Source organism: Corvus moneduloides, chromosome 7, assembly GCF_009650955.1.
Source record: "Corvus moneduloides isolate bCorMon1 chromosome 7, bCorMon1.pri, whole genome shotgun sequence".
NCBI classification, from domain to species: domain Eukaryota; kingdom Metazoa; phylum Chordata; class Aves; order Passeriformes; family Corvidae; genus Corvus; species Corvus moneduloides.
In genome coordinates, this window is record NC_045482.1 from 15,893,184 (window position 1) to 15,952,889 (window position 59,706).

A 59,706-nucleotide genomic window follows, 5' to 3' on the forward strand; every position below is an offset into this window, starting at 1 on the left:
TTTATCTCTGTATCTCTACAGGTTGTGAAGGAAGTAATTTTGCTCTTTCTCTTTCTTGGCTGCTGCTGTTTTAAGTATTCTTCCAGGAAAGGCCCAACAGAGAAAGTATGTTCTCAAGGCTGGCAGGCCTTGGCTGATGTGCCTCCCCAAATTCAAATTTGAATGACAATATCTTTAGTTTTTGCATGTCTGGTGGGTGGTGTGGCTGAGAGAGGGACAGCTTTCTGAGTTAGAAGAGGCCAGGGATGAGGTCAGTACCACAGGCATACCCCGATGGTGACGGTGAGGGCGATGGCTGCAGCAGATGTTGACTGGACAGCAACCAGGAAAGGTGGTGAACAGAGGTGGTTCTGCAAACTCGTTTTGAGAGAAGAAACGAAGCAGTTGCAGCCTCCGTGAGACACTTGTCATATTCGGAATAAGATTCAGTAAATTATATTCAATCGTTCTGGAAAAACCAAGAGCAAAATTATGGTTAAGATAGAGTGTGCAGAAGCCAATTTCTTTAAGAGCAATTACGTAGCCTAATGATGTATTCAGCCAGGAGATTTAAGACTGCAACCTGTCCTAGAGTAGTTAAGCTGAATCCAAGGCAAGTGTCCCAGCCAGCCTTCTTCACAGCATTTCTTTCTGCATTTTTGCTTGTATTATTTTAATCTTGGCATGACAGAGTTTTAGGGTGTTTGTCCAGGAGCTGAGACAGACAATGGGTTATTATCTGCCATTGGAGGGGAAACAAAATACACGTCAGTGCTGAATTGGGCTTAATGATCCTCGTGGGTCCCTTCCAACTCAGGATATTCTGGTATCAGGATATGCCACGAGTGCTGAAACGCTGGTGGCGAAGGACAGCCGACACCTGCCTGAGGTACTCCCAGCGTTCACCTGTGAGCCGCTGTGCTCTCATTCAGCACGCACAGCGCGTCTCCGAAGAGCAGAGCGAGAGTACTGTTATCTTAACACGGCTGCCAGTGATAAAAACTCCGCAGTTGGACAGACTCCCGCTTGTCCCGCGCTGGGTATTTATCACGACCCTCCGTGTCTGCGGGGGCCCGGGCCAGGCGGGGCCGCGGCCTGCGGGCGCAGCGCTCGGTACGGCCGCATTGTCTCCGGGCGGGGCGGGGCGGGGCGAGCGGCCGCGGCGGCTCCGCGCGGGGCGGGCGGGCGGTACCGCGGCTCCGCGGGCGGGGGCGGCGCTGAGCGAGGGCAGCGCAGCGGGGGCGGGCCCGCCAGCGCCCGGCGCTCGCCGTCTCCTTGCCGACGGAGGAGGGGTCGGAGCCGCCCCCGTCCCCAGGGGCTGCCGCCGGGCGAGCGAGGCGGTGCGAGGCGGCCGAGGTTAGCCGCCGCAGCCCGGCCTGAGCGGGCAGGTCCAGGCTCCGCCCCGCGTCGTCCCAGCCCGGGCACCCGCAGCGCCGCATCGGGTGAGTACCCGCGCTCCGGAGCGGCTCTGCCCTGGCCCCAGCCCCGCGGAGGGCGGCGCAGGCCCTGCGGCCTGGCCGCGCTTTGTTCCCGGGCGGCGGCGGCGTTGGCTCCGCGGGGCGCCCCGCTGTGCCGGGGGCGGCGGTGGCGGGGCCGTGCGGCAGAGCAGCCCCCGGCTGCGAGCTCGCCCCTCGCCCCGCTCGCTGCCCCGCTGTGGGTGCCACTGGCCACTCGTGTGCCGGGGGCACGGCGGGTCGGCGCGGCCCGGGGGAACCCGCGCAACAGGTTCGGGCATTGTTCGTGCCGCCGCTACATACGTGGCCGCGGCGGCGGCGGGGGGGTTTCCCAGGGGGGCTCCCGAGTGGCCGCCGCCGGTGGAGCTTTTGCCTTTGTGCGGGCGCGGGAGGGCGGCGGCCCCTCCCGGCGGGCCCCGCCGCGGGTGTCACGGCAGGCTCGGGAAGGAGGGAGAGGCGTTCGGGCAAGGGGAGCGAGCCAGAGGCAGCCGGGGCGGGAGTCGGCTCCCTGGATCGCGGAGCCGCTCGGCTCCTGGTGGGGATTTTCGCGGTACGTGGCCGCCGGTCAGGCCGGCGGCGGGCTGGGGACGAGTCACGGCCGTGTCACTGCCGCGGCGTCGGGCGCTCCTGGGTTTCTGGAAGCGCTGCCTGGCCGGGAAGCTGATTCACTGCTGAAGACGTGGTTGCTCGTAGCTGTGGTTACCCTTTCTTTGATTTTTTGACAGGTCTATTGTCCAGCAGTTTTGCCTTCTCCCCCATAATTGTAGTGTCCCTTGCTACCCCGTAGCGGAGCTTTTTAGCCAGGAAATTGTACGAAGGTGATGCTCTAAAGCACTGTTTTTGTTAAAGAACTTAAACGAGTGTATGGAAGCAAGATTAGAGATAGGGGAGAGTGGTTCTTTATTTTTTTTGACTTTTTAAAAGTTTTTAGTGAGCAAAATTGGTGAGGCTTATGTCGATAGGCATTAATAGCTGCTTTTGTCTGTTTCTCGCTCATCTTTCTGCATCCCAAAGGAAATATTGGTCCTCTCCATTTTTAGTATTGCAGTGTCTGCGGTGTCCTAACAATTGGATCTTGACTTTGTTCATGCAGTAAAATTCACTGTGATGGGAAAGTACTGGGTTTTTTCCCTTTTGTGACATTGCCTGCTAAGATTCAGTGTATTGTAAATAATAAATAGTGTTTCTACATTGTGAGATTACTGATGCTTATTAATTACTGTGTTAATAAGGGTTCTCCTTTATCTGAATGAGAGCATTTATAGTCCTAATGCCATTGTCTGTACCAAGCAGAAACTTAAGAGAGAAAAGGGGGAAGGTGGACTACAGAATAGAACTAAAGCTTGCTCAGTGAGGCCTGCTGCTTGGTGAGGTGCTGATCATGCTTTGCTCTGTCAGGAGAAAAGCAACGAGGCAGAGCACTGAAACAGGCTATCCAGGGAGATTGTGGAGTCTCCCTCTCTGGAGACATCCAAACCCCCTGCCGAGGCTGGGTCTCCACCAGCAGGTTACACAGGAATGTGTCCAAATGGGGTTCCATTGGAACCATCCAAATAGATGCTCTCCAGAGGTCCCTTCCAATCTTAATAACCCTGTGATTCTGTGAAAATCTCCCACCAAAACTAGGAGCAATTACAATGTGGTTTTTAGGGGTGGATTTTAGGATTTTGCACAATTCTTTACGTCATAGATTGCTGCTTGAAGAATCCTGTAAAATCATCTCGGCTGACTTTTTCCTGGGGTGGTATGCTAATAGATGATATTTTGTTTGAAGTTTAATTGATCAGTAACGTTAGTTTTCCTAGAAATACAATTTTAAGAGAAAGAAATAGATGTATTTTTAAATTTCTTTTAAGAATATTTAGCATAAGGAAAACTGGATGTCTTGTTAAATTGTAGGGTATAATTCTAAATTGGCCGTGGATTCGAGTTTCTCAGTGAAGCTTATGTAAACAGGGGAAATTGACATAGTTTTGTTGTTTTCTGTCGACAGAATAAAGGAGTCAGGTGAAGTTCACCTCAGTTTCAGTTGGCTGTTGCTTGGGAGTGGTAGTAGGAAGGGAAACCGGAGGAATTTCTGTAAGAACTTTAATGCAGTGCTACCTGTCAAGAATCTTTAGGAATAGATTACAAAGAGGAGTACCTTTATTCCCCAGTGACTATGATTGGGTGGGGAAGTACGAAACACCTTCAATATGCAGCTTCTGATAAAGTAGGCTTGGAAATGATGTTGCAGGATTTCCAGTGTGTCTCTACTTAAGCTTTCTCAAGGACTTGCTATTTGTATTTTTGTTCCTGATCTATAGGTACATCCTCTTGCCTTCTCTCCCATCTTTTCGAGGCTGACTAGAAAACTTCCATTAACAGAAGGGTGTTTTTAATTTAAAACTGTGAGTTAGACTACTGTAATGACTGATCTGTCAGAATTACTGTAAAACCAGTGAAGTGTGTTTGTCATCTTGACTTTGCCTTTTACACAGTATATTCTAATTTGAACTTTTTGGGTTTTGTTGTTGGGTTTCGTTTCATGGGTAGAATTTGATCAAGTTACAAGATTTCATGCAAGTCTTAAAACATTTGCTGGGATTTAATGTTTGGTGCTTATATGTTAATTCCGTATCTTCTAACACAAAGAGGGAGTACTTCTATTTTCTTATCCAAGTTACTCTTTGCCTTTTTAAATTTTATAACAGTGAGTAATTTTGTAGGAATACCTTCTTCCTCTTCACAAAAAAACTACTAACACTGTTGTATTTTCAGTTTAGCCTAAAACTCTGTGTGGGTTACCTCTGATTGAGAGCATACTACAGGGATTCTGGTTCTTGTTACTTTCCCGCTGCTTCCGGTGCTGCCTCAGGAGCATTGCCTGCTTACTATAAACAATGTTGATGTCTACCATATGTTTTGGTAGAAAAGTGCAGGATTCCTGCTGTCCCACTAAACTCAAATGCCTAGCTTACTAGTACTTGTGAATATACAATGGAAATGTTGACTCCCCTGTCATGTAGCTCTGTAAGAAACCCTTGTTTTCAACCTCCAAGGAAATAAATTTTTAGATTGAGTAGCAAAATCAAAAAATATGGTCAAATCCTTTTTATTTAAATTTACAGAACCCGGGATCTGGAGCTCAAACTTGTAACCTTAGCAGGCAGTTTTGCATTCCAGTACCAATGGTAAGTAAGATAGGTCTCTTCCAAAAATAAATCTTTTTAATTTTCATGCATTATATTTGGTTCTTGTGAAGCTTTGATACTGGTGAATATACTGCCTAGAGCAACATCTTTGCAGTTGGTTTTGTAAAAACTTACTTAGGCTTTAACTCATGCCTTCTTTAACTTACCTGCTTTACTTTGTTTTCCTTTTGGGACTTTAAAAAAAAAAATCTTTAAAAGGCTCTATAACATAAAGAAAGCTGATATTAAAGTTAAATTACATTGTTGGCCATGCAGCTCACAGTGCAGCTTGCATTACTGTGTCTCATGTAGTGGTAGTGTCTCACAAGGAAAGGAGTGTCTGCAGATGTATTAGAGGATGTTTAAGCATAAGACTGGAGATGAGTGAATTCTACTTTTAAGAGGGTTCTGTGGTAGTGGGTGAGAGTAAGGAAGGAAGCTGTAATAGCATCAAGGTAATTGTTGCTGCTCTGATGGTGTTGATAAGCTTGTGCTGGAAGATAAATGAGAGACTTGAGAACCTTGATTGAGCAAGCAGAAAAATGTATTGGCAAAGCTTTTTGCTCTTCAGACTAAGTAAGAGTGAGAGATTTTTGAAGTGAGGATAACCTTACAGCAGATGCTAAACTCAACAAGGAAGCAAATGAAAATCAATCTGGAGTGTTGTTTTCCTGTTTCTAGGTGAGAAGATGAACTGCATTTTGGACAAGCTGAAGTTTGGAATGCTGGGACATAAAGAACCCATTAAGAAGGAAATTACAATAGTTAAGAGGCGATGAAGGTATGACTTAGGGCTTTGCAGAAACAATAATTCAAGCAAGATAGATGCAGTAGGTACTTGAGAATTCAGAGCCAAGATAAATTCCTATGGTGTTGGCATAGTTGTATTTGAGAGGTGTTCTTAGTGAGGTGTCATGAAGGCTGTGTTGACCAGACCAAGTAAAGCCAAAAAAAAAAGTGTTCTAAGAGTAAGTAAATGGATTTGATGTTAGCTTGATGTTTGGGTCACTAAATGATGCCTGTGGCTGAACTTGAGAAAATAAATGCCCATTCTTGAGGGAAAGGATCAGGATGGACACATAATACATAGATGAAAGTTGCTGAGAATTATCTACGTTTTGGTGTTGGCAAAAGTCATGTTTTCTCTCTAATAAGTATACCCTCAATGCAGGTTGTCTGTTTTCTCTCTGCTGGTGTTCTGTTTGCTAATTCTTTCATTCTGCAGTCTCACTTGACCCTAAAAAATAGTATAATTGGTAAATGTATGAGTGTTGCATCTATGCAGGATGCTCCAGGGAGCAGCTTAGAGAACTTGATTTTATGTTCTCTGAAGCATGTGACCATTTATTATTGATTTATTTATTGGTAGTGGAAGGCTACATGTTTTATTTTGAGGAGTAGGAGAGAGGGAGAGGTGCTGTTGATTACTGCAGGTGGTTGCTGTGGCCAATAGAATTTGTGATTTGCAGTTGAAATGTTCAGAACTTTTAATCTGAGTACAAAAACTGAAGACATCTGTGAAAGTTAAGATCTATTTCTCCTGCACCCTCTAATTTAAGGACATCTTAGATAATTATTTTTACTGTGTAGAGCAGTGAATTAATGGATTTCTGAAATATTTGAACAAGATATGTGAACAGATCTGGTATATCTCAATCTCTTGTTCTTTCATGTTTGGTTAACATTAACAAAATTTTCAAGTTACATATTTCTTATTGAAGGGATTTTTATTATTACCCTCATCATGGATACTTTGTGTATTGTGCAGTGAGGACAGGGGAACACACAACTTTAATTTAAATTTTTTTTTTCCTTTTAGGCAGAGGAAATTGTTCAGTGTTTCAAGGTCCACACAAAATCTTACTATTGGGCTGGTAACTATTTGGTCAGGTATCAAACCCAGAGTTTTAGGGATTTGTAAATAGTCTTTTTATTTGCCCTTTCTTCACTGTCATCTTGTTTTGATCAGTTTTCTCCACTCCAAAAGGATGACTGCTTTTGTGTCTGCTGCAGTTTTGTCTGCACACCCTACCTGACTTACCCTTTCAAACAGTACCTTTCCCTTTCATACCCTGCTATTCGAGATGGCTTTCAGTGTCATGGAGCATTTCTTTTTGCTTCCACTCAGTCGAGTGTCACTATACTGAGCTGGGAAATGAATCCTGAGGCCCTGAGCCACATGCACTTGTAACCAACGCCAAATATGTGTATTGTTATGAAGTGGTAGATTGTTTTCTTATATAAGAATATTGCAGAAAGAACAAGAAGTTCTAGTCTTGCACCCCAGAGGAAAGTGGTTTTCATTTGTTCTGGACTGCCAACAGTTGCACTCATCAGTACAGCTGTTTGTCTTTTGACTTGGCTGCCCATGGCCTGGATTGTCCAATTTCATTCCGCCCACTGTCCTAGTTCATTTAATGAAGTACTGAAGGCATAGGAGTTTTCTGATCTTTCATCACGAACTGGTTTTAGACAGTTCCTTAAAGACCTGGTGATAAGGTATTCATTTTTCCAAACACTTGTGACTTGTATGTTGGTTTTGTTTTGTTTGTTGGGTTGTTTTGGTTTTTTTTTCAAGGAGAGGGAGCTAGGAGAGGAGTTTGTAATTTTATTTTACTATTCGTAGGTTTTTTTTCTTCCCCCTAACCTCACAAAGTGCTTTTGTGGTAGAATTTGCAATCTGTATGATTCTGTATTATTTCCATGTGACTTCTGACTAAGGAAAATCTTAAGACCTAAAAAGGAGAATTTTCTTTTAATGAATTTTAGCAAAGTGGGATGAGGAAGAGAAAATGTCTCAGCTGTGCTTTGAACATAGCATTTCAATTGACCTATTGCTATGTAGAAAGTGGTGGAAGAAGCAGCCTCTCAACTTGCATCATTTTATGTCTTCTGTGGTATTCAATTCTAACACTTCAGAGTGTTAAGTGAGATGGGACTATACCAGATGACTGCAACTTCTGCTGGTTTGGCTGTCTGTTGTAAAGGAAGGAGGGTATGAGCTAGATTGGTCTTCTGTTGCTGGTGGGCAAGCTGTGGTGTGTGCAGGAAGGTAAATGGTGTCTCTCACTGTAAAAATGTGGCAGAAAAGGGAATGTGAAGATGCATCCAAAACCTGTGGCTTATTTTCTCTACTATTCTAGATTAAAAAGGCTTGAAAACTGCTACAACTTAACATAGACCGTGTGTTTGGCTTGGACTGAAGCTGGAAAGGGCAGAAAACTCTAGCAAGCTGTCATCTTTGATGTCGCATGTTGTAGCATTGTTATGAAGGTCTGCATGTGTCCTGGGCAAGTTTGCTCTCTGAACATGGCCAGTGAGCCCAAGGAGTGCTGTTCTTTGAGAGTGCGCTCATTGCCGCACAGTATCCTGTGGCTGACCTTGTTGTATGGAAAGAGTGAGGTGTTGGTATTGTGTTTCACAGCTGTACATGCAGGTGTTACTGTGCATCCCTAGTTACATTGTTTCTGTGCTTCGTACTCTTCCTTTTTTCCCCCTCTGTCACTTGCTTGAAGTCGGAGGAAAAGCTCTGCCCTTGTGTGAAATGAATAGTTGACTGTGATCAAAGTTAGAACTCAGACACACAATGTCTTTTTCTTCTCAGATGGCATAACCTCTTACTCACTTGTTTTCCATTTGCTGGTTTGCTATTCATTGTATTGCTCATCACTTCCTTTTGTTGCTCATCTTTTTATTTCACTTTTCACAGAATTGTTGATGGGTTGAAAAAGGGTGGGAAATGAACATGGAAGATGGGTTAAATAAAGGAAGTAGTTAACAGACAGTTCTTCCAAAGTCTGTTATTAGCTTTAGTTAGAAGACAAGATTTGAACCTTCAGGTGAAAATGGAATAGAATTGGAATTTTTCCAAGCTTAAATCTGTTGTGGCTGTGACAATGTGCTTTTGGATCATGGCCTAGCACACTGTTAACCTCAGCTTTAACCCAAGTCAGAGCACATTTTCAGTCTGTGCATTGAACTGCCGTGGCAAGTTGCTGAGTTAGAGTACTCACAGTGCGTGTGTAATGGAAATGGCATTGTATGGTTGCATCTTGCTTTAAAATTAAAGAAGCTTACATGCTCATGAAATTACTCAGTCTGTGTTTTTCATTTTCTGACTTCTTTAGTGTGAATTAGCAGGTTACAGAAGATCAGGAATATTTTTGTTGTTTACAACTTCAGACATGTTTACAACTTCAGACATGAAACTTCTGTGGTTTTTTCCTGGACAGTTTTTACAGATAGTAAAAAAATTAAAAATACTAAAGTGGTTGAAAAAGCAAAAAACTTGATCTTCTTTAAATATCTGGAGTTACCTTTTCTCCTGAGGGCTCTAATGTTAAATATTTATTAGTGCTGCTCACAATACCTTAAAGAGTAAAAACTGAATACTGCATTTGCATACGTAAGCTGATGTTCATCTGTCAGGTTTTATTGTTATTTTGAAACTGTCCAGCTGAGTAGCCGAGTTCCAGGTGCCTTTTAATTGAAGACAGCATTAACTAATAAATATTTACAGCCTTTTTCTAATTTTGGGGCAAGTTTGTGCTTCAGAAATTACCCTGGGGCATCAGCCCTGGAGACGCCTTCGTTTGTGTTCTCTCTTTGTACAACTTTGCTGTGGGAGAGATGGCAACCTTTAATGTAACTTTAAAGGAAGGTGAAATAATAATCTACATAGATAATGGTGATACTCGGCTTTCTCTCTGTCTTTTATATGTGGATTTTATTTCTGTGTGGAACAGGTGAACTTGTTTTAAGCTGATTCATGGAAAAAGAGGGTAATGCTTTGTGGGTTGAAGTTAGCATCTGAAAAAGCCTGCATGCTGGCTTCAGAGAATGAAGATGTTAGTTTTGAAGGTCTGCAATTCAAAAGTTGACCTAAAAGAAAAAGTGTTTCCATTCTGTATGATCTGAGGCTTTTTTCCTTTGGTAGTTCAGAATGTCTATTGTTATTTGTGCTATTGTTTCTGCCTGGACTTGCAAGCTGCTACAGTTTTGAATGTAACTGCCCATCTGCTCCTGGGTTATTTATAGGCAGATTTGTGGAGCTCCTTCTAATCTCTGAAGTCTTCAAAAACATTAATGAATTAAACATCACAATACTCTTGTAAAAAGAGAATAAGACAGAGGAACTGAATGGAGACTAAAAAGGATAAATGACTTGCTGAAAGCCATATGTATATTTCATAGCAGAACAGGGAATAGAAACCAGATTTTTTTTTCTTACTTGTAGTCCTGTGCTTAACAGACCAGCTACATGCTCCTGTGAGATACATGCTAAAGGAATGAAGAAAGTACTCCTTCTTTGAAACTTGCAACAGATGCTCATATGCAGACTAACCCATTTCAAGACTGTGCACCATGTAGTGAGAGTATTAAAGGTTTCAGGTCTAAGAAACATGAATAAAAATGTTAATATTAATTCTCATTAAGCCTGAATTTGTTTTGATTGTTAATGTGTTTGACCAGTGGTTTCCACTGTGTTGCTTAGAAAGAAAACACCTGTTACTTGCAGGACACCTTCTCTTTGACATCTTACTTCCAGTTGTCTAGTCAACTTGTCCCTCTTCCCCCATCTTTAATAGACTTTTACAATGGTTTTAAACAGTGTCTGGACATTGGTTCTTATTAATATTTTTAATTCGAAGACAATGAAGATGGGTAGCACAAAATGCAGGTGATACTTTCCATTCATCAGAAATTGTGTACTTTGATGAATTACACATAGTACTTATTGTGTGCGAGTTTTTTTTATTTTTGGTGGGGTTTTTTTTTTGGTTGGGATTTTTTTTGGTGTTTGTTTGGAGGGGGTTGTTTGTTTTTGTTTGGTTTTTTGTTTTTGGAAGAACTTCTGAAATGTTAGATGTGTGGAGTAAAACAATGTAATTTACAGTAGTTCCAGAGTCTAGACATGATAGAGTATGCATCCTACCAAGTAGTGATTTGATTTCATGTTGGAGTGCAGCCTGAAGTATTGTTTGCATTTTTACCTGTTCTGTAACTTTTTTGAACTATTTGTTCACTATTTCCCCAACTTACCATCCTCTCCTTAATGTATATGTATTTCATCCAAGTTTGTATGTAAGAGAATTTTCTCCACAGATAGTACTAGTTTCTGCTTGTCAAGGGGATTGAAAGAGTTTTCTACATCATTGGAATGCCTTTCAAATATTTAGATTTTAAATACAAGTATTATGTGAATTTAGTGTTGCCACCTTCCTGTGGAAATCTTCAAAAGAATGAACACATTGTTGCAGACTGACATTGCTATATGGATTTAATAACCTGAAAGCCTATGTCATTCTAAACAGGTTCAGTGAGGTTTTTCAATGTGCATTGAATGTGTCCCGGAAGCATGTTAAATAAAAGAACTACAAGTTTTACAGTTTGGTATATGGCATTTTATGGTATTATGGCAAAGTAGATTGCAGGTGGGCATACAGCACTCAAATAGTTTCTGAAATTCGATAAACACATTTAACCTCTTTGTTTCATATCTGTAACATTTTAGTGTATAAAAGTTGTGTCTTTTGATTTGGAAGTGATAAAATGCAGCTTCCTGAAGTATATCACTTTCCTCATGTGAAATCTGTTCTCTTCAGTGCCCTCATTTTTCTTCTGTAGCTTTTCTGTGTTTAATGAAACCAAATGGGTTTTTTATTGATGCATAGACACTGAATCTGTTTCTTTCAGCTAAGTAGTGGTACAGTATTGAGCAACAAATCATTCTTTCCTCATGCTAAATTGAAAGCTTGATGAACAATTTTAAGAACCTGTCACTTTGTCTTCCTCCAACGAATTGAACACTTTACATATATTTTGTGGGTCTAAATACATTTATATCTGCTTTTAAGCAGTGTACCTTTTCAAAACACCTTTAGTAGCTCCCATTGGAAAGTAGATGCCAGCTGTCTTGGAATTGTTTCGCTTTCCAATATTAAAAAAAGACTGTTTAATTCTAAACTAAGACTGTTTAATTCTAACACTAAGACTGTTTTTTAAACGTGAAGATTTTTTTTTTCTGACATGTTCTGATAAACCTGCTCTGGTGAGAGTTTTCTTCTAGCTCTCACAGAATTGAGGTAAGTGTAAACTTCAGGAGTTTCTGGAACAAGGTCTAGGTGTTTGGAATTATCAGCAATTGTTCTCATTGGTCTGACTCACCTCCCTCCGCTCCGAACAGAATGCTTCTTTTGGTTCCAGGAAATACTGAATAAAAGAACTATTTTGATCCATGGACAGTGCCACTACTGTGGCAGAAAGCCAGGCGATGCTTTCATATTAAATAAATAGGTCTTTTCAGAACAGCAGAGAAACATGTTCCCTAGAGTCAGTAAGCTGATGCAGACTTTTGTTCCTATGTGAAAGTACAGAGATAATGAAGTTGTATGTAGGTTTGAACTTCATTCATTGATTATAATAAAGAGGCATTTGTAATAATTTGGAAATATAACTTGGGGAGGAGGGAGAAAAATCATTCAGGTATGTGTTCCACATCTTGGAAAAAAGAATATAAAGGGAACTGCCTAAGTTTAAAAGTGTACACAGAGTGGCTTCAGGGAAAAAAATGACTGCCTGAGTAATTCTCAAATTTTGTGTTTTATGCAACAAACAACTACAAGTTTTTGTCTAAAGCATACAGGAAGCTTTAATAGAATGCTTTTTTGAGTAATTGTTCAAAGTACAGGCTGTCATGGGACTCAGTTTCCTGAGAGAACAGAAAGTTGTTTGTTTCCTTCTGTAATACATGAAGTGTGAATGTTATATAATTGGCAAAATTACACTTCAATATGGAGATTTTGGGATAAGAGATGGGAATGAACATTGTGACACATTACACATTGGAACAGGAAGAGACAGTAAAAAGCTGTTGAAATATTTTTTTCTGTTTTATAATAATATGATAATTCCTTATTTGTTTGTTATGAAGCTTATTCTTTTAACATGAAAAGGAATAACTATTTTACCTCAGGCTATTTGGATTTCTCTGGATTTGTTGGGTTTTTTGGGTTTTTTTTCCTATATCATTTGTAGTTTTTATTCAGTTAACTTCCCCCATGCCAGGAAAAAATGTTCTGTGTACATCCTGAAGTATCCAGAGGGAGAATTCCAGGGTTGCAGTCTGAAGCCCTGGTCCTGGAATGGAAAAAAAAAATTTTTTGGATCTGTTTTTATTTTGACTGGATACTGGCGCATACCTTGAATTGCATGTTTCTGTGCAGAATTAGGTTTTTTAATTATTTGGATTGATTTGTGGAAGTATGACCTCAGAAACTTACAAGCAGATGCCAGTTGCTACTTCATGTAGGCTGGAAGAGGAGGTTGCAGTTCAGGCATCCCGCGGATTTGTCAATGAAGCAAAAAAGCTTCATCACGATGAATTGCGGTTCACAGGGCAATAAAAATTGCATGAGGGTAAGGAGGAGGCAAAAGAAGCAGAAGCATTTCCAGGTATAGGTTATAGTTAGGACATAGTTATTCAGGCTGTTGGATGTTTTTCTTCAATTGAAGCCCTGCTAATGACAGGGTAATGGCAGTGTCCTGACATAAATGTAGCATAACATATCTAGCTAATTATTATATTCTTGGTAATATGAGATAAACTGTGCAAAAGTGCAATCTTATTTGCATTTATTTTACATCTGAATGAGCAAACAGATGACGTACCTGTAAATGAATTGTAGTTTAATAGGGTTGGGAAATGGGATTTTATATAAATTATCTTGATGTCTTTGGTTGAGATTCTGCTTTGGTTTTTGTGGTTGGACTGTTTCTTAGCCCCCAATGAGGAGAAAGGAATCTTTAATTAAATATTTGTATGGATAAAAGCCTACAAAGATGTTTATCTTAAGTTTTTACAGTATCTTGGATTTTGGTTAAAGTGTTCCATGCTTCCTTCAGAAGAATTCAGAAGTGTAACACTGGAAACACTGCAATTGATTTCCCATGCTTGACAACTTCAACTTCTTGTGTTTCAGAGCTGCAAAAATTATCTGAAGTAGAATGGAAGCGTCAGTAATATTACCCATTCTGAAGAAAAAATTGGCTTTTCTTTCAGGTACGCTTTCGGTTTTACTCAACTGGTTCCTCCCTGCATAATTTGGATGGGATATTTAAGTTTCTTATTTGTGTTTGCTGGATGTTTAACAAAATTGTTGATTAGTGCTTTGTCATATTCCAAAAGAATCTCTTGAACTTTTTATCTCGTAGCCAAGCTGTTGGTGTTCAGGATTTGGTTTTGCTGTAGCCTGTAGCTCAACCCACAAAGTTGTTAGGAAGTTTCAGTCTTTATGTAAGAGAATGATGATTTAGTAGCTATCCAAAAATAATCCTTACTAGTTGGGGTTTTTTTTGTGGTTTTAGAGATACGGAGTGAATGTTTTCAGGATTTTCCATTGAAAAATTTTCCTTCCTTTTCACTTGTTTTTTCTCCAGCATAAAAACATGTGGAAGCAGAATTAGCCATGCATTGCAATGGTTTGATTATTGCCAGGTAGTTATTTCAGGGAAGGCTGTAATTATTATTGTATTTATTAAAACTTCTTGAATCTTATGTTGGAGGTAACTTTTTCTCTTCCCTATCCCAGAAAAAAAAAAAAAAGAGGAGAGGGAATACTTCAAATGGTGAATGACATTCTCCTGCTGGTTTCACTGCTGTCATAGATAGCTGTGTTAGTTCTTGGTGTTCGATTGTCTGATCTAGTGTAGGTAGGTAACTTATAGAACACTTGCCAACTTCAAAAACTGACAAGTGTTGCCATAAATATTCTTCTCATTTAGTTTATTTTAGTGTGTTTTTTTAGCTAGTCTAGTTTAGCCTGCTCCAGTCACCTGAGAAGGGAAACCTGTTTTTTTTGTTAATAGCATTTATTTTGCTTTGAATTTGCCCACCGTCTCCAGCAATTGCAAATCTAGCAATTCCTGTTTAAAAACAATCAATTCCCTAAGACTCAACTCACATTAAAGCCTGGGACAGTTCTTTCATAGTAACAGCAGATCTGTAGTAAGTTGTTGTTCAGCATTATATTGTAAGGGGATATTCTCATTAACTAGAGTGCATTTTCAAATTGCTATTAAAGCTGCCTGATCCATTTCGAAATACAGACATTCTTAGTGGAAGGTAATTTACTGAATGGCATTTTGAATGCTAGGAACCCTTTTGGACCTATGTAGTTCTAAGTAGGTTTGATCTTTTTGGAATTGTTTAGTATTAATGGGTGCTTTAATTTAATGAATGACGAAGCTTGATGCAACAGGGTTTTTTAGTGTTCTTCAGTGTGAGTAAAGGAACTTGACAGACACAAAATGGTTCATCATGTATCTTTAAATCAATTTTACTCCATATGATTTCACAAATTAAAATATATTACTGATTAAAAACATATACTTGGAAAAATAATATTTTAGGAAAGTGTTCTGCAGTGTTTAAGTGCTGAAGTCTCTCGTCATTTTTGAGTTAAATTGGTACAAATACTGTTGATCCTGCCTTTTTCTGGAAGCCAAACAGTGGTTTCTAGTTGAAATCCATGGCTGTGTGGCTTTCTTGTTGATAGGTCATTACACATAGCACAGAAGAAAAGGCAAGCTCCTAAGTCAACCAAAAGCCTTGAACAACCACTTTGGTGCAAAATGAACTAAAAACTTCCTTTTTTTTTTTTTTCTTTTGTGATGCTCTCAGTTGCTTTCCTAAGCAGTGTTTACAAGCTGGGGGAAAAACCTGTTAGTTGTTACACAAGATGACTTGTCGTGAAATAATAATTTAGATAATTATTGTAGTCTTTTTGTGAAATGTCAGGAGATTATATTTCTGGGATTTGGGTTGTGTTTTGTTTAGTCAGTTCAGCAAATGCTGTTTAAATCCAAGTATTTTTCTTTTTTCTCTGCTTCCTCACTCCAGTTTTCAGGCTTTCTGCCCTTCAGAAACAGAAGGGTGGACAGTCTGTAAATAACTGTTGCTTTAGATTGTTTCTGCAAGAAGCATCTGTGCATTTGTCCTTTCTCACACAACACCACTCTTCAATTCTTCCGCTTGGAATTACAGTTACTAAAAAGTGTGTTGCTGTTTTCCAGCAGCAATTCTCTCCCAGAAAGGAGGAAGGGAGGGAACACAACTACTGCAGTGGACCACTGAAAGCAGTAGGTCCTTTATGAAAATGTGGAAAATACCTGTGTCAGGGGATCTTTAAAACTCCAAATTTAGAGAGTTTGCACAGCTTTGGAAACAAGGATAAAAAGCCTGTTGCAATTAAATTCCAACATATATTGTGTAAACAGTGTTTGTCATTATCTTGCCTGCACCTCATGGATGGGGAGAATTCTTATCAAATTATGTCAACATGTGTGTATGAGTCTGCAAGCATGACTGTGCTTGTGCGCTTATTTCTGCACGGCTGTTACTATTCTGTAAAAAGTTGTTCTTACTGATTAGATAGAACTTCAGTTCTGTTGAAGAACTTTGTGAACCAAAAGCATAATTAAATTGCTTTAGCCATGTGAATAACACAGTTTGAGAACAAAGATGTTCTTTCTCAGGTTACGGAAATTTACTTTGCTTCATTTTCACCCAAATAAACCTGTGATTATAGCTCTCTTTGTATAGTTTTTTCTAAAATATGGAGAAGATTGTTTAGTAATTGACTCCTACATGTGCTTAAGTGTGTTGTGGTTGTGTTTTTTCCCTTAATAAAATAGATAATATATTAAAATTTACTGTTTCTATTATTGTTCATATAACTTTTACCAGAAAGGTTTGAAAATACATATGAAGATTAAGGCAAGTGGTCGGAAGTATTTGTCTTAATAATGAGGTGACTGTTAGCTGTTTGTAAGTAGGTCTAGAAATTGTTCTGTGTTTGAATGAACTGCCAGTTTAGAGTATGTGCCATGGGCAGTCTGTGTGGTACAAGATCCCCCTTTAGTAGTCAGTTGGACTAGAAAAGTCTTCCTTTTCTAGGAGCTCCAGTTGGTACATGCTCATCTTAGGAGCTGACTAGGTTTCTGATAGGCTGGTAGTGTAGAAGGTCTAGGAGATGCTTGTAAATAATGTAATCTAGAAATGCAAAAATAATGCTTCTGGAACACTTGTATTGTTTGTCTTGAAAGTATTATATGAAAAATTGTGACAGCTGTGGATGTGGGCTATGCTCTGATGATGTTTTAAATATCCACATGGTGCATGAGTCTTCACAGCTGAGAGGTGAAATGTCAGCTGAGGTTTCCACAGCAGTTTAAAGATTGCTTTTATCATGAGGTTTGAGACCACTTAACTGCAAAGTATTTCTTCTGCTTAAACGTCATCACATTAACTTTGTAATTACTTTTTCTTTCTGAAACAGGAGGGAAGGACAGGAGAAGTGGCCTCATTCTGACAATTCCATTATGCCTTGAACAGACGAGTATGGATGAGCTGAGTGTCACACTAGACTACCTTCTAAGTATACCAAGGTGATTTGGAAGGCATTCTGTTCAGAGCTGGGTTGGTTTCTTTTGCAGTTGTAGAAGGCATCTTTCTATTGTTTTTAATTTTATTTACTCTTCTATACCAAATTAATTTTACATAAATGTTTGTTTAGAATGTGATACTGTCTGACTGAGTTAGGAACACACATCCCAATAAGCTAAGGGATATATACTAAGGCTTGTCTATGTCCTTTTATGTCCTTATGTTCTCCTTTCTTGGGATAGCTTTTTTCATAATTTCTTTTTAATGACCATGCACTTAAATTGCTAAGTAAATTAATGAGCCATTCCAATCAAACTCCTAAGCTTGCAAAGGCAGCATTGCTTATTGCCCTTTCTATGCTTTGTGCCTAAGCTTTGTAGCTTGTACAGCTTCAGTGTGCACTGAGTTTAAAAATACACAGTCTTACTGAAGTTAGCAAGCAACTCATGTTTAAAGTTAAGGTACTGTTTAAATGTGCTGAATGACAGCTTGAGTATCCTGTCATCCATAGCTTGCTGTAAAATCATTGTTGAAGTTCAGTGCATTTGCCACTGCAAGCTTACAGTGACAGTTTTTGGTCCTGGTGTAGATACCTGCATTTCTATCTTCTTAAGATCCAGGGATTGTTCTTTATCATAATTCTTTTTTTCCTCTTGTGCCTCTGCTTTATAAAGAAATGAAGCCTCTCAGATAAATGCTTGCTTTTGTATCTTTTCAAATTTCTCTTCTGGAAACTGGACAACAATGGCATAACTAAAGACATCCAGTGTACTTTGCATGTTGTGATCTATAAATGTTTATAAAATACAGTTAAAGGATCCAGTGTTGGGGTTGTTTTTGTAGATAAGACTTTAAAAAATTCTGATTGGTGAGAGAGCAGTAAAGAATAATTTCAAATTAATTAAAAGTACAACATCAGTAGGTATATGAGTATACTGCACAACGTTTTAGTTGTGTAAGTTTCAGGGTTTTTCAAACAGCTTGTTGTCTTTTGTAAAGTGATGAAATACCAAATGGTCATCCACACAAGTCCTATCATTGACTTAAGGATTTGGCCATATTTACGGAACAGATGCAGGCATTCTTGTTCTAGTAAGCATTAATTATTCCACAGTCTCATCCTGATGTATGTCTTTACATATATCAGTGTAACAATAACTGTCTAAATGCTGAACCAAAGCGCTCTTTGTACTCAGTAGAAACTGGGAAATCTGTTTGAAAGTGAAGTCAGTGTTCCCACATTTAATGTTCTGTTTGTCAGTTGTGGAAAAAATGACCTCTCTTCTCTGGTGGCAGTATGGAAAAATCATTGTCATTTTGGTTTGCGTGTTGTTTTTCAGTGGGAAATACAAACTTTTTGGCCTAAGCGCTTCTCATTTTTGTTCTGGAAAACCTGCTGAACAATGTTTGGGAAAAAGAGGGCTGAGGGGAGGGATATTGTCCCAAACCCAGATAGCTGTCCAAGCAACATTAATACTACTTTTTTCCCCAGTTCTTTGTGTAAGGTAACCTAATATGTTTAACTTTTAATTCAGTTGTGCATGATATAGGACGTAACTACAACTGGTTTGGGATTGTCAGTCTACTGTGGATGGCTGGCTGTGTCCAAGATTTGAGGGGCGTAACTGCTTAAAGTGTCTTGGGTAGAATTTCTTTGGAGTATATGTGTGAAGCCATCCTAAAACTTCAGACAACTTATTCCTAGTGTTTAAGTCTACTGTTACGCCCTTCTTTGATGGAATTTAAAATTCTCAGATTCTGGAGAGGTCCGTTCAGAACTGAAGAAGAATAATAGTGGCAATGTTATGCTGTTGTCTGTTCATACTAAAGTTTGCTTCCTTTGTTGTGTTCTCTCTATTGTGGCTCAAATCACCAAGCTTTTTATTTTTTATTTTAACTTGCATACAAACATTTGCATTGGCTGAACTTTCTAGAAGTGGTAGGTCACTTCTGAATTTGATTGGTTGTGTGTTTTGTTGGGTTTCAGGGTTTTTAATAGGTTTAATAGTAGAGGAGCAGATGCTGATACTGCTAGATTCCAGTAAGTCTAAGGAAGTAATGTCTCAAGATGCTGTCGTAACACTCTTCACCTTATTCTTAAAAGCAGTAGTAGTGTGCCTTTTGAATTGATTTTGATTAAACATTGCACTCATGAAGCCTAAATGTTCGGACTTCTTCCAGAAAAATCATGTGTGTAATCTTAGAGGTTCCTTAAAACCAAAAGCATTCATGGACTGGCAGCCAACTTTGTAATTATTTTTTCCTTAACAGAATAGTAAAGTGCCTTCCTCCCCCCACCTCCCCCTTTTTTTTTTTTAAACTCCAAGATGAATTTGTCTTCCACCCATACTTGATGAAGCTCAGCTTAAACTTGAAATAAATAACAGTTAATTTCTTCTTGTGAAACATAATGCTTACTGTTACATGCTTTGTTTTTTTGTAAGCTAAGGAGATTACAGAAGTAGCTTTGTTTTGTAATTGCAGATTTGGGAAAGATTACGTAATACTTTCCTACCTAATGTAAATGTCATGGATTTTATTTACTTATAACTTTGCTAACACAAGAATTTCAACCTGGGACATGATATCTAGCGTGCTAACTAATGTTGAAACATGGGCTCACTTTAAAGTCCTCTTCTGGATGGTCCTGTGCTGGTTGTGGGAAGGTAATACTTCCCAGCTGTTGGTGATATCCAGAGGCTGCTGCCACCACTGAACATTATCCAGCCATTGTTGTGAGCACCTTGATGCCAGCTTCAGTTTGAAATGAGCTGGAGAGGTCTGTGGAAATGCACAGAGAATGAGGAAAGTTTTCGCTATTTTCTACCATTTTTTATTTGAGCAGCACCACCTTTGAACTTTTGGCTTTGCAGCTGTTTTCAGCAGGTTTTGGGGGGGGGGGGGGTGTTTGGTTTAGTGCTTTTTTCGAGGGGGGTTGTTTTTTTTTTTTCTGTAGTATACACAGACTCAAACCTTCTTAGAACAAAAAGAGGTGATAGCAGTCTAAAATAGTCTGTCTTGTAGATCTGTAGACAAAGCTTATGTCCTGTAGAGGCATTTTTTCACTGCAGTTCCTAGCTTACTTGTTCAGGATAGAATTTAAGCATGCTTAGATGGTTTCCTATTAGGACATGCACAAAGTGATATGTATCCTCAAATCTTTGCCAATTCAGAAGTAACCTTGTGAAAACTGACATCCCTTTGTCTTCCTTATGACACTGTAAATTGATCTCTTTTCTGAGGATTTTGTGAGCTTAACAGTTATGAGACCTTTTCAGGGTTGCTACAGTTTAAATAAATACTTGTATTATGAGATACACTTCAGTGCTACTTAAAAATTTAATTTGGAATATCTAATAATATGCTGGAGCATTAAAATTGGAAGTTATTTTTAAGTAAGTAAACTTAAGGTTTGTAAGACAGTGTTTCTATGAGGAAAAAAGCTATGTAGTTGCATTTTACAGGAGGCTTGAAATCCAAAGTCGTGGTATGACACTTGTTAGAGTGAATTTTGTGTTTTTTAAGTGTTTTTCTTCTTCTAGTGAGAAGTGTAAAGCCCGAGGATTCACTGTGATAGTGGATGGCAGAAAATCTCAGTGGAACGTGGTAAAGACGGTTGTATTAATGCTGCAGGTAAATAAATATTCATACAATCATAGTTGACTGATCAGTTTTATGGATGTGAACCAAATGGCTGTGTTACTGTAGAGGCAGTAATTTCCTTAAAATACGTTTCTGTGATGAGTCCTGTGCAGGAAGAAATTCTGAAAAGCAGATGCTACAGCTCACTCAAGTGAGAGACAAATTCTTAATATGATGAGAACACACAGCTGTAGACCTTTTTCGAAAACAGAGTTTCAGTTAAAAAAATACAGAAATATACTCCTGGCATTACCAACTATGAGCAGTAGGAATGTGTGCAGGGCTGCAGGTGACACAGATACTGCAGCTGAACAGGTTTTGATGCAATATATGCTGTACTACAAGGTTTCCTTTGCAGTAGGATATAGTTGACTTTGTTGTGGATCATAATTCCAATCACTAATTATGTTCTGAATACTATAAAAAGTAGGAGAAGAAGAAAAGTGACAATTTCCAATAAAAAAGAATTCTAAAAAAATATTTTAACTCTTCAGAACTGTGTGCTTACAATAGAGTCCTATTTCTGCTGTATGGATTATTTTCTGATCTCAGTGGTCAAAGGAAATGTGAGATACGGCATTTCTAACACATTAGAACACTTGGACTACTGCCTTTCTTACTGCACAGATGATTTCTCTTTATCAGAGCAGTTTTCCTCTCAGACTTAAATGAAGCATCAGAAAGTATGTCAAATACCAGTTGTTTTTTTTTTTTAATCCTGCTGGGTCGTTGTTTCTGGATTTTGAAGTCTGTGTCAAGGTGTCTTTCACCTATTCTTGACTAGGACGGTTTTCCTATTAATAGAGTTACAGTATTTGAATCCTTTGTGTTCATATTATGATCTTGACTGGGTTTTGCTTCAGCCACGGTGTGATTGTGAGGTTCAGTGGGAACTGCAGCTAGTGGGGAAGGTCAGCTCTTTGCCCGCGCTCTTATTTGCCTGGCTTCCTGGCAGCACTTGCCCTGCTTGTGCAAAGCTTGCAGAAACATGACTTGCACATTTGTATCTTGAGTTTGAGAAGGAAGCAATAAAGATTTTCCTGTGTGAATTGATCACTTGTGCAGATCACATGAGATTTGTCTGCTTCATTGTACGTAGTTCTCAAAAACATTTCTGTGTTCAAAATATTGTCTACTTCGAAATCGTTTTTGCATATTCATTAAAATGGTGCAAGAATGAATTGGAGTTTTTTGTTGCTGATTTCTTTAACTTCTTTTGAATTAAGTTTTTATAAATAAAATTAGGTATTTAAAGAGAAATCCCATGGATTGTGCCACCTTTATATCACTACTCTGATTATTTAATTTTTACTGCTATAGCTGGTAAGTTTAGAGTAATCAGGAGTCTTTGTTCCTTGATCTGCAGTCAGTGTGACAACATAAAATCAACTTGGTAGATTTAGGTTGAGAAATGTTTTTCTGGTAGTATTTTAATGAATTAATATGTTGAAATGTCAATATTCAGCCTTTTCATTCTAGCCTAAGCAGTATGTACTAATGAAGTAATAGGATATAATCTTGGCATGTGATCTGATAACACATGTACAACTTTTTCCTAACTTTATGATTACGATTGCCTTCTGTGTAGAAGCTAATGTTGGTGGAAGGCTTTGTTTTTAAAATTTCTTCTTATTTTTAACGAAATACCATAAATTAAATTAAATCTAGCCAATAATTCATTTTTCTGTATTAACACAGCATAGACTAATGGTTTGTCCTTAGGACTGGGAGTAAAGAGGTTATATTTTCTTTTCAGTTGTGACCTAGCTTTGCTATGAGTCTAGCGCAATCTGTTACAATGCAGGATGGAGCAAGTATGTGATATAGATGAAGTATACTTCAATTTCTGTCTGCAATTTTTAAGTTCTTGTATAGATGATGAAATCTAAGTGGAATTCACTTCTGTGGTAAATGAAGGTTTAATCTTGAATGTTTTACTTATTTTTTCATTTGTTTTACAGAATGTTGTTCCAGCTGAGGTGTCACTTGTTTGTGTAGTAAAGCCAGATGAGTTCTGGGATAAGAAGGTTACACATTTCTGCTTTTGGAAAGAGAAAGATAGACTTGGCTTTGAGGTATGTTGAGCTTTTGTCTACTTCAGTCAAAAACACTGTTTCTGAAATTCTGGTACAATTGGATGGCAACTAAAGTATCTTTAAAATAGTTATGTTCCAGATGCTTTGTGGATAACCTTAACAAACCACTGTGGCTTTTTAACTTTTTCCATTTTTAATGAGACTTTCTTCATTTAATATTCTTAACTTCGAAATGTATGGCATTTAGTTCTTTGCTTAGCAAGAAAAGAAAGCTATTTGATACATATTGTGGGTGTTTTGAGTAAGAAACTGTTGTGCAGGGTTTAGTGTGAAATTTTTCATGACTTCTCTAATAGACTGTAGAGATACATGGTGTATGGTGTCACTATCAGCTGTAACCATTCTGAAAAACATCTTGTTGCTGTTGCATGCATCTTCTCTGATTTTGTGAGTTCTTTGACATCACTTACAGATTACAGATCCTTTGCCAAATACAAGCTGACACTGTTCTGAGTTGTGAGGCAGAGCGTATGTAAGAGACTACACATTAATGTTAGCAGTTCCATTGTTCTATCTGTCTGGGACGTTAATGGAAACCTCAGTTTTCCCTGTTTTTTTAGAAAATATCTGTTTCATCAAACTTTCCACTCATTTTTTAAGCTAATCTTGTTTGAACTACAACAGGCATGTAGCATGCAGCCCACGGTGTCTTTAATCAAAAACATGAGTGTGGTGGTGCCCACTTGTATAAACTAGCCTATTGTTTGGAGCCACATGCAAGAGAATTTGAAAAGCCTCTGAACTAACCATCTGTACTCAAAAATATGATTTAAGAGCTGCTGGTTAGAAAGTGGCTTAAGTTTGCAATGTTCAGTTTCACACGGATCTTTCACAACGTAAGGTAAATGTCAAGAGTCCAGAGAGCAGCAGTAATAAAGGTAAAGCCCCTCTTTAGAAGTCCTACTGTGTGATTTAGGCTCTCTCTTCCCATCTACACATCTGTAAATAAAGTGCTTGGGTAAGTTCAGGAAGTCTTTCAAGTTGCAGTATAAAAGTATGTTATATAGAAGTTGTTAGTGTATATATGATGGTGCTGCTAGTTTGGAAGTTAGTCCTCTAGAAGATTTTTCTTGTGTTTTTCTTTAACATGACTCAGAATGTATTTTTAGACAAATAAGCAGAAAACCTATAGAAAATATATCAACAAAGCAGGGATCATTTTACATGACTGTGATAATAAAAGGATTATTTATTTCACTTTAAGGTTTGGCTAACTGTCATTAAATGATAATCCTTTAATTTAGTAATTTTATGAAGTATGTTCTGTGCCAGTAATCATGTTGGCATTTTTGGCATAGACCACGGGAATTATGTAACTAAACCTTTTGGTTTCTGGTACTTGGTTGCAGTCAGGAAAACTGTTTCAGTAAAAATGACCCACCTTCTCTGCCCTGCAAATAATATTTGTGTCAGAGACAGTAGTGTGTCTTTCCTCTGTTCCAAATACGAGTGCAGACCACTGATAAGACTGTGGAAGGCTCCAACTCATGCACAAATCTACAGCTGCATAGTTTTGCATTACTGGCACTAAAAACAAGCGACACCCAAATAATGTTTTGGATCACAGGTTAGATTTCTGTAACTATTAGCAAAATTCAGGATTGGTTTTGCACCAGTGAAATAATTATGAACTAAGAACTTTAATGAAAACATGAAATCTTTTTAATCACTTGGGTGTAATCTCATTTTATTTGAAGTAAATGCTGTGTAACTGGATTTCTAATGGGGCATCGAATCTACCTCCTATTTCCTGCTACCTGATCTGTTCTTAATACCTTGCTTAATATTACCATATGAAGCCATTAATCACAGTGTCTTCCTTTCTGTTCAAAGGCAGAGATCCTCTGCTTCAGAGTATGATGTGGTGATGATGAGTTGCAAAGCATTGAAAGTAAATGTGGGCACTGAGATCAAACAGTACTGGGTGGATAAGTACAAAGAGGTGGGCTGATTCAGCTGAGTAAAAGTTCATGTGTTTATTTCTGGTTAGTGTTGGTTTTGGACCTGCCTCAGGACAACTCCCATTTGTCCTCCAGCAGAACTTTCTTCTGTAACTTTATTCCTCCCTTATTAGCAACCAGTTCATGTGTTAATTGAAGCAGTTTTATCTGGTCCTGTGCAATGCTTCATAAGAGGAGAGTTGTCTTAATTGTTACAAAGCTGTCTTTCAGCTGGTTGCATATATGACACCGTAATACTTAATATTGTTAATGTTTTAAAAGATTGAAGGGCAGGATTTGAGTATAAAAAGTTCTGTGTTTTAGAGAGTTGAGAGGTGTTGCTTTTTGCTTTTTATTAATATACTCTACATAGTGTTGTGAAACTGATCACTCTTTTAGTAGATGTGTGTTGTATTTGAGCATGAGCTTTTCATATGAGGACAATGAGCATAACTGGAAGAAAAAAATACCATAAAAATAGAAGAAATGTACAAATTTGTACACAATGCAAAATTGCCTATAGGTTAGTGGGGTTATTTCATACATGCCATTCATTTAAGGAGCTTAGAGGAAAAATAATCTCTGAGCCTGATTTAGGTATTAGATTAGTACTTTGAAAATCAGTTTGTCAGGAGCAGGAAAGAAGAGGATGTGCTTGCTGTTCTTATCCTTGCAGAAATCAGGGAGCAAAATTTTAGAAAGTTCACTTATGATTTGGCGATAAGAAATCAAGTGCATTTATAAAATAAAAATAAGGCAAAAGAGAAAGGAAAAACCAGGCTTTAAACTACTAGGAATTAGTTGAAAAAATTGGAGTGTATAGCAGAAGGATCTTTGTAATCCTGAAGTCCAAAGTCTGAGTAGTTCTAAATGCTTCACACTTCTACTGTAGCAGCTGACAGCTCTAACTCTAGTAACAGTGTCAGAAATTTCTTATGATCATTCATCTGCAGCATCTGCTCTGGAAAATTTCAAGTCTCTAATTTACCTTTTAAGAATGATGCTAATAAGCAGAGTATTGCTCCAGAGAATAAAGAATGACTAACACTTTGTAGGAAGCACCTAATTTTTGTCCATTTTCAGTTCAGTGTTTTAAGACTGAGGCACCAGAATTTGCAGCTTTCATGGACTTTCCTAAAAAGGCATATAGGAGTTCCAGTTAACATTGTTTATTTAACTGTTTTGGGGTTTGATGCTGGCTAATGGCCAGGCACCCATGAAAAACTATTCACTCATTTTCCTTGCTACAGCTAAGCAGAGGAGGGGAAATTGATACTTCATTTTCATGAGTTGAGATAAGGATTATTGAAAAAAAAAAAAAACACTTGAAGGCAAAACAGGTTCAAAACTTCGACAGTATAAAGAAGATTTATTATTAAAAGTAAAAAGGGTAATGAGAACCAAAGTGAACTTTCTGAACACCTTTCTTTCCCAGTCCCTCCCTCTTTCCAATGACCGTGCAAGGAAACAAAACATGGGGTTTTGGTCAGTATTTCACTTCTTAAAAATCTTTCTTCAGTATGCTTAAGGAGAAGAGTTTCTTATGCTGTGCCATGGCATCCTTCCCACGGAAGATAGTTCTCTGTGAACATTTCTAGTGTGGTTTTAACCTCCACAAGCAGCAGTCCCGCCCGAACTTGCTATAGTGTGAGTCCCTCCCACGGGTCAAGCAGTTTTCCCACAACTGCCCAGCGTCATTTTACTTCATGGGGTTTAGTCTTTTAAGGATGAGCTGTTCTAGTTTGGAAGTGAAGGCTCTCTTCCTCTAAAGGCAAGGGTCATCTCTCTCTGACAGACATAGAAGTTTTGAGCCGTTTATCTCCTGCCCCCACTAAAAACCAGGCTGTGTTAAACCAACACAAACTGCATCTCTCTTTTCATCTGCATGCATCTCTTGCTATTTTACCATGGAAGGCAATAGGTTCTTGGACAAATCAGGGAACCATCTTTGTGGAGCTGGAGCATGTAAGCTTGCGTTTATGTCACATCCTGAATTCTGTCCAAAAAAAGAGTGTGTTGAAAAATACCAGAATCTTTGCCTATTTTCTTTTCTCTGGGATGTAAAAATGAGAGTGCGCTAATTACTGTGTGCCCTGGAGGGTGAGGGTAAGGTGAGCGAGTGGGTAAAACCGCAAGTGAAGGAGGCCGTTCCTGGCAGTGGAGCCGACAGTTCATTTTGTGTTTATCTGGGTTCTGCCAGCTGCTCTTGGGTTTCTAGTATGACAGATTTCTATGGCACTGGCCAGATAAATATTTAACTTGTGTTTCTTGGTGTAATGTTAAAGAAAAGGATTTTTGTTTAGATTAGTGTTCCATATTAAACAAATAACATCCTATGCTACTCAGTGTTTAATCAAATAGTGTTTCAAAAAAGGGATTGAAATAGTATTTAGCATCAAAAAGTAGGATTATTCTCCTCAGGAAGAGGTAGCCTTTGCTTTACAGTTCTGTGGCAATGAAGATCATATTTAGATTACACTTGTTTAAATTATGTATTCTCAAGAGACAAGTATATTGTTCTCTTTTGGAAAGTAACTACTCCTTCTCAGATTTAGTAGTGTGGCTGCTCTGATATTACACACTTCAGAAAAAACCTCTTTGTTACTGAAATTTTACACCATCCGATTTTCAAGTAGCTCCTGGGTTTGACTCTGTGACATTTGTATTAAAGAACTTTTTCATTTCTTCCCTCAAGAAAGAAGAAAAGTTCAGATGGATATATTTAGCATTTTGGGGGCACTTTTACATGTCCGGTTGAATATCTAGAATTCCTCTCTCATCTTGACATCTGCCTTTATCTCCTCATAGATGATCAATGAAAATTGCAGAAAACAGCAAATGACATAGAGAGGTCAGCTTACTGCAAACAGTATTTAAAGCTTTTTTATTACAAAAGATACATGTTGCATGGGTCAAAATCATGTATTTTTGCTCCTGAGAAACAGAATGTTGCACTTAAGGCACAAGACCTTGCAGTCCATGTTTTTAGCTTTGTCTTTCTTCTTTTGCTCGACAGTTCTTACAAAGGTTGTTTTGAATTTAGTATAAAATACAGCACTTCTGCTTTTCCCAAAGCACTGTTTTGAGTTATTTCTTTAAAGGCTTTCACAATGTTTTAGCAGACCAGTATTGTACAGAGCAAGTTTACTGACTAGAGTAGAGCAAGGATGAGAGCTGCTACCACTCTTCCAGGTTTTAAAAAGAACTGAGTTCAGATGATAAGTCCATGACTCTGGTCAGTAGCAAATAGGACATGTTTGAAACCTACTACCACTGTCAGCTTATTAGCTGTCCCTCTTGTCAGGAGTGGGTGGATCAAGTAAGAAGGGAAGCAAAGATTAAAGGATTCAATAATTTATGCTTTTTTTTTGTTTGTTTGTTTGTTTTACCATCTGGCCAGATCTATTTGTTTCTCCCTTGGGAAATTTAAGCTGTTCATTTTAACATCCAGCTATAATCTGCTGTTTTACTTTGGATTAAGAAATCTGGGTTTTTTTTCCCTTTTTCTGGAATCAACATAGTTCGACTTGGAAAAAGAAGAAAAGCAAAAAATCATTTCAGTCACAAGCAAATGGGGTTCTTTCTATATTTACAGCTGTAAATTATCTTTGCCTGTGGTAATAAATTGAAGGATGAAATTCAAAGGCAAAGGTGAAATGCTGATTCATAAGGGACAACTTTTTTTAGGATCTGGTAGTTTGACATTTATTTTTACAGGACGTCAAAGACAATTACTGCGATTGGATTTTGAAACATTTTGGGACTCTTGACAGCAGAAGTTTGCTGAGCTTGAAGTAGAATTAATATCTTTAAAAGAGAAGTGTTTTTTTGCTGTGCACATTGCGTTTTGCAACATTTTTTTCTTCTTTGGCTCTTGGTCTGTGTACTTATGGACTATCAATCTGTAGTAGCTGATTAAAACATTATTTCTGAAGCTTCAGAGAGGCAAACTGAGCTTTTGACACCTAGAAAATATCAAAGCTAATTTACTAATTTAAAGCATACAGAGGATGTATGCCACTAGTTCAGGTTTAGAGCAGGCGATAAATTCTGTTCCTGTTCAGGAACCTTCATTTCTGTCACAACCTAGTCAAAAATTCAAATGTTTGTTTATGTTTTGAAAAGTTCAGACAGGATTTTAGCAGCTAGCCATGTGAACAGTCAATAAACAGTTTAAGAAAGAAGTGTTTTTTCAATCAGAAACCTAGAGAATGGATGGGTTTGGGAGTAATGTCTTAAGTTCCAGCAAGGCTCATTAATGAGGTGGAAGGTTTTGTTTTTCAAAATTTTTCTAATAAGATGTAAAAAATTTTGGTTTTGACCAAATCTCTTTTTTTAGGTGTTTCTTTTTTGTCAGAGGATTATTTTCTCATATGGCTAAAATATTTTTTTGTGCAGGTTTTGCTTTTTCAGGGGATTTTTTTTTTTTCTAAAAACATCTCTCTAGTGCAAGTTTACAAGGGCTATTCCATGCTCGCTCTCTTTCCTGAAGGATCTCAGTTAAACACAAATCTGAAATAAGTGGTCTCAATACAGTCTGTCCATTTTGTCAGGCTATTTGGGTCTTTTTAGAACTTGTATTTCAGTAATGAGAACCAGCTGCCCTGTTTCCTTTAGTTCCCATACCAAAATGTCCATACCAAAATTAATTTTCTCCTTTTTTTATGAACTCATAGAGATGAATGTTAAAAATTACCCATAAAGTGTGCCAAAAGAAGGAAGAACAAAGGGTTTTTTTTTTTCTTTTTTCTTGGACCTAGAATCCTCTGGGGTTTGGGCTGATTGCTGGCATTACTTAAAGAAGCTACTAGCCAATTCCATTTACAGCAGCTATGTACCATTAAGAGTACAGGACAACAGTGTATATTTGGATGTTGCTGAAAGGTTTTCCTCTGCAATGACTGTTTGTTTGGAGCTGCTCTGAATTCTTTGGTTTCAGTATCTGTGTGAAAATAGAGCTGGAATAGAAGCTCTTGTGCCCTGCAAGAGTATGTGAATGATTTCATGGGTTATGGAAACTTTCTTTCTTTTTTTTTTTCCTTTTTATTTCTGGCTATATATTGCCAATATGTATGCTTCCATAGAGAGGTTGGGTTTGGCTTTTTTTTCCATGGGGGTTATTTCAGGCTTAGCATATCAGGCATTGAAGCAAGCTGTGCTGCCAACTTTTGGTTTAGGCTTATATGAATAAGGGTCATTCAGGCGCCTCTAGAATGCAGAATTTAGTTTTCCACCTAGCAGTGAACATGTGTTTTCCTGTATTCCCTGATGTAGCTGATGAGCTAGATTTGTCTCCTGGGGAATGACTCAGGCTTTTAAGCATACTAAGATTTGACTTTTTGACTACTTATGGAAAGAGTATGGTTGATCCAACTTTTGATCCAACTTTTGCTGAGCGTATTTGCACAGTAAATGCAGGCACTTTAATTTTATGGCATAAAATCACCTCTGGGACTGAAAGTATTGCCAGAAAGTGGTAAAAGTACTGTGTGCTTTACAGTATGATAGCCTTCTACCATATTCACTAGAAACAGATCATGTGGTATATGACTTAATCACAAAGCATCAGTTCCCAGCAGGAAAACAGATATCCAGGAAACACATTTCTTTTTCCCATTGTAAATACACAAGGTGGTAGAGATGATGCTCTTACAGGACTTTGCATGAGATACACACTGCGTCTCAGAGTTACCTGTCTCGTTTAGGCTCACATTAATCGCCAGCAGCCATATTTCACTTAAACATTTAGCAGAAAAATCTGAATCACAGAAAGATCTGCTCAGTATCCTTAGACACGCTTCTCAGATACTTAAGGAAAATAGAAGCATTATCTACAAGTTATCTATTTTATTGTTGCAGGTTATTTTAGTATCTGCTAACAAGCTGACGCGATATATAGAACCATGCCAACTAACAGAAGATTTTGGAGGAACTCTCACCTATGATCACATGGATTGGTTGAATAAGAGGCTGGTTAGTTATCTGTATTTTGGGGTTTGGGGGTTTTTTAATGTCTCCTTCTTGAGCCCTGAAATTTTTATTTGTGTAGGAACTACAAAGCATGTAGGAAATGGTCACATGTGTAGTAGTGCAGTTTGTTTACATGAATAGTCTTGTGATAAGTAATACTGCATTTACTCAAGGGATGATAAAGCTCATTTAATCAGTTTGTTGAACAAACCAGTTCCTAAATGAAGCTCTTCTAGTAACACTAACTCTTGAAGAGCCTGAGTGTATTACCATACATAGTCTCTATAAAGGGCAATTGGCTGCTGTAGGAGAAGGCCAAAACAAGGAAAAAATACTTGGACTCTACAGATCCTCCTGGGTTATTTCTTAGGTCTTGGTTCCTGTGGACTAAGAGTTAGGCTTTAAGCTGTCCTACACCAAAATTTCTGTCAGTGCAGTTTCCCCAGCAGACTGTGAAACAGTAAATGTCTGGGAGCAACTACACCAATTAGTTATTAATCAGCACAAATTGTTTAACAACTGTTGGTGTGCATAGCTCTCCAGAATGTTCTTAATCTTTTTTTCACTGATACTTGCTTTTCAGTTATTTAAATAGAATTTTCAAAACAATATTTAATCTTCATTGACACAGCGTGTTCCCTTCCTGTGTAATCTGTTCTTAAAATGTGTGTCTCCATCTAGGATCTTCAGGTGGGATCTCCAGGTGTATTGCAGCTGCACCTGCCTTCCCCTGAAATTTTACGTAGTCCTAGATAAGTTAAGGACAGTTCATTGGCAGGCTACTGATTAATAATTTAATAACAGCAAAAAGGCCTGAAAGTTACTGTGCATGTCACATAATGCACCCAGTTGTTCTCACTTCTGTTAAAAAGCAAAACCAACCCTCAGAAGTCAGCTACAGAGGAACTGTCTGAACAGTGCTCGTTGTCTTGACTGTACAGGCGTTGTTGTCTGAGATCGGAAGCCCCTGAGTTCAAAGAAACTGATGAGGATATTTCTTTTTATAGAATCTTTCTGTATAATATAATACATTTTTATTTTAGTTTAGTTATTCATTACAATATAGTCCATTTTAATAGTGATTAGAAGCTGGAATCTTCACAAAATTGATTATTTTAATCATTTCAAGTAAGCTGTCTGGTAGTTGTGCAGCATGCCTTGATTCTCTAGCATTATTAAAGGCTTAAATGAAGATGTAGAAGAAATATGTCCATAAGAACTTAAAGGTTTTGCAGAAATCTCAATTTTTTTTCAGTATTCGTTTTATTCAGTGTAATACTTACTATCTGCCTAAGGAATCTTAGTGCTCTTAAGTGTTCCCTAACAAAATTTTGTATTTTCTGTTGTTTCCTCCCTACCATCTGAACGTTGGGTAATAATTACACTGTGTAGAGACTGAAGTATACTAATGGAACTACTGGATGAATTTGCACTGATGCCTTCAAATACAGATACCTAAAATTTTCATTTTTTAAATTAAAACCTTCTTCTTATTTAGGTATTTGAAAAGTTCACGAAAGAATCAACATCTTTACTGGATGAGCTTGCCCTAATTAACAATGGAAGTGATAAAGGAACTCAACAAGAGCGAGAGAGGTGTGTGATTCACTTTTTGAAATCAGTGCTTTTGGATGATAAAATTTCATTTGAATTTCAAAAAAATACTGAAAAATGATACACCTTAAATACTTTGAAATGTGTAAAGAAATTCTAAACATTTATAGTGTAGACTACAAAATACATGAGCACGTATGTAGATGGATGCTCATTTAAGTGATTACATGCACCTTCACTTGTGTTTTGATTCAATGAGTTGAAAAAGTAAGGACTTCACTAAGTGAAAAAAAAACTTTAGTCTTTTAACACCATTAGGTAGTTCTAGGCTTAGCTGAAGTTTTTAGTGCTACTGTAATACAAATTTTAATAATGTGTTTGTTATTTTTTTCAAGATCAATAGATTTGAACTTCCTTCCATCAGTTGATCCTGAGACGGTATTACAGACAGGTATAGTAAGTCAAAAAATTAGAATGTTGGTTAGTAAAGTGACATAATTCATTTTAGGCCCCAGGTAAAAGCACAGAGGGCACAGTTGTTATCTTAACCGTCTTCACAATGTAACAAGCTTATCAAATGCTGTAATCTTTGGGTTAAAAGAAGTGAAGCTAAGAAATTGAAGAACTCCAAACATGTCTTTTTAAATATGTATTTTCATAATCCTACTAACATCTTTACAATATTACCATAACTATTATGTTTAATTTTGGGAATGCTTTGTTTCTGGCTGATGTCAATGTATTTGCCTTATAGAATGAATTTATCTCAGTAGCCACCAAATGGTTACAATACAGAAGGCATTTTCCTGCACAATTCTGACAATTTGCATCAGTCTGGTTCTGAGCTGGTCATTTGTCAGAAAAGTGAAGCATACTTCTCTTCTTGGACTCTCCATTCAGCATTAAATGATTTGGGATTGTTCAAAATGGTGGGTTTAGGGTGAATTTCCCATTGACAATAAATTATAATAGTGCATTGATTTGGACTGGAATTTTTTTTTAAGTTAGTGCCTTTGTGGAATAAGAAGTAATGCATAGTGTTAGGTGGTGATCGGAGTCCGAGTGCTTAGAATTTTTACCTTGTAGCCTCTTATAAACTAATCTGTGGATCACATATAATACTTGTCACAGAGAACAACTGGCTTTACGTGCCCTCTATGTGAAATTTTAGCTTATCTAGATGTGGGATAATACTGGTTTGAGCTAAAATGTGAAACGATAGTTTCATACTCTGGTCTTTTGAAGTTCTTAAAATCTGAAGTGTCTGTAGACAACATCACTAAATTTTAGCCTAATTGTGTGTCCTTGTCTAATAATATGATTTTTGGACAAAACAACACTTCCGTTTTGTGTAAACAGATGGCTCCTTAGCCCATTAGTTTATATGCATTCTCTGTTTTCTTAATTATGGTGTAATGAATTTTTTTGGGTGTTATATAGTTTCCTAACTTCCATGGGACTGGATGATCGTTGTGGCTCCTTTCCAACTCAGCATATTCTGTGATTAAATCATGGGACTTTTAAGAGGCAACCTTTCTCTGTTGGAGTCACTGTATTGAAAGGCTGAAAAAAAGAAAAATTAAATTTTCATCTCCTAAGGATAGATATGAACAAACTGAGGGTTTAGATAAAAGGCTTCTGTCTTCCATAACTACAAGTACTGTTCTTTTCGCAAGCTTCAAATCCATATATATAGTTCTTAGAATTTGATAAGAACTTAGTTCAAAAAAATGTTTTTACATGGAAAAGTGGTAATCCTTTGCTGCTGAAACAGTACAGTAAAATTTCAAAATTACCCCAGTAGAACAAGCTGGTAAAAGTCTTTAAGCCTGTTTGCTCTGCAGCTATCTGTGCATATCTGTTTAGGGTTACAAAAGATGAAATCCAAGGTGTTTGTTCTATAGTACGGCAAAATGTGTTTGAATTCTTAAGACATTTTCATTTCACAGTAATATATACTGAGTAATTTAAACTTGTTTGCTGCAATCTCCAAAGCCCTTGACATTTTGAATGTCTCAATAATACCAGTTGAACTTATTAATCTTCTGTTTCTGCATTTTTCTTGAGGTATTACCATTACTTAAGTAGTAGTTTTCTTTATTCTTTCAGTGAACTGCCATGTTACCATTTTAAGACCTGCAGAACTGATGATTTCCAGCTGGCACATTTTCACTTTCATGCCCACATCTCTTTAATGACCCAACACTATTTTAACTTTTTCAATGAGCTTTTGAGGAACAAGTTGATGATCTGGGTTTACTTGTAGTATGGTGTTTACATCCAGAGAACTTTAACACAACAATAACATTTTTCAAACAGTTTAAGCAGAAGCTTAAATAGTCAAAACATACTATTTTTGTGAATATGAAAGTCACTGCACTCTAGAGAGTCTGTACCCTGATATGATGCGTAAGAGCACGAAAAAAAAGGCAAGACAAGTGAGAACAAAATACTGAAAAAAATAGTATTCAGCTTCACACTCCCTATGAAAGTGTTGTACTTGCTATAAAAATCCTGAAAGACAACTGAGGAATTATATAGTCAGGTTTTTAGTGCCTCCAGAGCATCCATTCAATATAAGAACATGAATTGCTTGAGAGAAATACTTAGGATGCTACTTAACATTTTGAACTAAATCAGAATATTTCAGAGTTTTTTAAGACTCAGGATTGTGCTTTTCCATTTTCTTTACATTAATCAATGCTATTGTCAATTTGAATGTTAGTCACAGTATCTCTTCTATATATCTGAAATATACCACATTTCTTTTCTTCTCTTTTATGACTGATCCAGCCCCACAAACTGTGACCAGAGCTCTGCATGAAATTGTATCATTAAATATGTCCAATGCATGAAAGATCACTAGCTGCAAAAATGCACCATTGATGGTTTAAAAGCAGACAATCTTACTACTAATTCTTGTGGTTTTAGTCTTTGAATCTAGATTAACTGCATCATTATATGTATTCTTAAAGGTCATGAGTTACTCTCGGAGTTACAACAGCGTCGATTCAATGGATCCGATGGAGGGGTCTCCTGGTCTCCCATGGATGATGAGCTGCTGGCTCAGCCACAGGTCATGAAGCTGTTGGACTCCCTCAGAGAGCAGTACACCCGCTACCAGGAAGTTTGTAGGCAGCGAAGCAAACGCACACAGCTAGAGGAGATTCAGCAGAAGGTAATGCAGGTAAGCTCGGAGTTGTTCTTGAATGCTCCGAGGCAGAGCTTTGAGCTCCAGCCCCAGCCTGTGCTTTCTGCAAACTAAAACTCGGGGGGGGGGGGAGACCATCACGCCTCCCATCACTCCACAAATGTCAGCATGCTAGTTTTACTCAGTGCTTCACATTGTGGCTGCCACAATGACTTTCCAAAGGCTATTCTGATGTGTGGAGGTTGTTCTAAATGTGCTCTCTTGCCCTGGGGCTGTCCCTTTGCTGCGCACTGCCGCAGTGCATGGCTGCGTGGTTGGAGGCGCAAATGCCTGCCCTGCTGGCAGAGAGAGGAACATTCACAAGTGAGACACCTTTGTCTGAGAGTCAGCTTTGCTTGAGAGTGGAAAACCTTCCCCTGCCCATGTCATTTAAAGTTCCCATTACTGAAGATAAGCCATTATTTATTCCTATATTTGTGTGATGCTTGAGGGCTTAACCTGAGCTAAAGTGCTTAAACTCTGTATTTCAAGGATACCCTGACAAGAATGAGTATAAACTTCCTAATCAATTGCATGTTAAAGGTCATGATTAATTGGTTTGGTCCTTTGGAAGCAGGCATGTAGTTAGTACTTTCAACATTTTCTCAGCAGAGTCTCAGTAGAGAAAATCAAGGGAATGGAATTAATTTATTCTTCTTGTGTTTATCACTTGAAATGAGATTTGTATAGTTTTAAGATTCTGTATAGTTTGAATATGCAGAAAATGGAATAGATAATTACTTTTAACCTTGCAACATTGGCATTTCTAATGCATGCGGAGCGCAAGTCAAGTACTTGCACTTTGCAGCGTTGTAGATGTGGGTAAAAATAAAAACTAATCAATTTTGTGATGTCTAGCAGTGAAAATAGAAATCTACTGAGGAGATAATATTAATTTCTATAATAATTCAATTACTGCAAAAAATCTAAAAAGCAAATGTGATCTATTGGTATATTGAGCTGGGAATATTAAACATACATGAGAGATTAATATAATCCTGTACAGAACATATCAGCACAGCTGTGGGTATAATCTGGTGAGATTCTTTTTCCCGTGTTAAAGTTTTAGTGGTTGAACAAGATGTGATTTATATTTCACTTTGGCAAACTGACATTGTTAATGCATTTAAATAGAATTGTTTACCATTACTCAGCCTCATTTTGCAATATTTGTAGTAGAAATAGTTACTTGTTTGCTCTGTGTGCACTACAGATGTTACCTGGCAAGTGAACTGAGTTTCAGTACACAGGAAAAATGTGTTTTGCTCTTTTACCAAACTAATCAGTTTTATGAAGTTGCCCCAGAGGGGGCAACTGCTAAGCAGTAGCCTTGTACTCTGTTTCAGACTTGCATGAGAACTGTCATTTCCATGTGTAAGTTTTCCAGGCCACTCTGACCTTAGAGGGGGACATCCGGGTCCCTTCACTTCTAGGTCAATTCCATATTTAACCTGTAACAGCTGTGCAGAGGTGCTGCGCACAACAGGAAGTTTCTCTTTAAACAAAAAAGACCTGCAACTGTAGGGTCTTAAATTGTCCTAGAAATTATAAAAGCAAGGAAGACTCAGGATGCTTTTGGAGCAACAAATACATGCTTTGAAACAATGCTTCCCATGGGGCAAAAAAGGGCAGTGGGAAGGCAGAGACATAATGACTCAAAGATGGAGTGAATTGAATAGCCTTCTGTAGTAATAATTATTCTTGATTACTGTTGCAGTGCAGTCTAGCAGCACTAGGAAAATGGTCCAATTAGTCCCTGTTTCATTTGTCTTCATGGTTATGGGGCTACATTGTGTATTGCATTATGTTTTCTGAAAATCTGTGTGAAGCTGTTTTGTGATCAGTGTTTAAACAAAAGTCACATGAAAGAGAGGAAGCTGGCTTCCTATGCTTTTTTATTAAGTTCAGAATCTGGAGGTATTCCTGCATTTCCTTACTTCAGGACTCCAGCAGTAAGTGACTTTTGCACTTGGTTTCATCGCAGCTATCTCTGTCTTCCAGATATTTAAAAATTTATCAGGAAATTTTTCCATAGATACCATCTAATAATTCAAATTTGTGTAAGGAAACCAAAATTTGAGATATTCTGCTTTGCTTTACATTAAAAAAAATAGTTTCAAAATAATAATAATAGAAGAAATAAAATACTATAGTCCAAAGTTGTATTGCTGTGACCCTGCAAAGACAAATTCCATGAGATGTGGCCACAAAAACTCTGTAACAGGTTTGTTATTTGAATAGACCAAGTTGGTGTGTAAGTTTAAATTTGAAATAAGTATGTATCCTGTACGTGAGTGTTAGTATATTCAGCAGAAAAAGGAGAAAGCTCTCAGGTGTGAGGTTGAATACAGCTGTGCATCATAATCACTTGGGCAAAAAAAATTTCTCGTTTGAACACAAGAGGTCCATTATCATTGTGTTTTGAGCTCTTTTATTGACAAGGGATATGAAATGACAAGTGTCTATATGAAAAATCTTGTTGTAGCTGAGACCTGTTTTCATGGAGCTGACAGGCTAAGGTTAATGAAAAGTATTTTCTACTTAAAACTTTGAAGGGTTGAATGGATTCAACAAGAAGACTTCTACAGAGCTGAAAAAGATCTGTTTTTTTAAAAAACATATGCTTATTTTTATTTCTGCTTGTGTTACAAAATTCTGTGTATACTAGTTTTTGTATAATTGATTTGCTACTTTTTTTAAATCATCTTTATCTTACTGACAGGTAGTCAACTGGCTTGAAGGTCCTGGATCAGAACAGCTAAGAACCCAGTGGGGAATAGGAGATTCCATTAGAGCTTCGCAAGCTTTGCAACAGAAACATGAAGAGATTGAGAGTCAGCACAGTGTGAGATTTCCCTTACTCTTTTCAAGTATCAAAAGAATTCTAAATACATGCAGTTATGAGCAATGTATTTTGGTTATGAGTATCTAGGAATTTTGCATATTGAATGATGTTATGGGTTACAGAGGAAATTGCCCAAGCAGTTACAGGACTAATATAGTCATTGTATTTGCATGTTATTAATTTTTTTTTCCATTGTAGAAAAATACTGATTTCTATTTGTGGTATTTCTTGGGTTTAGTATGTTACAGCAGTTCTTAAATTTTCATGTTGAGTAGAAGGAATAAATTTACTTTTTCTTCCCTCCCAAAATGTCTGAGAAGTCCTGCACTTCTCAGGTGACTAATTTAATATTTTTCTTTATTAGACTACACTTAGAAGTAGCTGAAACTGGCTTAAGACTTTCATTGATCAAGAGTTTAGATACACTTTATGTTCATAATGAAATCATGAGGATGCTGTTTTGTAACTACACTAACTTGATGCCTTTGCTTCTAATTTTGAATACTTCCTAAGCTTCAGTAGAATTTTGTCTTTCCATCAGATGATTAACTATAATTAGGTTATGAATATTTAGTGCTCCCAAAGGGAGTTTTGCTCACAGTGCTGTTCACCTTTTCTGACTTTCCTTGATGTAGACGCTGGCAATTCTGTCCACTTTTCCTAAGTTCCCTTTACAGTCATGGCAACACAAGTAGTCACTGGGTTATAGTTTTTCAGATGCAATTTAGGGGGGAAAAAAAACCCCAAACCTTTAGTCTGAGAAACACAGCACCCTAGACAACAGTGGCTTCCTTGCTAGATGCAGCAGTGTAGATGTCTGTGTTTGGTTAAGTAAATCCCATCTCCTTTCTTGTTGTTGCTTCAAGCTCTTCACGCAGTGTGGAAGCCAGTACCTTCTGAAGTGTAAAACATCTTGCAGTTGAAGTCCTAATTGGAAGGAAAAAAAAGAAACCCACAAACACCCTAGACTACCTACTTCACTGACAAAAATAAATTTGAGTGTCTTTTAGTTATATCGGTATTTCAAACTGAAAAGAGAAAACAAGACTGAACATACTTTGTTTTCACTTGGATATCTATAACAGAGAACTGTGATTTAGCTGGGACTAAATGCAGTCATTGAATTCCCACTGAAGTTTTCAGGCTGCCTTACAGTGTGCTAAAGCACTGGCAGCATGGAACACAGCTTGGTTCTCAGGTGCTGGCAGGAGTCTACAGAAATAAAATACATTTTTTCTGACTATTTTATACCAAAAGGAAGTAATTGGAAGACCGCTGCCCTACCTTAGATGCCTGATTAGAGATTAAAACCATTTTATGGCAACAGCACTAGAAAAATGTGCTTTACGTTTTTCTTTGATTTTTAGTGTATGGTTCCTCTTTCATTGTTTTCCTCTTTTTTCTCTCCTAATAATTGAATTGACAGTTCATATGCTTGCTCTCTTTCATCACCTTCTGTTTATGTTGATTATAGTATTTTGAAGAGACTTGCAAAAATGTTTAATTTGTTTTGAAGATACTTTTTTACTTCAATTTACTCTGAAGTGAAAAACTAATTTCCATAGGATACGTTTTTGTTTGGGTTTTTGTGGGGAGAGGGTGGTTGGGTTTTTTGGAGGGGTTTCATTTTCTGATAGTTTTATTCACAAGGAATACACTAGAACTGTTGTTTTTGAGCAGGGCTTTTCTCCATGGGTTTGAGCTGTTACCTACAGCTGTCCCTAAGTTCTCCCATGGAAAAGGTCAGAAACACACTTTTTATACCTGGTTTGCTGGTGTCTTAATTTTACCGATAGCGTGATCAAAATAAATTACTACAACTCTTACTTACTCTAATGCTAAAAATAAAAACACCAACCAAACCCTTAAACATTATTAATCTAAAATTTTTTTGACTTCTCATATTATAGTTGATTTGTCACACTCAGCTGGATTTGTATGTTCAGTGTCGAAGAGTTATTTCTGTGAACTGATTGTGCTGAATCTCTGTATCTTTAGTACATGTGTCACAGTGGAAGATGTTTTCACATTATGTCATCATAGTTACCCCTTTTGGGACAGATGAGAGGTTTATTCTGCTCTTAAATGTTTGACTGATTGCTAATTTAACTTTTTCATTACTTTCTCTTTTTTCCCCTTCTTGCTCTTTTCATACTCTCTTTTTTTTCTGTGAGCAGATGGTAGAGGCAGCTTTGGCTAAAAAGAAAAAAAAAATCAGAATATGGATATTTATACTCCGGTTTGCATGATTTGTAAATAAATGATGCAAAAGCCAAAGACATAATTTACAAAATTCTAAACATCCCAATCGGAGCAAGACAAGAATACAAATTAAATCAAATATTGTAGGCCAATAGATGGTGCTATTCCATAGAAATGCAGAGGACACTTCAAGGTCAAAATTAGAGCTGTTGAGCAAACACATTTTGCTTTACAGGCATCTCAGACATGCAGGATGTGAATGTGATCTGGATGTATCAAGCTGTTTTTAAATCTCCCCAAACTGTTAAATATTTGAACTATTTTCCTCTGCAAATACACCACCAGGACAAGACAACTAACTCTTATGTATGTGTTCAGTAATCAAGCCATCTGAAAACCAAATCTACACATTTTGACTTGAATAGTATAAAGCTTTCCTTAAATAAGAAACAAGGATAATTTTGAAGTTTCTGAGCATGGACACTCTTTTATTCAGAAGATAGAGATTACTTCCACTTTGTCAACAGCAGTATTTTTTCTAAATATTTTAAGGAAATTATTGCTAGTTTCAATCATGTCACAACACCTGGATAGTCCTGTGAACACCTTTTTATAATAGCTGATCACTTGGCAAAAGGTCTTTTATTTCAGTAGACCACTACAGCCATTTAGCACTAGAAATTTGTTTAAAAATGGTGGAATTCCTCTTTTGGTGGAAGTCTGTGCTGGGACTAGGAGCCATGCCTTGTACTTTTCTCATCTTTCTACAGTAATTTTTTTGTACTACAACACATATATTAACATGTACTAAGCACTTTATTGAGAGTTGATTTGAAATCAGAAATATTTTTTCTTTCTCTGTGACATGTCATAGTGCAATCTGTAATAACCTCCTTTTTCAGTCTGATTATTTATTAGCCTGCAGTTGCATGTATGACATTTAAGAGAAATAAAATTATATTTGGCATTTTTAATTCTTCATCTTCTTGTGTTTCTAGGAGTGGTTTGCTGTTTATGTTGAGCTTAATCAGCAGATAGCAGCTCTTCTAAATGCAGGGGATGAGGAAGACCTTGTGGAATTGAAAGCATTGCAGCAACAGCTGAGTGATGTGTGTTACAGGCAGGCCAGTCAGCTGGAATTCAGGCAGAACCTGTTACAAGCAGCACTTGAATTCCACAGTGTTGCCCAGGATGTAAGTGTTTCTTTTTAATTTTTCACAGGCTTGTCTGTCAATAAATTAGTGTCTTAGTATTGTAAATGTTGAATAAATTGGAAAAGTGTCCAGGGAGGTAAAGGGAAATATAATGTCACTTGGAAAATGCTGTAAGTCATAACTTACTGTAATTGGAACACTGAGAAAATTGGTTCCCCCTTTTTTAGGAGGGAAATACTGTGTGATATGTCTTACATTTCAGTAGTGTTTGAAATAAAAAGGTTACTAGTTGAATAGTTAATTTTTCGCCCCTCTTTTTTCTTTTTATTTAGAGGCATATGCATTAATTGAACTGGAATTTGCTGTACTTTTCATAGTTTCTTTTTTTGAATTGGCATATTCCTTTCCTATACTCTCCTTAAAAAACAAGTAGAATCTTGGCTTCCTACTCTCCCACCATCTAGGGATGTATGCTCTTGGAATTCTACAAGGCAGATGGGTCGTTTATCTTTCATCGTGACTTTCATTTCCTATAGCTGCAAGAAAAAATTTGAAAATGACGAATTTCCAAACATTTAGAATATTGTAGACCCAACCATCTGAAGCTCAAACTTCTTTTTAAATATCAGCATTTATATTGTTCTTACATTTTAGTTGTCTCAGCAATTGGATGGTTTATTAGGAATGTTGTGTGTGGATGTAGCACCAGCAGATGGAGCATCAATTCAACAAACATTAAAACTACTGGAAGAGAAACTGAAAAGTGTTGGTAAGCAAGATATCTCTGCATTTGAGACACACACATTCTAATGAATGCATTACAGGGAGAATAAACAGTAATCCCTTTTAAAAAATCACCAAAAAAGCAGGGGAAAAAACACTGTCACTTCTGATTCCTCACTATGTAATGCTCCACTGAGCTACTTTGGACTGGCTTATGCCATCTACTGTGTAGTAATTCTGTTTGGGGAAATGATCTGGAACTGTTTTCTTTTAAATTTTTTGCATCTAATATGTATATTTGTTATATGACATTATCATGCATTTCATTTGTAAACAAACTTCTTTCCCCTATTAATTTTCTTTAGTGTCTTGGGATAATAGTGTTTAGATGATCTTTTTGTCTCTAGAACTGACCCCTTGATGATTAAGTTTTTATCCACTCAGTTTTAGAATGCTTGTACTGAGTGTTTTGCAGTAGCTTTGAATGCATGTGTTAATAAATGGCACGTTGAAGGTTGTTACACTGTCAAGCATAAGGAATTAATTATTTCATTTGGAAGTGATCTACAGTAATCAGCTTTTTCATTAAGTTGTGGAAGAGAGAGCTGCAAAGAAAAATAATTTGTGGTAGAAGTAGTTATGATTGGAATATAACAGTTTGATGCATAAATGAGATACTCCTTCAGGAAAACAGATAGTAGAGCTGCCAAATAAAAGATGTAAGAGCAGATCCCAAGGGTTGGCAAATTTCAGTGTAGAAAATTGTATCAGCCATATCAGGTGTATTATAAAGCAGTAACTTCTGGCAGCAATGCAAGAACACTTAGGCTACAACTGCTTAGCAGTGCTACACATTTTAGGAATGGTGTAACTGTGTGGATGAAAGACATTAATTAGCTATGTATATACTGAAAAACTGACTTGCTGTCAACTTTGATTACCTTTCTTGTTATCTGCTAGGTCATAAAATATCAAAGCCTTAGTTCTTTGTTAATATAGACAAATGCTCACTCAAACTTGAGTTGGAAAGGGCAGTGAAAGACATAGCAATGTCCTTTTCGTTTTGCACGTTCCAGTCTTCATCCGTGTATGATTCTGTTGCATTTTATCTCTCTCCATGGAGGAAAACCACCAAATTTATGAGTAACCATTGACCTTTTTTTTTTCCTTTCTCGTATTAGACTTAGGCTTGCAAGGCTTGCGTGAGAAAGGTCAAAGTCTTCTTGATCAGATATCTAACCAGGCATCATGGGCCTATGGGAAAGATGTGACCATTGAAAATAAAGAAAATGTGGACCATATCCAAGGAGTAATGGAAGATATGCAGCTTAGAAAACAAAGGTAAGAACAACAATTCTAGTCATTAAGATTTTTGTGTGTTAACAAGTCACTTTATATACAATTTAATTTGTTTTAAAGAGCCCATTTTGTTTTATGTTCAGTTAAGGGATGTAATCAAACTCTAATTTATATTAGTAGTATATTTGAATGGGACAGAAGCTTCCCTGACTAATCTGTTGTAGCATGTTCCTAAAAACAGGCACCTTTTATATTTATATTTTGGTACTGGATGGAGTGTTTGAATGCTTTCCTGTGCTTGTTAATGCTCAAAAATTACACATTTCTTTTATATGGAGTTACGAGAATATGCAAGAGGCATCTTTTATATTAGCAGTTTCAGATGGAAGTATAATATGACTACAGTAGTGGTGACGGGTGCAAAATCACCTATTAACACTTATTTATCCTCTTTATCACAAGCTCTAACCTTTGAGTATGGTATTTTCATTCCTGAAGATAGGAAGACTAACGAGATGGTGTTGGTGGAGGGTTCAGGGTACAAAATGGAGGCATGGATTTCAGTTTTCAAAGTGTGGGGGTTTGTGAGTTCTGGAAAATTAGGGAGTGTGGGGGATGAAGTTGCAGTTGAGAAAAATGTTGGAGAGAGTTGAATTTATAAGAAGGATGGATTTTGCCATCATCATCTTCCTCCAAAATTTGGTTATTTTTAATTAAAGATGTAGTAGTGCTGGATATTCTGTGGTACTCCTTTTTTTTTCTACTCATCAGTGTGAAAGAATTAGATGCTGTTGCCAGTATTATTGCTGGAAACCCTGAGACAATGTAATACTGTCTGTAGAAAGGACCTGAAGTTCAAGGGCATTGGCTGAGCAAAAGAGTGCCTCTAGGCAACAGCAAGGTCTAGTGAGCATCAAATTGCCCATTTTACAAATTAATTCTACTATTCATAAATTGTTTTCTTAGGGAGCTTAATGCAAGAAACCATGTGTTTTGGTAGTGCTTAGAGAAAATACTGTTTTACGTATGCCCTCTGAATCCTATTAATTTAAGCAATACTTGTGTTTAGGGAGCCAGCTGCAAAAAGCTACAGAGGACGTGTCACTGTGCAATAAAATGGCAGCTGGAATTCTGTACTGAGAAAAGAGGTGTATATGGGAGAAGGAAAGACTTCATATACACAGTAATGGACTCTGAATCAGCTGTGAACTCAAAGATAAACGTTGCAAAATTTACAGAAATTGCTTTAGTGTTCAGTCATACAGGGAAAAGCAAGTAGAATGCTAAGAATTGTTAGGAAAGGGATAAAAAACTGAAAGAAGAATGTCATTGTGTCGCTTATAGATTGGTAGTCCATTTTTGTTTTGTGTTGCACGATTCTGGTCCCTATTCTCAGATGGGTTATAGAATTGTGGGAAGTAAATTAGAGGACTAAAACATCAATAAAATTTCCAGACAAAGGTATGAAGCAGCTTTCAGATGGTGAATGATTGAACAAAGTTCTTTAGCCTGGATGAAAGACAAAAAAGTAAAAGGACTAAGTATCTCTCAGTAGCATGTAGTAGTATTTTTTGCAAGGCCTAATTATATTTTTTTTCTAACTTCTGTTGAATGTTTCTTGTTATTTACATACACATGTATTTTAATGGTTTTTTTAGGGGCATTTTGCTGCTTTATTTATGCTTTTGAACCCATAAGCAATTTTCCTGCATTATTAGAGCAGCCAGTTTCCTTTCTGTAAGCATTGCAGGACATGTAACAAAATGCAGCATGCTAACAAACTGTTCTTTGGAAGTGCTTATGTTTGTAACCAGTTTGGAAAAAATCATGCACACAGTCTTTTGCATTTGCTTATAAGGCTGACTGCTGTTGACATTAGTAATTCCATTTGCACTGAACAGGAGCATGAGTCTTGCTGTCGACTTAGGAGGCTCTGAAACTGAAGTGGAAAGCAGTCTGCTAAATGTATTACCGTAGCTCTTTCTGTGGAAAGAGAAGAACTTTCAATACTTACTTTAGAATTCTGGAGAAAGAACTGCAAACTATGTTCAATTGAGAACAAGATAATCAGGGTTAGTTTTTATATCAATTCGATTTTGAAATGCTTCCTGACAAGTACAGTGAAGCACATCATCATATGAGGGTTCAGGTATTACCACCTTTAGTAAGCTAAAAAGAAAAATGGAAAAATGTCCATTTACAGTCCTCATTGTATTCATCAAGAAAACATTGCCCCCAGCAAACAATACAATTCAGAATTATGCCAAGTTGAAGCCAACTTTCATCTGAATTTTAGTAGGATAAAGTCTGTCCTAGCCACATAAGCCTCTGTGTGGCAGAGCTTACCAGTGCAGCAAGGTAAGGAACCTGCGATGCTGCTGCAAGACCTTGTAGATAGATATCTCTGGTGTTACTGCCTCCAGCTTAGCCATATCAGGAATCTTGAGGATCTTGATTTTGGTGACTTGGAGTGCTCAGTTCTATTTATTGCAAATTCCTTATTGTTCTCTGAGGCATGAGGTATTTTGGCCAAGCTCAGCAGCTTTGATCACCTTTTCATGAGCACTTGTGTCTTAATGTTTCTCACTTGAAAACGTTGTCAAATTCAGATTGTTTTGTGTCTGCTGTACATGGGTTGATGAGTCTTGTTGTGCTGCTGTTTAAGGTGTGAGGATATGGTGGATGTGCGGCGACTGAAGATGCTTCAGATGGTGCAGTTATTTAAATGTGAAGAGGATGCTGCTCAGGTATGGAAATACCTCTAGAATTTCATCATTCTGGTCTTTGTATGTAATTTATGGGGGCCAGTAGTTTTACAGTATTTTTTTTGTAACGTTCAAATGTAGTTTTATTTAGGGAATATGTACAGTGAAAATAAAAGATACAGCAATGTCTGAGAATAGTATATTTGGTGATTGCATGCGTGATCTACCAGCTTGTGACAGCTCATTTAACTTCTTTTCTGTATCAAAAGTATATGCTAGTACTGAAGTAACGTCACCCTCCTGGATTAATTTATTTTTAATATATTAGTTTTTATTCTTTTGGCTTGTTTTTAAGGCGGTAGAATGGTTAAGTGAACTGTTGGATGCTCTGCTGAAGACACACATCCGACTGGGAGATGATGCTCAAGAAACAAAAGTTCTGCTGGAGAAACATCGAAAATTTGTTGATGTTGCACAGGTGAAATGTGGTTTTTTGGGGTTTTTTTGCAGTATGGTGTTTGTGCAGTTTCACATCCTCTCCTAAACAGAGTTTCTAGTTGAACAGCTGTCACTGGTCTTCCTGGTTTGCCTCAATGCTTGAATGAAAAAACTTATTGCTGAAGTCGGCAATGGGCCTAATGAGACGTTGCAGTTCCATCAAGAGCAGCAATGCTGCAGTTTACTACCTTAGTTAACCTTCATACAGGCAGTGCAAACAACCAAAGTTTGTTGGCTTTTGTGAAAGATATATTTCAAACAGTCTTTAAAATGACTTTTGATGAACTGGGCCTTTTTAAGGTGCTTTGTCAGTCGTTTACTGCTTTTAGGAGTGTCTCATTTGGACGTGTTAATTAACAGATGGGATATTTTCTAATTCCACCTGTTAACACTGGAACTGATTTTCTCTTTTGATGAATAAGAGTTGAGGATGACAGGAGGGTCATTTGCTATTCAGTGATGGGCCTCAGTGCACCTGGATGCTGGGTGACAGTGAAGTCAGTGAGACAGTTGTGTCAGCAGTGGATACCAGGTATTCCTTGTAAGATCCAAACAGCTATTCAGAATTTTTGGGAAGCCCTCCTCTTTTGCCAGTGTGAACATTAGACAGCAGGGGATATTGGATTTTTTTTAAGAGTGAAAGCCCTGTTCGGTCATTAAAATTTTATTCCTACTTCATCAGCATTTTGTAGTAGACCAGATTAGTTCAGTGTACTTTGTGAACTTAAACTGTAGAGCTTCCATAAACTTGCCTGCTGTAGCTTTAAGATGCTATTTCGCCCGCAAGTTAAGTACAGAGTTTTTACGTGCGCTTACTCTCCCATCCCCTCCAATTTTTAGAGCACTTACGATTATGGGAGACAGTTACTGCAGGCAACCGTGGTCCTGTGCCAGTCCTTGCGATGCACTTCAAGGTCCTCAGGGGACACACTTCCCAGACTGAACAGAGTGTGGAAACAGTTTACAGTGACTTCTGAAGAAAGAGTACACCGGCTGGAAACAGCTGTTGCATTTCATTCAACCGCTGAAAAGGTGAGTGTTGTGTTTTTTAAGAAGAAAAATTTCTAACCTGAGTTTAAGCAAACAAAATGTAGGAAATAGTTGCCAGTGCGTATATTTACCCTTTCTAAATATTAAAAAAAAAAAAAAAAAGAAGAATTGAAGTATATTTTTCTGACTGTTAACTTCAGTACTTAATGTAATAATTGTTCATATACCTATGTTGGTATAGGGCTTGCTTAACACAAAGGAGAGCAGCCCTCTTCAAATGGGAACTCTGATATTGATGATAAAGCATTTCTTTGTGTCTTTTAGACTGTAATTCTTAAAAGTCAGGAACCCTTCTTCGTGCAAGGTCTGCTACAGAGCTGTCAGGTCATTTACATTCTTGGGAGAGTTAAAGTTGTATTGCCCTTTAAGCTGTATGGATTTTGGTTTTTTACTTCTCACAAACTGTAAATGAGGGCAGCTCTTGCCACTTTACCTTCCACGCATGCTGTCTTGTTCCATCTTGTAGTTTGCACCTGGGGGGAGTTGAACTTCTTCTTGACCACACCTCTACCTTGGTATGGTTTTCAAACTCCTGTAACTAAATGTCTTACTGCTGCACCCAGTCAGGTGATGTGAGAAGCTGCAGAGGAGGACGAGCAGTCAACAGCAATGTGATGAGGAATAGTTGCTATTCAGTAACCAGCTTGCTGAAGGGGGAAAATGTTGAGAGTTTTCAAATGCTTGAATTTGAGACAATGTCTTTTAATGTAGACCTTGAGGGGTAAGGCCTTTTTGTCCACAGCTGGTTTTTTGTGAAGCGATATGTTTTTAAAAAGCAGTTTAGGGTATGTGTCTCAAATATTGGCAATAAAATTGCGTGTAAGCGCAAAAAATCCAAGTCTTGCACATGGTAAAATAGATTCATTCTGTCAAATAGATTCATTCTGTCATTGAAGGAGAGCAGGGATTCAGAGTTGATTCATATGCTCCTTGGTTTTATTAATTTCTTATTTGTAGTAGTGGAAGATACTTTGAATTTGCAGGCGGTGGGAGTTGATGGAAGTTCACAAAAGCAGAAACATATCATATATGCTTCCAGAGATTTACCTGATACCAAATTAAATGTTAGTGGTTCATAAACTTTAAAAGAGTAGAATCTCTTAATCCATATTATGAGCTTTCTTTCTTTATTGCAGTAGTTAATTGCTGGGTTTAGGCAGTCTTAAGTTTAAAGAAAAGTAAATTAAAGGCTGACAAAACAATGCTCTTGTTCAAAAACCATAATTCTCCTTTCACTATCAGACATATATTAATGAGTCTGTGTGGAAAATTGACTGTTAATATCTGCGCTGCATTGGAAAAAAGTGAGAAGTGGAAGAAAATACATTACTGAGTACTAGGATTGGGTCACAATCCCATCTGGTAACCCTTGTGTTCAGACTTTTGTAGTTCTACCTGTTCTGTGCCGGATGTGGATTTTAGTTTTGAAACATCTTGTAAGGGGCTCTTCAATAACAATGGTTTTTTACACTTTATGTGATTGTCTTTTATGTTTAATGATGTAGGTTACTATTCCTTCATTTGTTGCAAGAATATTGTCTAGGAAGACTATGATGGTAGCCCTGGACTATCTTCTTAATGGACCTTAATTGGTATTTTCTTTTCGAGTTATATGAATATGTCAGTTGATCTCATGCAAATGTGGCAGTGAAAATGCCAAAAGAACATTCATTCTGCCAGTTAATGGCACTTAAAAAACTACATACTATCCCTTGTGTACTTTATTCTGTATTTTCTTACTTTTTTAAAACAGATTTTGCAGGAATGTCCAGAGCAGCCTGAAGCTTTTAATGAAATGGATCAATTTGATGAAATTGAAGCAGTTGGGAAATCACTGTTGGACAGACTAACAGTGCCTGTAGTTTATCCTGATGGGTATGTAGAACATTTTTTCTAATGCCTTTGCAATAATGCTTTTGGTAAAGTTTTATAATAGTCTCATATGCAGAAGAATCCTGAAGGCATATTGCTGAAATAGATAAGTGAGCATGTTGTTTTTATAGAGTTTGAAATTGGACCTGCCTGCTTTCTGTGAAAAGATGGGAAAGAATTTTTAATGAGTATTAGTGCACTGCTTTTTTGAAGTAGTGACTTTTTCACCCTGAATAATTATTAGTTTCATGCATGCACAGTATGCAGAAGTAACAGAAGAATGACCACTCCCAATCTCTTCTCCCTGAAAAAAATATACCAGATGAGAATCATGGGATTTTGATTTATTTATTTGCAGTTCTGACTATTTTGAAGTCTTAAGCCAGTATACTGAAGATAAATTTACATTTGATTTATTCAGTAAACAAAACAGTACTTCCCTTGAGAAGTGTTCATGCTCATTTTAAATTGGTAGTTCTCTCGAGCTATAAAAGCAAATCGAATTTGGAATTTCAGCCATAATAAAACTCAGTTCTCTGTGTTTAATAACATCTATTGTTATGCTGAGCTTGTAGTTAACTTCTACATGCATTACAGCCAAGCTATGGAACAAGTCTCTGGTGGGTAGGATGCCACAGCATAATGAAAAAGGTCTGAAATCAGTATTTTGAATTAGAGGCTGAAACCTTGTGAGATAGCATCAGGCAACTGCATTAAGGTTACCTAAGTCTCTCTGTAAAATACAGTTGCAGGAAGCTGGTTATGAAAATTTGTTGTCATCTTATTTCCAAAATACCATATTCCTTCTGCAGTGTAGATCCTTCAGTAAGGAGTGCTAATCATGAAGGTGGACCCAGGCCTGAATTAGTAGTGCTTTCTACTGTTATTTCAAAAGTGTGTTTGAAAATAGTGGAGGATTTTATAGCTGTGGGAAAAAACCCCCAAAACAAACAAAAAAAGACCCAAACCCAGATCAAGAAGTGTTTGTTGAAGTATTTTTGTATAATTCTGTATAGCAGATTTTAGTGACCTGGCAAAAGTAGCAACTGTTCAATCCTGAACATTGTTTCTGACCCCTCTGGCATTTCAGTAGAGTTTCGCATATCCCCCTTCATAAAAATGATATTGTTGCTGTGCTATGTCTCAGGACCCCCTGCTCACCATCCTAGGCATTCTGGTTTTGAAGTGTTGACCAAACATGCTCATTATTAGAAATAGTTTTAGAAATTTAAGAACATGCAAAATGTTATAAATGCTTGGGGGCATTTTCATTAGCCTGTTGACCTCTTCAGACTTTTTCCAGTGTCTTTTTGGAAGTTCAGGTCACTGTTCCCTGTCCTGTTCATGGCTTCTGCACTGTATCAGGAAATGCTGCAATCTAAGTGCAGTTACGCAGTCTGACCAGTTAACTTCTCAAATGTGTCTATTCCTGTGTCTGTCCACTTTTGCCTGTCTGAAAGTCCTTTGTTCTACTGCCATTTCCAAAGTGTACAGCTTCTCTGCTTTACAGCTAGATTTAATACCTGTTCTTCCGAAACACATATTCTGTTCAAACCCTCCCTTTGCTGAGAACTTGGTGACTGGTTTCCCTAACATTTCAGCTGTTCTTTGTTGCATTTGAATTACACAGCCAGGTGTTCTTTTCAGTTTGAGAGGTAGATGGCATAATTTGTCAGCATGTGGTTGACTTAACATGTGAAGAGTCCTTTAATGTGGCAATTTTATAAACTCAGAATTCATGTATAGACAGGTATCATAGATGGTCACAGTATGCAAAATTGTCAGACTGACTTGGGGGAGAGCCAGAGAAAGGAGGTAAGAAATAGTGTTGGGAAGTATCCAGTTGCACTTCTAGAATAGTGCCCTGCTGTTCAAATCACAGAATGTTTTGGGTTGGAAGGGACATTAAAGATCATCCAGTTCCAATCCTCCTGCTATGGGGAGGGGCACCTTCCACTAGACCAGATTGCTCAAAGCCCCATCCAGCCTGGCATTGTACACTTCCACAGATGGGGCAGCCACAGCTTCTCTGGGCAGCCTGTGCCAGTGTCTCACCACCCTCAAACTTCTGTTGAGAGTGTCTTTTGGCTATGAAAGGCTCACTGAGTATTGGTAAGAATTTCATCAAAATTTGCTGTCAAGTCTCATCACTTAAGCCTCCAAAGCCTTTTAAAGGTGGCTTTTAAATGACAAGAGGAAAAAGTGGCTATTTTTCTTACCTGCTTTGTGTTTTCTGCTGCAATTAACAGGTATATTCATGTACTGACTTACTTTTTTACTGATAATTTCTTGTGGTTTGGGTTTTTTCTAGGTCTGAGCAGTACTTTGGGAGCCCAAGTGATATGGCTTCTGCAGCAGAACACATTAGAGAGAAGATGAAGTTAGTTAGCCTGAAAAAGCAGCAGCTGAGACAACCAGAAGCCACAACCCTAGAGAGCTAATACTGACCTATGAATTCATAACAGGACTTCAGTTTATAATCCAGCATGTTGTTTGCATATTACAGAATTTGGTATAATATATTAAAATGCATTTCACAGCCGTTACGAATCTCATCTTTTTTTCAACGTAAATGTTCTCAGCATCTTAATACTGCACATCTATCAAGCCATAATTATTTAACATGCTATGAAACCATAGACTCCAAGTATCTTATGAAAAGGAACTGTAAACTTTGCACTGAAATTTGCTGTACAGCTTTACCTGACCTGTCAGCTGCTTCTTAGTTAGACAGCTGATGCAAGCTTTGAGTGGTGCTAATTAAAGTGTTAGAAGTTCCATATTATGAAACTCTAGTTCTTTGCTTCCCCCATGCCCAGGTGATGTAGTAATTTTAGACTGTAGGGAAAGTTCCTGCAGTGTAGACTGTGGTAACCCTGTAATTTTAATTTGAAATACTTAAAAAAATCATTTTTATTGTGCCAGTATGCAACCTGCCCATCAGATCTTTGATATATCAAATTCATTAAACAGATGTTTTCCTATTTGTATTGATAATGTATTAAAAGCTGTTTGTGCTTAATAAAAATCATCTTTTTAAAATCTAAGAGAAATTCGTTCTGGTCTGTATTTCCAAATATGGTTTATGTTACATTTTTATGATAAATGGTAGTAAAAATAATTACTCCCCCAATATATTTAGAAAGTCTGTATAATGAAATACATTGTGGCTATAAGGGAACTGCTCTTGAACTATTACTGATAGGTGCAAAAGTCCATGCTATTCTTTTCTTTCTTTCTGATAGCAGTACTTGCACAAAAGTAAGATGGTATTTGCATAAGTTGGTGTTACATTAATCATAGTTTTGTTCCCTTGTAAGACTGGCACGTGTCTCCTGTTTATTTCTAAGTCCTTTGTTTCCCTTTGAATGGAATATCCTGAATAATGTGAATATCCCTGTTGGTACCTTTGCGGTTAAAGGTTTTCATGTAATGAAAGAGAAATTAACATGAGGTTCATAAACAACTTCAAATCATGGGATTAGTAATAAAAGGACATTTATTCAGAGAAGGGAATTGGATTGAAACCAAATCAGCTGTGTGCATGGCAGGGTTAACTTCTTAATCTTCAGGATGCAATCTGAATAGATTAATTATTATATTTTTGGAAGATGGTGTGGAATCTGACCGTTTTAGGATACTGTGTGTGTAGCAAACAACTGTAGGTCTAAGAACTTTGTTATCTCACTGTACTTTGCTCACAGTAAAGGTAATGCTCTCTTCCTACAGGCATTGTTATTACTCTCCAGATTTTCTGATGAATCTGTCATTCAAATATTATATTTATTTATTTGTCTTTGTTTTCCACATTTTCTCCAGAGGAAAGTGATGTTTGAAGTAAAGCCATTTCTCTATTAAAAGTTTCCAAATTAATGACTTACCTGTAAATTCAGTGATAAAGGTATTTTTCCTCTTGAGGTATTTTGGCAGAGGAAATACAATTTTTTTTAATGCACTTAATGCAATGGTACAATATTACGTTAATATTAGTTTAAAACTAACTGAAGTTTTACAGACCTTACTTATAAAGAGACGTTTTTGATACAATCTTTTCAAATTTAATTTAGTTGCTCAGTTGCATTTGAGAAAGCTGATGTTACTATGACTAATATTTGGAGGATATAAATTCATTTAGAAAGAACCCAAACATGAAAAGTATGCATATATTAAATCTAAAGTGCCAACACAAAAGTAAATTAATATAGTCATTAATAAGCATCGTGTCTCCAGTTCTGCAGCATTTGTAAATAGAATCGGCTTACAGTAAATAATGGTCTGCAGTATAAAATCTCATTAAAATATTAGAGTAAGCAAGTATTACAAACACTTTAAATTATTTCCGGGTTTTTATTTTATTTTGGGGTTTTTAAAATTTAATTTTATTTTGGTTTTTTAATTTAATTTATTTGTTTAAGGTCTCAATACTGTAGGCAAACTCAGGGCAATATCAGAAGCTCTTCACTCATTCTTGTGACAGCTGCATGCACAACTTGGAACTGATGACTGCTCACCCTAGTAACCCTGATGTTAATTTTGTCTCTGTGTGTGTAGTCCAATCTTGACGCTGCTCTTATCTGTCCTTTGACATTCCTAGGGGCCAGGGGATCCTGACTTCCACCTATTGACTCTAATTGAGCCTCTAATACAGCATCATGGGCTGTGACAGCTTTTGCTCTCTCTGCTCTCTTCCTCTGGAATTCCTTGCTTTTAGGGAAATCAAGTGTCCGGGAGGTGCTGTTTACCATCGCTTTGCCATTTGCCCATGTGTATCAGGAAAGAGGGCAAGTGGTTTTCTAAGTCGTGTTGCATGATAATCTGCCAGATATTTCAAATCCTATGAACTCTGAGACTTCCTATCTTACTGAAACAATGGAATAAACATCACCTGTTAATACTGCTATTGAATGTAACTGCTTGAGAGGGATTTTTCTGCTGGTCTTTACTCTTACTCTCTCGTCTGTGATTGTACTTGCTACTGAAGCTTTAGAAATAAACAACCTTTACTAGCACACAAAATCTCTGAGATTCAGAGACATGCTAAAAAGCAAAAAGCCCTGCTCTCAAGTAATCCATTGTTATTTGTTTGTGCATTTACTACTGCAAACAGTAGTGGTGGCTCTACTTGTGGCTCTTGCTCCGCATTTTTTGGTTGCAAAAACAATTCAAACAATGGAGTTCCAAAAGATGCAAATAGTTTGAGTTTATTTAAAGTGAAATCACTTGCAGTGGAGGATACAGTGCTGCTAGGTGTGAGATGGGGAGATACCCACCAAAAGGGAAGGATTGATTGTCAGGATTGTAATTGTTACACCCCTTCGTACCATTACAACTAATGACTTGGAGGTGATGAATTCAATCCTGTTCATGGTAATGAAATGAATATCAAGATTTTCTGTGTTCCTGTTAGCCAAGTTTGGATGTATTTGAAGTGTTTCAAAATATGGTAAGTATTTTGTTAGCCTTTTGTTAATCCTGAGTGTGCTTTATGTGACAGTGAATGGAAAGGTGATCGACTCGGTAAGTGCCATCCCTTTTTCCTGGGGCATCAGTTGTGCAGACCGACAGCCATAGAAAATGCTTATACCTACCAGCTGTTTTAGTGCAAAAGGTGTGTGGACTGTTGTATTACTTTCCATAAAAATGTTTGGTGCTGTTCATTGCTTAACTTTATATTGTGTTTAGTAGGATTTATGGGGGTTGTATTTTTCTTGGAAAAAACCAGATTTGAACCGTAGAGGCTTCTATAGCTTTGTGAGAGTGACTGACTTAGTGTTCAAATAAAGCTACTCTAGAGGTGCAGCAGTGGGTGGAGGAGGGCCGTGTGCAGAGCAGGATCATATAGCACTTCTAATTCTGTCGTGCTAGCCAAGGGTATCAGTGCCAGCTGACAGAAAGATGAGGGAAAGATTTTTTTTCCATCAGAGTAAAAAAGTAAAAGTGTCAGTAGGTCGCCATCACAAGGTGACGTTGTCATGAGCTTTCCACAACAGTAATAACATGTAATGGTGTTATAATCAATTCTAGTTTCCTGAATTCTTTCTGCAGGATAATTTTAATCTGTTTAAGGAGATTATTAAGAATGAGGAAGAAGAAAAGCTTTTGGAGCTACAGATGAAATTCTCTAATAGCACATTATGTGAGCTCTCAAGCTAAAATGCTGAGAAATGGATGAAAGCAAAGATTTGGTGATTCCTAACTTCTGAAGGATTGACTTCATATCTTTACAGATTCTTGTATCGGTAAAAAGGGAGTTAGGATTGTAAAAATGCTAGGTTGTTAGATTTCTGTTCTAGTTTAAAAAAATAATCAGAATACTGGTTGAAACATATAGAATAACAATCCATACATATGTAACAAAGTACCTGAATGTGAACTGCAGAGCCAAAAACTGTTTGAGTATCTGGAATTTGCACACCATTGTTCCAAGCAATTAATTAATTCATGATCTCTTTGGAGAGTTACCATCTTTTCCAGGTTTGTGGAGAAGTGATACACTCTGAAATAAGATAAAAAGGCAAGTAGTCAAGCAGTTACACTACTTGTGGTTCCAGCTTGAACAGTCGTTTTGAGTCTTGGTGAATTGAGTCTTTTGTAGCTGTTTCCACAATTTCCTGATGTGCAACAGTGCAGGCAATTGCAGAGTTCCTTCTGTGGAATCAAAATCAGATGTTAGGAAAATATTATGGGATATAATTTTAAAATTACTGATTTTCACAGTCATCCCACTTTTGTTTTCTCCAGTTAAATAGTGGATGGAATCAATATAGTCCTGTTGCCTGTCAAGACTGCATCTTAATTGAAAATTCTGTTAAAAATATAATTGCATGCCTTCTGCAAGGATACAGAGTCAAGGAATACTTAAAGATACTTTTCGCCTGATGCTCAGTGGAGAGAGTTTTGTTGTGAAGGTTTGCTGTGTGAAAATACAGGTAAGACTAAGTAACCACAGAAAAAGGAGATTGATTTCCCACATCTAATAGCTCCCTTTATACAGATCTCTCAAAGACATGGTATTTTAGTACCATTTTTCTGTGATTCCAAGATTAATTTGGAACATGAAAGTGAATCACTGAGGAGACTTGTGAGAACACATCTGATTCTGTGAAATTAGAAGACAACATATCAAAGATATTCATGAAAATAGATGCTTGTGTGACTGTAAAATTTTAGTTATGTTGATACAAGAATTAATAGAAACAGGATATAATAAGAAGCTTTTAGTATATGTAGACCACTAATGAAACACTTAAGCTCAAAATAGCAGTGAAAATTAATGTAACAGCTTTCTCTTTTCCTGTCAGTTGACTTTAGTTTACATAGGTCTCTATTACAGCAAAAATTACGGGAATGTGACACAGAGATGAGGAAGGCTGATTCAGGAGTTAAATGCCTCTTGAAAAAATGCTTTATTAAAATTTCATATGTGCTGAGGAAATATATTGGAAAACATTAAAAAGAAAAGTGAAAATCCCCATTTTTAGTTTAAGTTCAATGGGAGAAGTTCAGCTAATTTTCCAGATACTAGTGATATTTACAGTTTATAGGCCAAAGAGCAGGACATTTCTGACTTTTGAAGCATGAAGAAAAGGAAACTTTATTTGGTATCATTCAGAATACATTGAGAGGAGGCTGTTAAGTGGAAACAATTGGTTGTGTTAGCAAGAGTTGTGCAGATAATTTATGTTCTTTTTATTGCAGATAAACCACAGGTTTTTAAATAATAATTCAGTTCAATTGGCAGTTTAATGACAGCATTGAAACATCAAATGTGTTGTGACTACTGAATGCCAAGGAGAAACTACCTTTTTGTGCACAGGTAACTAACAGACAAAGTGTGCTTCAAAGTAAGTGTTCTTAAAAGCTTAATATAAAATTGTGCAATTTTAAAAAATAATTCTACAATGTTAAATAGGTATTTTTTACATATTAGGAAGCCTTTTAGCTTTTCCACCAACAGCTAGCTGATAATTGCTATCAGACACCACTGATGAAAGCTCCTGTTGGGAAACCTCTTAATGCACATTGGATTTGTATGTAAAGGGGGGGGGGATACTATGAGCTACGTAAAATATCCTATTGATTTACTAAGCTCATGCATCTGTGCTTAAAATGTTTAAGTGGACCTAATGTAACCACCCCTACTTTCTTTGAGAAAATTTAGCCACAGATTATGTGTCAAACTTCTGTAGCAAACCATGCCACTGACTGTTTGTGGCCCAGATGACTCCGACTGCTTTGCTCATCCTGCTAAAACGTGGTGTCCACTTCTGACATATAAATACACTTGGCTCTTCTGAGGATCCCGATGTCACAAATCCCAGTCTTGTTCTGTCTGCTCTGCTACAATACTGTCACTGTCTAAAGGCAACATACATTAGGTGGATTAGAAAATAGTGAAAATTAGGTTTCATGGTAGCTGTAGGTGCTAGAACACGTACAGCAAGATGCTTGGGCAGTTCTGTGTAGGTGTATATTGTGCTTGGAATAAGGCTGTAACAGCTCATGGTAGAACAGCCCTGAGACTTCGGTGAAGTCCTGAGAATCACTGGTGCCATTTGAACGGATATAAATGTTTATAGATTGGGCCTTAAAAACTTTTGAGCCTTTTCCTAGACCTTACACCAAATGTTAATTCTAATCATCTATAAATTATGAAAATAAAGTGGGGAGGAAAGCTTACCTTGGCTGTAAGAACAGACTCTTGGAGGAGCTGATAGGAGCCCTGTAACTTGAGATGTTCTATATCAGAATGAAGCATGAACAAATACATATCAAACCCCTGATTTTAATCTGTTCATGTTCTCTATTTTGGCAGGAGCAGTCAGTGTCTTAACTTCAGAGGTGTACTTTGCAGACATGGTTCACTGTGTTATGCTTGGTTTGCAGGGAACGAGTTGCCATCTCGATTTTGGGTTTTCTGCCTCCCACGTTCATTTTCCCAGCATGAGTTGCAGATGCTGGGTGACAACACATTCCCACTGTCATTGCTGAATTTCCAGGCATGCTGGGATTGCTCATTCCTGTGCCTCACAGGATGAGAGGCTGCAGAGTTCCAGTGTGCTGTTGAGCTCCAGTCGGACGTTTATCTCTAATACTGTGCAGGATTTATGTGTGATAAGTGTCTTTTAACATTCCATTCTGCCCTTAAGGTTTTTAGACTACTAGGAAAGAAAGTAGCTTTCATGGTGTCTCAGCCATTTTCACAGGCAAGCCTTACAGCATGGTTACTTGACATTTAATATGATTGTGTGATATGAGTCTGACTTTCAGGGATTTGGGAAGAAGCCATAGTCTAAACTGGTACTAAGAGCAGCCTGTTCTTTTTCTCAGCCCTTGTATACAGCTCTGTGTGCCTCTCTTGGATGGTAGATAACTGCAAGCTGGGCTTAGCAGGGTGAAGATTGTGCAATGCATTCAACACATTTGAGTGCTACTCCACATATCTGTGGTGATGATGTGAACATGATGCCCACTCTCTGCTTTATATCACTAGGTGCCTCTCAGAGCGCGGCCTTCCTCCTCTCCTCTCCTTTCCAAGACTAATGTATCCAAAGGAGCATAGTAATATGGTTAGATGTAAGCCAGGGTTAATATTAGTGCTCTGCTTGAAATGGCATCAAAAGGCTGCAGTGAGCCACATGCTCAATGAGCCTTGTTGGCTTTTTATTTCCACTCATCGTGTGTGGCCAATTTGTTAGGTAGCTGCTGTTTGCAGGCATCGTTTCATGGTGCATTGCCTCTGCAGAACCAGCCATACATGAAAAGCCAGGGCATTTGTTCCTGCAGGTGGCAGAAATGTGAACTATTTGAGTGCTTTTTGCTATTCGCTGTTGGCCGTTACCTCTTCTCTAGGTATTGCTTTGTCTTCTGGATTTTATCACAGGTATGTCTACATGTCTATACCACTAAACTCTC

The 59,706-nt window shown here is 37.6% G+C and overlaps 1 protein-coding gene across 7 annotated transcripts; it reads left to right on the plus strand.

Moving 5' to 3' along the window:
- Window positions 1-1,258: 1,258 nt before the first annotated feature.
- On the plus strand, window positions 1,259-52,838 carry SESTD1 (SEC14 and spectrin domain containing 1). Of its 7 annotated transcripts, XM_032114344.1 has the most exons (21): window positions 1,261-1,421; window positions 4,544-4,606; window positions 5,288-5,387; window positions 10,921-11,040; window positions 13,588-13,667; window positions 16,945-17,053; window positions 20,594-20,684; window positions 22,655-22,768; window positions 30,589-30,702; window positions 32,198-32,295; window positions 32,649-32,704; window positions 35,229-35,440; window positions 38,166-38,288; window positions 41,489-41,683; window positions 42,299-42,413; window positions 43,549-43,708; window positions 46,332-46,413; window positions 46,727-46,849; window positions 47,710-47,901; window positions 49,673-49,794; window positions 52,103-52,838. In XM_032114344.1, the coding sequence occupies exons 5-21, from the start codon at window positions 13,613-13,615 to the stop codon at window positions 52,230-52,232; spliced, it is 2,091 nt and encodes a 696-aa protein (XP_031970235.1). In that variant the 5' UTR covers window positions 1,261-1,421; window positions 4,544-4,606; window positions 5,288-5,387; window positions 10,921-11,040; window positions 13,588-13,612; the 3' UTR covers window positions 52,233-52,838. The 7 variants fall into 7 exon arrangements, with proteins under 7 accessions (XP_031970240.1, XP_031970235.1, XP_031970234.1 ...); XM_032114349.1 differs by lacking the exon at window positions 10,921-11,040 and having other exon boundaries at window positions 1,259-1,421; window positions 35,229-35,431; XM_032114343.1 differs by lacking the exon at window positions 10,921-11,040.
- The last annotated feature ends 6,868 nt before the right edge of the window (window positions 52,839-59,706 follow it).

Excerpts from the sequence above, each read along its gene's own strand:
- SESTD1 (XM_032114344.1), top strand. The coding sequence starts at position 13,613 with ATGGAAGCGTCAGTAATATTACCCATTCTGAAGAAAAAATTGGCTTTT. Across the intron at positions 20,685-22,654 it reads CGGTTGTATTAATGCTGCAG|AATGTTGTTCCAGCTGAGGT; the intron begins GTAAATAAATAT and ends TTTGTTTTACAG. Across the intron at positions 42,414-43,548 it reads AGAGAAACTGAAAAGTGTTG|ACTTAGGCTTGCAAGGCTTG; the intron begins GTAAGCAAGATA and ends TTCTCGTATTAG.